At 48.2% G+C, this 68542-nt stretch overlaps 5 protein-coding genes and 1 pseudogene across 8 annotated transcripts in view; 2 read left to right on the forward strand and 4 right to left on the reverse strand.

Moving 5' to 3' along the window:
* Window positions 1-1767, reverse strand: part of HDHD3 (haloacid dehalogenase like hydrolase domain containing 3) — a 2564-nt gene extending 797 nt beyond the window's left edge. Inside the window, exons 1-2 of the mRNA XM_077769796.1 lie at window positions 1545-1767; window positions 1-236 (exon numbers count right to left, since the gene is read on the reverse strand). The exon at window positions 1-236 is cut by the window's left edge and continues 797 nt beyond it. Of these exons, the coding sequence (XP_077625922.1) occupies window positions 1-88 (88 nt within the window). The 5' untranslated portion in view covers window positions 89-236; window positions 1545-1767. The remainder of the gene's footprint in view (window positions 237-1544) is intronic.
* A 4473-nt stretch (window positions 1768-6240) lies between these two features.
* On the reverse strand, window positions 6241-20172 carry ALAD (aminolevulinate dehydratase). Of its 3 annotated transcripts, XM_077769909.1 has the most exons (13): window positions 20076-20163; window positions 19467-19557; window positions 14741-14924; window positions 13817-13867; window positions 13257-13353; window positions 12782-12917; window positions 12597-12680; window positions 12408-12496; window positions 11826-11881; window positions 11651-11738; window positions 11476-11562; window positions 10766-10895; window positions 6241-10151 (listed from the first exon to the last, which is right to left on the reverse strand). In XM_077769909.1, exons 3-13 carry the CDS (start codon window positions 14851-14853, stop codon window positions 10090-10092), a joined length of 993 nt encoding a protein of 330 aa, XP_077626035.1. In that variant the 5' UTR covers window positions 14854-14924; window positions 19467-19557; window positions 20076-20163; the 3' UTR covers window positions 6241-10089. The 3 variants fall into 3 exon arrangements, with proteins under 3 accessions (XP_077626035.1, XP_077626036.1, XP_077626037.1); XM_077769910.1 differs by lacking the exon at window positions 19467-19557 and having other exon boundaries at window positions 20076-20172; XM_077769911.1 differs by lacking the exons at window positions 19467-19557; window positions 20076-20163 and adding an exon at window positions 15012-15103.
* A 4548-nt stretch (window positions 20173-24720) lies between these two features.
* Window positions 24721-27308, reverse strand: POLE3 (DNA polymerase epsilon 3, accessory subunit). Its single transcript, XM_077769915.1, has 4 exons — window positions 27129-27308; window positions 26941-27026; window positions 26470-26588; window positions 24721-26216 (listed from the first exon to the last, which is right to left on the reverse strand). Exons 1-4 carry the CDS (start codon window positions 27192-27194, stop codon window positions 26044-26046), a joined length of 444 nt encoding a protein of 147 aa, XP_077626041.1. The 5' UTR covers window positions 27195-27308; the 3' UTR covers window positions 24721-26043.
* A 362-nt stretch (window positions 27309-27670) lies between these two features.
* Window positions 27671-45418, forward strand: CUNH9orf43 (chromosome unknown C9orf43 homolog). 2 transcript variants are annotated; one of them, XM_077769913.1, is made up of 14 exons: window positions 27671-27820; window positions 31206-31405; window positions 31501-31651; window positions 35237-35294; window positions 36144-36244; window positions 38116-38170; window positions 38942-39111; window positions 40013-40142; window positions 40800-40890; window positions 41152-41219; window positions 41447-41507; window positions 43675-43754; window positions 44681-44738; window positions 44948-45418. In XM_077769913.1, exons 2-14 carry the CDS (start codon window positions 31255-31257, stop codon window positions 45202-45204), a joined length of 1431 nt encoding a protein of 476 aa, XP_077626039.1. In that variant the 5' UTR covers window positions 27671-27820; window positions 31206-31254; the 3' UTR covers window positions 45205-45418. The 2 variants fall into 2 exon arrangements, with proteins under 2 accessions (XP_077626039.1, XP_077626038.1); XM_077769912.1 differs by having other exon boundaries at window positions 27763-27820; window positions 40800-40860.
* LOC144236302 (small nucleolar RNA U13) lies at window positions 36856-36952 on the reverse strand (annotated as a pseudogene).
* An 18194-nt stretch (window positions 45419-63612) lies between the features above and the next one.
* LOC144236156 (regulator of G-protein signaling 3-like) overlaps window positions 63613-68542 on the forward strand; it is a 41941-nt gene continuing 37011 nt past the window's right edge. Inside the window, exon 1 of the mRNA XM_077769767.1 lies at window positions 63613-63730. Coding sequence (XP_077625893.1) covers window positions 63613-63730 — 118 coding nt within the window. The remainder of the gene's footprint in view (window positions 63731-68542) is intronic.

Here is a 68542-nt window from a genome sequence, read left to right on the forward strand (position 1 = left end):
CATATTCCTCTCCCACGGGGTGGCGTAGCCTGAGTAGCGTGTCCTTCACATCCCACGTCAGCAGTCGTATCTGTAGCCGATGCGCCATGGGTCTGCAGGAGGGGGCAAGCCCACCCCAGGTCTGCCAGGGGCTAAAGGGAAACTGAGCCCACTAAGACCCCTTCCACAACCTAAAGGTCTCCTCCTTCCAGGCCTCGTGGGTCAGAGTTGCTGGCACTTCCTCGTAGCAGAAGATCCTGAAATGAGACAGCAGTGACGTGGAAGTTCAGGCCTTGTAGTCAGAGAGAGACTGGGTTCAGATTCTGATGCTGGGTGATCCTAGGAGTGTCACTCTGAATCTCTGTCTCCTAATGGAAGAGGAGCACAACGTCCCAACCTCACAAGATTGCTGGATTAAATGAGAACATTGTTCATTCCACAACAAATTTCTGGGCACCTGCTCTGCACTAGATACTAGGGAACAGGATAGATTTCCAGCCTTTGTGGCATTTAGACAACTACGCAACACTCAAGCATCATGAAGTCAGCATGTGCCACAAGGATGTAAATGCAGGGATCCCATCTAATTTTTGTTGAACTTCCTAAGCAAGTCAAGTTTCAGTGGAGATCTGAAGAATGACTATGCAGGCAAAAGAGGTAGGTAAGTGTTCCTGGCACTGAGATAACAAGTGCAAAGGCCCTGAGGTAGGTCAATGGCAAGTCTGCTGCTTTGGGTAGATGGGGGCTGCGGAGGCAGGGCCTTGTATGTCAAGGTAAGGAAACAGTTATGATTGCTATGACTATTGTGAACAATGCCAAAGACACAGATGCAGACCATGTGACCAACCCCTTGTTTATCAGAGAAGAATGAGCCAGAGAGGGGCAGATGCTTGCCTCAGGCGAGTCAGCGGCACAGCCAGCACCCGAACCTAAACCTCCAGACTCCAGCCAGTGCCCCCTTCCACTACATCGTGCTTAGACAACTGTGGATTTTAAAACAATCTGGTTTTGGTGAATCTGCACAAAAGGCAGACAGGGCAGCCCCGTCCTGACTCTATGCCCGAGTGCCAGCTTCATCTGCACCGGAGGGAACAAGGTCTGGACGCCTGGGTGGAGAGCCAATGAAAGGATCACTGACTCTGTGCACAAGAAACAAATTCCTCGGCCTAATGTCCAGAGGCTGGTGCAGCCTCTTGCCCCAGACACTTGATTCCAGACAGTCCAAGGCTGTCTAGGTGCAAACTGAGGGGCCAGAGTTCAGAGTACAGCCAAGGTGCTGCTGACGACGGGAAGTGGCTGGTGAAGCTGGGAGCAAGCCTTAGGGGGAGACTGTCAAAGAAATGAATTTAAATCAACTTGGAAGTTAGGGAGACCCATCAAAGACCCTCTCACTTTACTGATGGGTAGATTGAGGCCCAGAAAGAGGCGGGAACTCGCTCAAAGCCACGCAGGAAGTCAATGGCAGAGCGAAGCCGAGAACAAAGAGACCCACTACATTTTCCGTTTCTGGAAGCCGGAGCTGAGCACTCTGGGCTACAAGCCTGAATTGCTCAGCCTTTCCTCACCTGCAGGGCTCGATGGCGACACAGTCCAGGCAGCCCGCCGCTAGCGCGAAATCTCTACAGCTGCCGTTTGCAGCGTGACCTTGGGAGAGGCCGGGGGCGTGACGCGGCTGCGGCCGCGCTCCTGACGCCCCCTTCTCGGCTCCAGCGCACTCCGAAGGCTGGGGGTCTGCCGCCGGCCCCCGGACTCAGGACCTTCCTGCTCCGCAGTCCGGCCGGTTCAGAAGAAGACAGCAGCCCGACGAGTGGGAAGATGCGCGTAGGCGCCGGACCGCCCAGCGGAGCCAGAGGCCCGCCCCCTCCTCGCCCCGCCCCCGGCCTTGGCCTTGGCCGCTCCTCCTCCAGCCGTTGCTCCAGCCTCTCCGGGCCCTCGTCCACCTCGCTCCCTCCCGCCGCACCCTCACCTGCCTCAGTGAGGCGCCCTAGGCCACCCGCCCACAACGCACTTCTTTGCCTGCCTTCTTTCTGTCTCCCTCTCTACCCTTGCGTGAGACCCCACACCCTTTCAATCCCCGTCCGCCCCGCCCCCACCCGCATCTCTCGGTCACCTTGCACACTCTCCTCCCTCTTTGCCTGCCCCGCCCTCGTCGTCTGTCCCTTATCTGCCTTTCTGCTATGTCTCCCTTCTCCTCCTCCCCAGACCCTTCCGCCTTTCTCGGATCCGGACACCCCGGGGAGGTTCCCAGGCTGACTTGGGAAAAGGGAGATTTGGGACCCCGCCTGGCTTGCCGAGCGCTGTGTGGACTTGGGCAGGGCGCTGTCCGTCTCTGGTTTGAGTCTCCAGTCGGTACTAGGAAGGAATTGCTTTCATTTGGAAACTTGTCTGAGGGTAGAGTCCTCTGCAGCCATCTAGCCATCTAGCTGCTTTTTTTTTTTCATTTGATATACAAATGGTCCTCCTCAAAAATGTTTAAAAGTTTAAATTGTGCAAAGTAAAAAGCCCAATCTCGCTCGCTAACGACTCATTGAGCATTTATCTTCCCTGACTCTGTCCTTCGCTGAGGATGCGGTGGGGGAAAAAAGACGGGATTCCTGCCTTCCTGGTACATGAGATGGGCAGAAACAGACCAAGTAAGTAAGATTGCAGATAGTGATGACTGCTATAAAGGCAATAAAACAGAATGGCGTCTGGAACAGTGTTGGGGCCTCTCTCGGTGAGATGGTTAAGGGAGGGGCAAAGATCTGAATGGCGGCCTGGTGAAGATTAAGGGACAAGTATTGCAGGTGAGAAACAGGAGAGCAAAGGTGCTGGGGCCCCAGCCTGCTTACTGAGCTAGGGCACTGGCTTGCGGGGCGGAGCCGGGTGGGGAGAAAAGGCCGGCCTCTGCAACCCCCCACCTCCACCCCCATTCCCCAGGGGTTACTGCAGCAGCAGTTTTAGTTATTATGCTATCATTTTTCTTTCTTTTTAAAAATTTTTAAAAAAATGTTATGTTTATTTCTGAGAGAGAGAGAGAGACAGCGTGAGCAGGAGAGGGTCAGAGAGAGAGGCAGACACAGAATCCGAGGCCGACTCCAGGCTCTGAGCTAGCTGCTAGCACAGAGCCCGACAGCGCTGCCAGCACAGACCCGCGAGCCACAAGATCATGACCTGAGCCAAAGTCGGATGCTTAACCTACTGAACCACCCAGGCACCCCTATGCTATCATTTTTCTAGGAGCACACAAACAGGCGTATATTTTCTTTCTTCTCCGCCTCCCACCCCCTCTTTTTAAAACAAAACTTCCTCCTATATTCTAAGGCTGGTCTGTTCACTTCATTCAGAACCACCTGACCCTTCCTGGGCTCAGGCCTGGGAGGAAATCCAAAGTACAGAGTCACAGACCCTAGGCCAGCAAGGGGGAGCTTGACTCCCAAGCTCAAGCTCATTATGTGTTACAAGTGTGATTCCTACCAGTAGGAGTAGAAACAGTGAATGGGAGGCCAGAGGCCCATCTACATTTCACAGAAGTGGAGTTCGCATTCCAGGGTCATCTAAAGCCCATTTCCTTAGGTTCTGGTCCTCACCTCTGCCACCTGCTTCTCTGTGAGCCCTTCACTGAATTCTTTTCCTCTCTGGGCCCCAGTCTCCAATATGCAAAATCGGGAGACTGGACAAAATCACTTCCAACTGAAGTCCAGGCCAGCTTCTTAGTTAATTTCCAAGGTAATTAACTGTGTCCATGGAGCCTCAGTTTCTCCATACATCAGGATTAAGTGAGATGGCATGAAAAAGCTCTTTGAGAAGATGATTCTTTTTTTTTTTTTTTTTAATTTCTTAGGGGCCCCAGGCTAACTGAATAGGTAAGGCATGCGACTCTTGATCTCACCGGTTGTGAATTCAAGCCCCACGTTGGGCATAGGGATTACTTAAAATATAACAATACGACAAAAATTTTAAAAAATCTTAATATAGTTGACACACAATGTTACATAGTTTCAGGTGCACAGCGTAGTGATTCAGCTTCTTTATACACAGCATCAGCTGTGCTCACCACAAGCGTAGCTACCACCTGTCACCACACAACACTATTACATCACTGACTGTGTTTCCTATGCTGTACTTTTCATCCCCATGACTTATTCATTCCATACTGAAAGCCTGTGTCTCTCACTCCACTTCACCTGTTTTGCCCATCTGTCCACCCCCTTAAAGATGAGTCTTTTCAGATAATTGAATCTCCTGAGAGGTTAAGGATTTTGTTGGGTCACATAACTATTTCAACCCAGGGCACCTGTTGCACAAGGTGGGCGTGTCCATTATAATCCATGTGAATGTGACCCTCATTTTACTGTTTGTCCTTTACATTCTGCCTTTTTCTTTCTCTGAGTAACATTTCAGCAGAGATAAAGGAGACTTGAGTGTCACAGAAAAGCCAAGTGCAGGTCCCTGCTATTCTGAAACAAGAAACAATCTTTAAAAAAATTTTTTTAGTGTTTATTCATTTTTGAGAAAGAGAGTGTGTGTGTGAGCAGGCGAGGGTCAGAGAGAGAGGAAGACACAAAATCTAAAGCAGGTTTCAGGCTCTGAGCTGTCAGCACAGAGCCTGATGCTGGCCCCAAACCTGTGAATCACGAGATCATGACCTGAGCCAAAGTCAGGTGCTTAACTGATTGTGGCACCCAAGTACCCCAGAAACAAGCTTCTTTCTGGTTTGCCAGTTCAAAAATGGGTACACTTGGGGCACCTGGCTGGCTCAGTCAGTAGAACGTGTGACTCTTGACCTCAGGGTCGTGAGTTCAAGCCCCACACTGGGTGTAGAGCTTACTTAATGGGTATAGCTTCCTAAGTTGGGTGGCGGAAATCCTCCTTGGAGGGTTTCATCCCTTGATCTATCCTGTGTGGATTCTGGGCTCATGATTCCCCCTGGAGACGCCTGGTGTGTGGTCATACTGAACATTGCTGTAGTCCACTGCTCTTTGGGGAAGCCAAGTTTTTTATATGAGGCTTTTGCACTGGAGAACCTCATATTCTTATACATAAGTAATCCCAGCCTGGGGCCGCCAGACATGTTCCTCTTTACCTAAAAATGTTCATGTACTTATTTAACTTATATTAAAATATATCATAGAGAAATGTACAAGCAGGTGTACATGTCCTTGACTTCTTACAAGGTAAACATTCCCATGCAGATAGTACTCAGACCAAGAACAAGCACTTCCAGAACTCTTGAGACCCAGTCTACTTCCACTTGCTTACCCCTCCCCCCACATGGTTTGTTTTTGAACAGTATATAAATGGAATAATACAGCATACACTCTTTTGTCTTGCCTCTTTTGCTCAAAATTTTTAAGATTTATCCATGTTGCTACACGTTTTTGCAGGTCATTCATTCTCCTACCTGTAATATTCCATGATATGAATATCCCACATTTTATTGTTTTATAACAAATGTTACTACTTTTTAAGATTTTATTTTTAAGTTGTTTCTATACCCAATGTAGAGGTCAGACTCACAATCCTGAGATCGAGTTGAATGTTCTACCAATGAGCCAGTCAGGCACCCCTCTTGTTTTCTTTTTCTTTTTATTAAAAAAATTTTTTTAATGTTTTATTTATTTCTGAGAGAGAGAGACAGCATGAGCAGGGGAGGGTAAGGGAGAGAGGGAGATACAGAATCCGAAACAGGCTCCAGACTCTGAGCTGTCAGCACAGAGCCCGACACGGGGTTCGAACCCACGAACTGTGAGATCGTGACCTGAGCCGAAGCCAGACGCTTAACTGACTGAGCCACCCAGGCGCCCCTTGTTTTCTCTTTTTAAAGTACTTGGAGCTTGAACTCATCTCCCTGAAATCAAAGAGTCACATGCTGTACCAACTGAGCCAGTCAGGCACCCCAGCACAATGTACTGTTGATGGGCACTTGGGTTATCTCCAGTTCTTGGTTATTACAAATATTAGAAAGTGCGGATATGAACATTCTTGAATACGTAGGTCGCTGGGTGAACATATGCACACATTTCTGTTATGTAAATACCTAGATGTGGAATCATGGGGTCATGAACTCTACTTCATGTGTTCAGCTTTCGTGTTTAGGGCCAATTTTCTGAAGTGGTTGTACAGTCATGGCTCAAGAGTTTCAGCACCTACACATTCTCAACCATTGACATTATTTCTTTTTAAAGCTTGAGGCACTCTGATGGAAGTAGGGTGGCAGCTCATTGTGGTTTGAATTTGAACTTCTATGTTGACTATGTGGAGATAACACCTTTTCATATATGCATTGGCCACGTTTTTCATTTATTTTTGTTAACACAAATAACACAAATATAACCTTCTTAGGTAAAATACATGAATAGAAAAATGCATCTGAAGCTAGGATAATACCTAAAAAGCTAAAGTTCCCCTGGAACCAATCCCTGCCCCAGTTTTAAGCACTGGGTTTGGAGTCTGGCGATCTGAACCCCAGCCCTGGTCGGCCAATGGCTTGTGTGGATTTGAACAAGTTCCCTTTCTGGGTTTGTCTCCCATCTGTACAATCAGAACGTGTAACTTGATGTTCTCTGAAGTCCTCTTGGCTGTGCTGACCACTGTTTCGTTGATTGCAAGACACTTCATTTGCCCCTATATCCATTCTCTCCTTTGTCCGTAGTAACTTAGCCCCTGGGTTTCAGCTGAGCACCCGGCCGCCCCACTAGACTGTTTTCCAGCCTGCCTTACACAACTAGCTGTGGCCGTGACTGAGTTCAGACAAGAGCTTACAGGCAGAACTGATATGTGCCACTTTTGGGGTGCACCCGTATAAAGAAGCATCTTGCCTTCCACTCATCCCTCTCCTCTTTCTGCTGAGGGAAAGAAGCTAATGGTGGAAACGGAACTTGCCATCCTTGACCATGAGATGGAAGCCGAGATGTGTTTAGGAGGGTGGAATAAGGATGGAGCCTGGATCCACCGCACCACGTAGCTGACATGGTCTGGACTGCTCAGAGGGAAATATTTCCTTCTTAGCTATCATTACCTTGGCTTTTGTTATGGCCACTAGACTTGAATCCTGACTAATACAGGGCAACTGGGGAATGACTTTAAATTGGGTGTGAGGGCAGGTTTTCTCAGGAAGTGACATGTGAGCCAAGATCTTAAAAAGGAGACAGTCACACAGATTTTGGGGGAAAGCATTCCAGGAAAGGGGGACCACTCTGCAAAGCTTGGAGACTCCTGTAGACTTCTGTGTAATGAGGCAGACCTGGTCAATCACAGTGCCACATCTCCCATGCCATTGTGTATGGTGACTGAATGAAGGGGCTGGTTCAGGTGACCTGAACAGGGCCAGTCAGAAACCTCCAGAGATCTGTTGTGAATGATGAGAAAGGGCCTTTCTTTGGGATTATAAGTCATAAGGACCATTTAAGGATCGTGTGGCTGCCAAGTGTCCAAAACCCATCTTAGAATAAAGCCAAGAACTAGGAAGGGACATAGCCTCCATGACAGCCTTTAACCCTAGACTCAACCACACTTGACCTTATTAAAATCCAGTTATAAAAACCAATCATTTCCTTTTTTGCTACTGAATTGGATTCTGTCACTTGCAACCATAAGTCCCTGCAACTCATGAAATCTACCTCCTAAACCCACTCCCTCCTTCATGCCCTCTGTCTTCACTCCAGTCCAGCCTACAGAATCTCTCTTCTGCACTTTGCCAGTGCTGCCAAATGTTCTCATAAAATGGAAAATCAGAGCGAGTCATTCCCCTGCTTAAAATCCTTCCGATGGCTTTTCTTTCTCTTGGAATAGTCTGGAAAGGCTCTCCATCTTCCTTATACACATGGCTTTTGACCACTGCATGGTTTGGCCCTGGTCTTGCTCTACTCAATTCAAGCCATCTCTCCTTTCATCATTCACTGTGCTCCAGACACACCTGCTTTGTGTTCTAGCTCATTCTAGACGCGGAGTTCCTTCTGTCTGGAATGCTCTTAGCTTGGTTGCTCATCCTTCCGGTCAAGGGTTAAATATCAGCGTCTCAGGGCAGTGTTTTCTGACCCTTCAAACTCAGTCAGGTCCTGGTGACCTTCACAGCCCCTGTCCCCACATCACCAGTGACACATCTACCTCCTGGTTCTCCTCACAGAGACCCTCATCCTCATTCCACTTAACCTTTACTTCTGGGGGGACTAGGACATAGGCAGAGTGGTTTGCCTGCCGTGGACTTTGTACCTAAAGAGCAAGGTCTGTCTGCCGTCCCGATGCCGACAAGAACCAGGCCTCATATTAGCTTAGCAATGATGAGTCTGGGATGGTCCTGAAGAACATCCCCTTCCACACTAATCAGAAATGAGCTCAGGGACCAGGGGACAAGAAGCCCAGTGGCTAACATGGCCGAAGGTTCTGGTCTGGTCAGAACCCTGAGGCCCATCAGTGGCGCATCTCCAATCAGAGCTTCAGGCCTCCAGGTGGGACTTGCAGGCTCTTGACTCCTTGGAAGGTGAAGCTTTACGACTCTTCAAGCCCCGGTTTGGGCTGGCCACCTCCCCAAACGCTGAGGATGGGGGGGGCGGGGGGGGGTCAGGTCCTCAGTGAGGTCAGCCTTGGCTCTGGGGAAGACACCAGGAGTCAGAGGAGGCCGGGCTGTCTACAGGAGCTGCTGGGAGCTTATAATTGCACTATTTAAAATGGATTGTACTGCTTTAAGGTCTGAATCGAGCTTGCTTTGGCCCTAGATTTGGAATTTCTTGTCACTTTGCAGTTGGGCAGGTAGACTTGCAAAATGGCCCCTCGTCAGCTGGGCCTTCACCTTTACTAAGAGGAGCATTATGTCGTGAGTCTCAGAGGAATCACAGCGCGCAGCCAGGCCCCCACGCCAGAAACCCACGAAGGCGTTCTTGTTTCCTCTCGCCGCCTAGACTTCAAGAGCTTAGGCAAAATCTGCTAATTCTGCCTCTGAAATGTATCCTGAACACATCTCCTCCTTCCTCTCTCCACTGCCACCACCCTGGTCCAGGCCACCGTCAGTGCTCTCTGTGCTCTCTGGGGTCTGCAAAATAAGACCAAGCTTCTTACAAGGTGCAGGGCCTATCTTTCCAATCTCCACTCCGGTCAACTACCCTCCTCATCGGCATCCTGCTCCCCGGGGCTCTGCCAAGCTCCTCCCACCGCAGGACCTTTGCACACTTTGCGTCATTCTTGCAGCTTCTGGTGCACTTGCCTCTGCTCTCCGGAAGGATCCCTTCTTGTCCCTCAGCCTCAGGGAGGGCCTCTCAACCACCCTCTCAAGAGAGACCATGAGTGTTGTTCTCAGTGTCAGACCCTTTCTTTCCTTCAAAGCACTTGTTGCGACTTGTAACTGCTTTGTTTTCTCATTGTCGTCTGTCTCCCACTGGAGACATGCGTAGGTTCTACACACAGAGACAGGCTGAGGTCTGCCCTGATATACCCCCAGTTCCCGGCACTGTGTCCGGGCACCGAGGGGATGTTCTTAAAAATTCCCTTGACAGAAAAACCCTTTTGGTGGTGGCATCTTGAACAGGCAGGAGCTCCCTCTTTGTTTCTGAATTCTGATCCTCAGGCAGCGTTTCTGCTCGTGAACAGGTAACTCTCCTCTGGGTATGCGGCTCAGAGCAGACGGTCTCAGGCAGCCTGGTGACACGGGCCTGGCTGGGAAGCACCTTCCGGAGGAATCGTGGCAAATCTCAACTCCAACCCCGAAGATGTCAGTCTAGGCCTCTGTCCCAGGGCTCAGCTCTGCTGCCAAGGCCTCGGGCTTTCCAGAGCTTCTCATAATTCAAGATGAACTTGCCCTGCTCTTCTCCTAACGCTCCAAGCCCCTCTCCCGGGCCCTGCCCTTGACTCCTGGTGGCTTTCAAGCTGAAGCCAATCCAGAAGAAGGGGAGGGGGGTGGCGGAGGAGGGCCTCAGGGATGACCCAGGGGAGGGGCGGGGAAGCCTGGGATGGCCTGAGTGGTTCGCTCTGGCAAGCTGGCAGAAAGCACGGAGGGCTGCCGGGCACCTCCAAGCATGAGAGAGTAGGAAGAGCGCGGGGCACAGTTCTAAAGCAGCATTCACTTTGGATTTTACTTCTCCAAGATCCCGGGACCTTTTACAAGTTCTAGGTGTGGGGTCTCATGCACTGTAGCCATCACTCCTCCTTCAGCCACTGCAGCAGCTGAGGCGTGTAGTAGGTGATGATGACGTCGGCACCTGTGGGGGGACAGAGGCAGGAAGTGGGGAGAGGCCGTTCATCAGCTCTGGGGGCACCTTCCGGGAGATGAGGGCCAGGGGCGGGGGAGGCGACTCTGGTGAGGAGGCATGGCCCATGGGCGTCACACCGTGAGACGGAGCCAAGCTCGGGTCAGTGAGGGTTCTACACGCTGTGTGACCCTGGGCAAGTCATCTTCTCTTACTGGGCCCCTGTTTGCCAAATGCACAGCAGGAGAAATAAGTAGGTTGTAAGAGATCTTCCCACGCTGGGTGCACACCAACAAAACCAGTTCTGTTTACGGGGTGGTGGGCATCTGCCGACTATACATACCATCTCATTTAATCCTCCTGACAACCGTGCATAGGTACTTTGTATCCCCAGTTTATAGACAAGGACACTGAGGTTCACAGAAGCGGCTTGGCTGAGGTCTCAAAACCTAAATGCTTTCTTCACTCTTCCATGTTCTGTTTGGCAATTCTGCATCCCCTCTTCACTCTGTGTTTCGGGACATTGCTGGTCTTTCCCCGCATGACACCCTAGGCTGTCTCACGGCTTTATCTCCCTCTCTGGGCAAAGTGCCTATCAGCCCCGTGGCACAGCCCGGCCTGTTTACCTGCGCGGCGGAAGGCGGTCATGGCCTCCAGGACAGCAGCCTTGAGATCAAACGCCCCGGCCCGGGCTCCGTGCCACAGCATGGCGAACTCTCCAGAAACGTGGTACACAGCAAGAGGGAGCTCAGGGTGCTGAGGGAAAGCAGCGGTGGGCACACAAATTGAAGTGGAGTGGCGGGGTGCCTCTGGGAATGTCCCTTCCTCCCTGCCCGAACCTGTGAGCATCTCAAGTGCCATGACCTGTGTCACTGCTGCTGACAGCCTGGCCCATTTTTTTCTTCTTTTTTATAATGCTTATATCTTTGCTTGAGAGAGAGAGGAAGAGGGAGGGAGGAGCAGAGAGAGAGAGGGAGAGAATCCCAAGTTGCCTCCATGCTCAGGGCGGAGCCTGACAAGGGGATCGATCCCAAGACCGCGAGATCATGACCTGAGCCCAAATTGAAAGGTGGATGTTTAACCAACTGAGCCGCCCAGGTGCCCCTAGCCTGGCCCATTCTGGAACTGTGAAAGCACAGCTGCTCCAAGGCTCCTGTGAGCCCTGGGGCTAATGCCTGTGGTGGTTCTGGGGCATGGATGTAGTGGAAGGATTCGTGTCCAGGGGCAGACTGCTCTGAACTCAGGGTCTGCAGCCTCTCGGTCTGAGGTCCCAGGGTCTGTGGACAAACTCCCTCGTCTCCCCGAGCCCCTGCTTGTCTCTGCTCCGTCTGCTCACCTTGTCCTTCACCTCCCGCACGATGTCCAGGTAGGGCATTCCCGGCTTTACCATGAGCATGTCGGCTCCTTCCCGTACATCCCGGGCCTGAGGGGTGAAGCACTGTGTGGGTAGTGCCCGGGTGGCGAGCAGGGAAGGGGCCGGGCTGGGTGGGGCTCGAGCTCTGGTCACTCACCACTGCTCGGAGCGCCAGGCCCCGGGATCCCGGCGGCAGCTGGTAGCAGCGGCGATCTCCGAAAGCGGGGCTTGACTGGGCCGCGTCCCTGGGAAGCAGAGGCATCAGGGTGGGCTCTGGTTCTGGGCTAACAAGTCAGAGGCCTGACAGCGAGCCCCTGCCGATCCCCACTCACCGGAAAGGTCCGTAGAAACAGGATGCAAATTTGGCACTATAGCTCATCACTGATACCTACGGGGAGAAAGTGGGGCGCAAGCTTCAGGCAGCCTTTCTGGATGTCCCAGGGTGAAGTGACAGGGACAGGAAGGATGCAGGCTGGGAAGCAGCGTGTCTGCGCTCTGGCCCCATTACCACTCTGGACCTTGGTTTCCCCATGTGAGGCGCAGAGATTGAGATGGATCCCAAAGGGCTTGTCCAGTGCTGTTTTCACTTCCATGATTCTTTTTTTTTTTTGTTAGTTTTTTTGTTCATTTAATTTTATTTTTGAGAGAGAGAGCGGGAGAGGCAGAGAGAGAGAGAGAGAGAGAGAGAGAGAGAGAGAATCCCAAGCAGGCTCCATGGTGTCAGCACAGAGTCTGATGCAGGGCTTGAACCCACGAACTGTGAGATCATGACTTGAGCCGAAAACAAGAGCCGGATGCCCGACTGAGCCACCCAGGTGCCCCTCACTTCTGTGATTCTTAGCATGTGTGGGGACAGGCTGGTCCCGGCTATCTCCGCACCCTCCCTATGCCCCTCGCCATACTCCCCACCCTACCCTGTTGCCAAGTCCATGTGCCATCAGGGCCTCCTTGATGGCTTCCACACGTCCATCCATCATGTCCGATGGGGCAACCACCTGACATCCTGAGGGGCAGAGGGTGGCCTTGAGAACTCGGGGACCCCCGTACCCACTCTGCCACCTCCCTGACCCGGGGCTGCTCATGTCTGCCGAAGGCTCACTCACCTGCCTTGGCATAGGCCAGTGCTACTTCCGCCAGCCGCTGGCGGCTCTCCTCGGCCTGGAACGCGCCGTTCTTGCCTAGGAGCCCTGTAGGACACATGGCTGGGTTTGGGGGAGCGTCTGGGTCCCTGGCCCATCCCACTTGGGAACTCACCACAGTGGAGGGCTGGTGGAGGGGGGGAACTCACCACAGTGACCGTGAGAGGTGTAGGGACACAAGCAGACATCACAGGCCACCAGGAGGCTGGGGAACGTCTTGCGCAACAAACGGATGGCCTCGACGGTCGGGGAGTCCTCAGAGTCAGCTGCAGAGCCCCGTTCGTCCTGGGGGCCAGGGAAGGACAGAGCGGCAAGTCTGCGACCTGAAGCCCTCCAGACGCAGGACAGCCAGACCTCACAGAGCTCATGGCCACCTGCGCGGGGATGTGGTAAGGACTGTCTCCATTTTGCACAGGGCCTGTGACCTGCCCGGTCAGGGTGTCACAGCCCTACTCGGCTTCTCGTCCCTACACGGGTGCTGTCATTAGGTAGGGCCGTGTCCACTCACCCAGGCCCCAGGACCAGCGCAAGGCTGTGATGAGGGTGTGGTCAGTGTGGGACTGTGGCTCAGCCGCACGCCTACCTCCCTTCGCCCCCCCTCCAACTCTGCTGCCGGTTCTCCACCTTGGGGACTCTGCTGGGGACTCCAAAGACCAGGACGCAGCGCAGGCCCTCTTCCACCAGCGGCTTCAGCATCTCTTCCAGGCGGTTCACACCATATCTGTGGGGGGGAGGGGCGGAGGGTTGAAATGAGGTAGGTCCAAGGCAATGGGTCCCCTCACTCATCTGTTAAGAGCCTAGCTGCATGGCTCAAGGACAGCTCAAGCCCCACAGTACAGGGAGGGGTGGGAATCTGCCCACCAAACAGATGGGAAAACCAAGGCCCGCAGAAGCAGAGCTAGGAAATTTAGCTCGGGAAGGCTCCTCCGAGTTCTCACTGAACTCCCATTTGCAGTTCCGCCCTCCTCTGCTCTGACACCTCTGGTGAACGAATGGATCGCTTGTCCCTCTATGAGACTGCCTCTTCTGATGTGGAACAACTCTGGCCCCGCGAAAACCCTTCTGTCTACTAAGCTCAAGTGAGCCTCTCCACCTCTTCTACCTCCCGGGTCGGCTCCCTGGCACCTCCACCTGGGAACTCTCTCCCTCCGTCCTCCCCTGGCCCTCCCCACCACGTGCCCTACCTGGCCACTCCTGGGAGGCTGTCGATGGGCTGCACGTCATCAGGAACATCCCTGCAAGAGTGGAAGGGTGGCGGTTACGGACTGGGGGCTGTGGGAAGGGCCAGCGGCAGGCGAGTGATGGGGACGGATGGCGGGGAGGTGGGAAGGGGTACAGAAGTGGGGACGGAGGGAGGAGGCTGGGGTCCAGTGTCTGGCTCCCTGCCTGGCCAAGCCCGGGGCCTGAAATAGTACCAGGAACAACCAAAGAGTGACAGTGACAGCAGAAGCGGCTGGACTAAACGAGCAGTAATCACAGGAAAGAGCCAAATAGCTAAGAACTTGAACTCTAAAGTCAGAGGGCCCTCGTCGGCCCTCCCAGCCACTTACTGGCTGGGCAACCTTGGCCAACTTGTACCATTTCTCTTTGAGCCCCAGGCCCTTCATCTGTATGTGGGTGGATGCGTTCATTCATTCAACAAATATTGAGCCTTTATTATGTGCCAGGTACTGTTCACTCTCTGGAGATACAAAGTGAACGAAACAGACACAAATCCCTCACGGAGAAGATAGTCTAGGGAATAACAGCCACACCTTCTTCACACGAATACTGCCAGGACCGAATGGGGTAATACATGTAGGCGCTAGCATAGCACCCGGTACACAGTAAGCACTCAGTAAGTGTCAGCCGGTGCTCACGGCTGCACCTCCTACATGCACACAGCTCTTTACGGTCTACGGAATGCCTTCTCAGCCTCTGTCTTACGGCAACAGATCAGGATGGCAGACCAGGTTATTATTCTTCTTTTCCAAGTGGGAAGATTGAGTTCTTCTTAAGGTTTGTTTGGTTCCTAGAACTTGTCCTTAACCCACTCTCAGTCTCTCCCTCTTTTTCACACCCACACACACACACCCACCCCAGAGACCTGGACCGTTCCTGGGACTCACGTGACAAAGATGGGGTAGATGAGGTTGGCGGTGCTGAGGGTGGCGGTGGCCGTCTGCCAGGTGCGAAGCAGGGGGTGGAAGTAGCCGCTGTGCAGGACCGACTGGGGCTGCATGGCGGGCACGGCAACAGGCAGCTGGCTGGCCGCAACCGACGGCTCCCGAGGGGTCTGCTGTGTGCCCGGCTCTGGGGGACAACAGGAGGCACATGAGATGCGGTCCCTGTCCCCAGGAGAGGGCCACCCCCTCCCCCCAAGCTCTTCCAGATTCCTGCCTCCGCGGCTTTCCGGCCGGTGCACCTCCGATGTGGTTCACCAATGCCTGCTGGTCTGCGGCGAGGTGAGTAGAGAGAGGGAAGCAGGCCCTTCGGACACTCTCCTGGCTGCTGGTTTCGAGTAATAAGATTTGGACTTGTACTCTATACGGTCTCTCTCTCTTTCGAAAATAACATTTCTCTAGCAACTCAATTTTACTGTATTTTATCCAAAGAAATGAATCAGTGAAGGGGTGGAAATGAGGATGAGAAGCACTGACCTGGCCAACATTCAGACTGTTTATTCCATGAAAAACGTTCGTGTGCTTGGCAGAAATTTTAGATAAGCAAAAAGAGAAAAATCTCCTGTAATTCTACCTCTAGAGAAAAGCACCATTAACACCTTGGTCCAGAGACTTCTGGCAGGTGCAACACACGCTAAGAGGATTAAATAGCATGTGACAAACAGACAAGACAGGCTGGTAGACAGACAGAACTCCAGTAGGGTGGCCACAGAAACGGTCTCTTCCAGCCCGAGAGCCTCCTGCTGCTTCCCAAGCACAGGCACCACTTGGCCTTGGCCACTTTCTGGTCCTGTTCACCCTGTCCCCTAACCTAGAAGGTTTGTGCTCTCTCCACACCCTCGTCACCCCCAAATCCCACCAGGCGCTCCCCCCCTTCCCTCTCCCACTGAGGCCTCTCCCGCCCAGATCCTAATCTCTCTTATGTAACAGCTCTCTGTGGATCTACCTTATGTCATTCGGGTAGACAGCGCTTCTGCAGGGNAATGCCAAATAAGCGCTGTAAGACAGAAGGAAGCTGGGGCATTACATTTGTTTCCTGAGCACCTACTACGTGGCAGGCCACGGGCACTTGCGCACAAGATTTCTCATCGAGGCGCCACTACAGTCCAGGTGGTAGGGGGTTGGGAGTGCCTCTCAGAGAGGAACCCCCCACAGCAGACCAGGGCTTCCAATGCGAGTTTGGAGGTTAGAAGAAGCTTGTTGGAAGATGGGGGCTTAAACTTGGGTGTTTCGGGATGAATGGGTTCAGCTCAGCGGAGGGAAAGGGGAGAATGTTCCCTCGGGAAGGGAAGTGAGGGGCAAAGGAGGAACGGCTGTTCTGAGGGCTGAGGAGGCAATCGAGCATGCATGTCCTAGGGAGGGGACCAAGGGAGGCCAGGCTGAGGACCGGGAAGATCGGGAAGATCGGGGTGGGCGGGGTAGGAGGAGCCTGGTCAGAGGCTGTTAGGAAGATGATTCTGGCAGGCTGAGCAGAGGAGCACAGAGACGGTGGGGGTAGTTGGGAGGAAAAGGAAGGGCCGCCATAAGGCAGCCAAGAGGCAGTCTCTCGGGACGGATGCTCTGAGCTTACGTGACCCAGACGGCAACGGAGACAGGGACAGGCAGGAAGACGGTGGTGGGGAGCTGAGCTGTTGGAGGTGCCTGGGACAATACTCAGAAGCCAGGGAGGGGGAAGAAAGAGCCACTCATCTCTCCTTGTACGAATGGGACCTCAAGGCCCAGGGAAGGGCACGGACTTACCCAAGGTTACCCTTAGCGAGGGGAGAGGCTAAAACAGTAGGGCCAGCAGTCTGGTGTGTCAATTCCCAGGCGGAGAGTGGGGATGGGGGTCCTCGAGGCCGCAGCTAATGCCATTCTCTCAGGTCCTTTCAGCTCCCTCCCAATCAGCTCAGGGGCCCACTTTATCCAGTTCTCCTCCTTGGCAGGGCTGGGGTTATCGGGAACGGCACCAGGACCCGCCCCACCACCACACCCCGCGGCCACCACATCGTCTGACACCGAGGCCAGTCAGGCCTCCCCAGTTGATGTCCCAGCCCCCAAATGAGCAATCAGTCATTCAGCAGATGCAAAGTCCTAAGTGCCCATTTTAAGCAAGACTTTGCTGTCAGGTCTGCTAGGGGGTTGGGTCAGCTCAGAGAGGTTAAGTCCTTTGCCTAAGACCACACAGCTGGTTAGTAACTGGGCCAGAATTTGAATCTGTTCTAGACAACAAATACAAGGTTTTATTTACCGTACCCCATGATCCTGATAAATACTTGATTCAACAGGCATCTCTCTGCCTCTACTATCTTTGCTTTGTGGGTTGGAGAGATGGAGGCTACACGAGAGAAAAAGATACTGACTATGTTGTGTGCTGGGGCCACTGGACTGGGTCCCTTTGCATAGATCTCATCTAACCATGGAGGCTTCCAGCTGTCAGTGATAAGGAAATGGAGGAGAGGTTAAATGATTTGTTTGGAGCCCATGCCTCTGATTCACTTCCTAGAGAACAACCTTTGCAGCAGGACCCTGGCTTCTGGAACTCAAAGCTGCATTCCACTGACCTCAGCTCCCCATCTACTTTAGAAGGCTGGGCCAGCAAATGTCTTCTGCTTATCAGAAGCAGCACAGCAGACGGCCGGGAGCTTTGCAGCCCAAGCTCTACCATAAGGAGGCTGGAGGATGGGGGGACAAGGGTGAGTGGGTTGAAAGAAGGCCTCACTAGGGCACTGCCATTTGCTTCTGTTTCTTCTCCCTCTTTTTTTTTTTTTTAAACGTTTATTTATGTATTTTGACACAAAGAGAGAGCGAGAGCACACACGAGTGCAAGCTTGGGACAGGCAGAGAGAGAGAATCCCAAGCAGGCTTCATGCTGACAGCACAGAGCCCAACACAGCGGGGGGCTGGGGGGGAAGGAGTGAGGGGGGCGATCTCATGAACTGTGAGATCACGACCTGACCCACAAAATCAAGAGTCGGCCACTTACCCTTCTGAGCCACCCAAGGTGCCCCTGTATCTGTTTCTTTAATCTTAGGGTTAGGAAGACACTTGATTTGAGAAACGGGTGTCAGTGCTGAGAAAATTAAGAAGTTGAGAATCACTGGTCCTGTTCATCCCTTACATTCTGATGTGGAAAATGAGGCACAGAGAGGCAACAGGACTTGTTTTGACATCACACGGTGAGTTAGGTACAGAGCTGGACTTGACCATGAGTCTCCAGACTTCTAGTCCACTGCCCTGTTACCTATACCACACACTGTCATTCTGTTACAGCAGGCACTTAAAAAATATTTGTGGAAGAGAAAAACAGCCCTTAAGCCAGAGTTGCCTGTTTGCAGAGCCAAATCCAAGCCAAGGTTGTTTTGCTTTGCAAGAAGTCCCTCATGACTGGGAGATTTCCACACACTTGGGAGGGCACTTCCTCCAAATCAAGGGAGCCTGTAAGCCACAGCTTAAATCCCGTGACACCTCAAAGACAATAGCAAGTCACCATGGGACCCAGCACCTATGCTCACCCACATCAGAGCACGTTAGCTTAGCTGGAAGGCAGCATAGGGTGGTGTAGACAGAACCCTGTTTCAGGGTCACAGAGGCCCAGGTCTGCTCTGTGCCGTGTGGGCGACTTTGGGGAAGGTTGCTGGCCTTTCAGGGCCTTCATTTCATAATGTATAAAATGAGACTGATACTATCAAACTTGCAAAGCTGAGGGGATTAGATTAGAGGTAGTTAAGGTACGTGTCTGGCACCAGGTAGCGGCCCAGTAAACACGTAGCTACTACTTTTATCATAATTTGGAGCAGAACTGAGCGGGAAGTAGATCTCCAGTCAGCACAGCTGTGCCTTCCCCACCACACCCAGAAGGGACAACTTGCCCTAAACCTGTGTGGCCACAGGGTCTTCTGAGATATCTCAGATGCTATAGTAGAGGGTGGACTAGATGTTATCCACGGGAGGGGCCTGTGTCTCCGGGAGTCAAGGATGGCTTCATGCAAGAGGTAGTTTTGCAGACTGATTACGAAGGTATCTCCTTCCTTAAGTACTAAGTTAGGACCTGAAAACTGCCAGTGGGGGGCTTGGGGGAGGGGGGTCAGAAGGAGCTGCAAGGCCTGATCTTCCCAGGTTATGCTCTGCTGAGGATTTCAGAGGCTGTGCTCTTGGCGCAGAGGGTCGGGGACTCTGCCAGCTCTGGCAGGCTCTGCCCTTTGTCAGAGAGGAGGCAGTCAGGAGGGCCAACTAAGTAGAAGGTGGCCAGGGCTGAGAAATCCAAAGCCCCAGAAGGGCCCAGGACAGCAGCTGCCAGGCAGTTCTGAAAAGGGACCAGCTAACCAGCATTTCCTGAATATCTGCCCTGGGCCTGCCCCAGTGCTGGATACAGGGATTAACGAGAAGCATGAGACCCAGGCCTTGACCTAGAGCTTTGAAGAGCCCAGCCTCTTCTGGGCTTAGCTGTTTTGGAGCTACAATGAGAATCGGCCAGTTCCACAGCTTCCTAGAGTAAGAGGCCCCTTAAAGCTTGTTGATTATATCACTGAAATAATGGTGAAGTGGGCTCAGAGAAAGGCAGACACTGGCTCAAGATCCTGCAAGGGGTCAGTGGCAGATCTGGGGCTAGAATTCAGGTCTCCAGAAGCCCAGTTCTTAGTGCCCACCATTAGTCCTTGCTACTTTAAGTACAGATTTCAAAGCTACTTACCGGCGGAGCTGGGCTTGTGGAGAACTCTGAGGTAGGAGGGTATGAGGGAGGAGGCAGAACGCTGACTCTGGACTTGGCTTTAGATGACAGCCTGATGGTTAAGCATATGGGATTTGGAGTCTGTAAACACAGGTTCAAATCCTGGTTCTCACTTTCCAGCTGTGCGATCTCAATTTCGTATCTGGTAAATGGGGACTTGAACCGACCTCAACAGGCTGTTGTAGACTTAATGGGCCAACGGATGTGACTTATGTATAAATCTAGCACAAAGCGACTTTTACTGTCTCCACTTCCTCTGCCCCATCGTCCAAGGCACCTCAACCTCTGCACTGACAGACAATGCCCCAAGGGTCTCCAAGGGAGTGGACCCCAGAGAAGAGATGCGGAGCCAGGAGCCGGGCCCCCAATGGCTACATCCCCGCAGAGAACCCAATCCTGGGTGCAGCGGGGCAATCTAAGCCTAAACAAGGGCTCCGCAAGGACGCTGTCCCCGGCTGCACCGCCAGCGCTTTAGGCGCACGGCACATCTGGGCCTGGGGACAAGGGATTCTTGGTGCCACAGCCCCCACCTCCAAGTCCGCGGTCTCCCCGAGTGCGGTCCCAACTCACCTGGTTTCCTCAAGGACTCGGAGCTGCGGCTCCCGCCACCGCCGTAGCTCGTTTTAGTCTCCCGGGGCCCACGTGGGGGCGGTACGGCTTACCCGGAAGCAGCTCCCCCCTTGCAGTTCGCCCCAATCAGCTTTCAGGCCGCGCCCCCTACAAGCCCTTGGCCGCGGGCTAGTCAGCTCCGGCTTCAGCCCCGCCCAAGCATGTCGAGCCCTGGCCAATCAGGTGTGCGGAAGGGCTGGAGGGTCTGCGTTTCCCCCCAAACCCCTCCACCGCCCCTTACTTGGGGCGGGAGCTCCAATAACGGAAGGACAGACGGATCTTATGTGGGGGCGCGGAGGTGATGCAGGAGGGATCCCTGAGAGTCGGAATCCGAGGTGGTTACAGCCCTGAGGTTCTCTTTACTTCCCAGTCTGGCGCTTTCTTGGCGCCGGTTAATCGTTGAAAGAGTAATTGGATGTCAAGGACATTAAAACAACACCTTAATGCCGAACACAATAGCTACGTCCATTTTTGCAGACTGAGTATTTTAAAGCTGTTGAGTTCAGCACCAGGCGGCCTTCCAGGTTTTCAGAGCAAAATTTATTCCAGCGTAATTACTCATGGCCTGTTCTGTGCCATGGATTTAGAGATGTGATGTGAAAAGACATGGGCACTGCGGAAAAGCTCTGAGAGGGGCATCAGGCCAGTCTAGGATGGGTACAGTGCGACATTTAACCAAAGAGGTTTTGGGCAGAGTATGTGCAGGGGAAGGAGGGAACCAATGAGGTTTATGGGACTTGGGTGAACTGGTGGCATTGGGTGGGTGAAGTAGGGGTGGAGATCAATACTCTAGCAAAGGAATGCCCTTTATCAAGGCATTAGGGTCATGAAAAAGCCGACTTTGACTTGTAGAGGAGGCCAGTGAGTTGGTTGTATTACACTTACTCTCACTCTGATTTTCTCAAAATCGGTACCCCAAAATTGTCTTATACCTCTTTAAGTTCCAAGTTAAATAGGCAGAGACTTAATGCTAGGGAAACACGAAGTTTCCAGCTACTGGAGTTCTGATCTGTGGTCAAATAAGGGAGATGGGACAAAGAAGCCATATTTTTGGTGCATTTAAGAGTCAAGGACAGTACCATGCATTCACTTACCTAATTTTGATGACAATTATGTTACTATCCTCCTTTTACAGACTGGGAAGACAACCTCTGTGAGGATTAAGCAATTTGCTGCGTGTCACACTGGGTTTTCTCGGCAATACCTACTAGTCATGCTCTTCAGCTCATGTGGGTGATTAGTGCCTCCTCCCCTTAGATCCCCTGCTCATTTCTTTCATGACACCAGGTCCATCTCTGAGTGTATTGATAACTAAGCATAATTAGGACTATTTACCTCAAAGAGTCGAAAAAGGGTGGAAAATTTAAGAATGTTGCTGTTTGGTGTAATCAATTTCTCATATCTTATTCTTGGTGAGAAGACCTGTTCCCATTCTCTACCCTACCCCAAGTATTTGAAAATACTTTAATCCTTAATCTTTGTCTTATCCACAGAGTAGTGTGAATACAACAATGTGAACACATCTTAAATATAATGTTGAACAAAAGGAGCACAAGAATACATATTGTATGATTTCATTTATATGAAATACAAATCAGGCAGAATTCACTTGTGCTGTTAGAAGTCAGGATAGTGATTACAATGGGGGAGGACAGTGACCGGAGGGGAGACCAAAGAGTTTCTTAGGGTGCCAGGCATGTTGTCCACTGATCTGAGTGCGAGTTACATGGATGTGCAAGTTCATCAAACTCTACATTTATCTGCTTACAAAGCCCACAAACCCCACTAAACTATTGTGAATACTTCCCAGGGAGGTACAAGGCATGGTCCTAAATGCTGTGAAGTTCATAACACGAGATTAGGGGATGCTGGGGACTGGAGGGAGGGAAGCGTGGGGAATAACTGCTTCACAGGTACAGGGTTTTATGTCGGGGTGATGAAAATGTTTTGGAGCTAGACAGAAGTGGTGGTCGCACAACACAGTGAATGTGCTAAACGCCACTGAATCGGTCATTTATTTTATTAAAAAATTTTTTTTTAATGTTTTATTTCTGAGAGAGAGAGACAACATGAGCAGGGGAGGGTCAGAGAGAGGGAGACACAGAATCTGAAGCAGGCTCCAGGCTCTGAGCTAGCTGTCAGCACAGAGCCCAACGCAGGGCTCGAACCCATGAACCGTGAGATCATGACCTAAGCCAAAGTTGGACGCTTAGCCGACTGAGCCACTCAGGCACCCCTGAATCGGTCATTTAAAAATGGTTAATTTTCTGTTCTGTGAATTTCATCTCAATTGAAAGATAAAATCAGTTCACTGAATGCAATGTGGTATTCTGGAGTGGATCCTGGATCCAAAAAGGCTGTTAGCAGAAAAACTGGTGGAATAAGAATAGTTTGTTATTTGGCATTTTTCCATTTTTGCAAAGGTACCATGGTTATGTAAGATGTCAACACGAGGCAAAGTTGGGTGATGATTATATGGGAACTCTCTCTACTATGCAACTTTTCTGAAAACTCAAATTGTTCCAAAATAAAAAGTTTATTAAAGAAAAAAAGAGAAACAGAAGGCCACAGACCGCTAGACAGGATCCTGGCTTTCATAAATTAGTGGTAAGATCTTGAGCAAGTCACTTTTCTCTGATGAGCCTCAGTTTCCCATCAGCAAAAATAGGATTAGGCTGCAAAAGTAATTTTTTTAAAAAATATTTTTTAATGTTTTTATTTATTTGTGTGTGAGAGAGACAGTGTGAGCAGGGGAGGGGCAGAGAGAGAGGGAGATACAGAATCTGAAGCAGGCTCCAGGCTCTGAGCTAGCTGCCAGCACAGAGCCTGATGTGGGGCTAGAACCCACGAACTGTGAGATCATGACCTGAGCTGAAGTCGGACGCTTAACCAAGCCACCCAGGCGCCCCTGCAAAAGTAGTTTTTAAGAGATTTTTAAGTTTATTTATTTTTTGATAGAGCGAGTGAGCATGAGTGGGGGATGGGGACAGAGTGGGAGAGAGAGAATCCCAAACAGGCTCCACACTCAGCAGGGAGCCTGACGTGGGGCGGATAGGGACCTGGGTCTACATCAAGAGTTAGAGGCTTAACTGACTGAGCCATCTAGGTACCCTGATTTTATTTTATTTTTTAAGTAATCTCTATACACAATGTGGGGCTCGAACTTAGAACCCCAAGATCAAGAGATGCACATTCCACTGACTGAGCCAACTAGACGTCCCTGCAAACGCAATTTTACCTGGGTAAGGATGAAAACCGTCTCAACCTCCAAATCCAGATCAGAATCTCTAGGCATGAAGGACCGTGGCTCACAAAAGATGAGATTTTTGCCTTAACCTAATAAGCAACCTTCAAAATTCAGATACAACTACAGGAATGATTAGAGTGCTTGGAAAAAACAGGTTGATAACCTCGGATTCCTCCCAGTTCTTTTAAGTAATCTCTACGCCCAGCATGGGGCTTGAACCCACCACCCGGAGCTCAAGACTCATGTGCTCTGCCAATTGAGTCAGCCAGGCACCCCTTAAGTTCTGTAGTTTTAAGTCATAGTTCCCACTCAGGAAACATAGCTTTTCTTAGGTAGTCAAAATGTGCTAACTAAAGCCAGGTGCAAGGAGCAAGGAGGTCTTTTGGGGATTCGATGACTTGGAGACTTACACAATAAAGTAGAGATGGATTGGAATAAATGGTAAGGCAATCCCTCCTTAAGTAGGTTTTGTATATGAGGTTTAAGTATGGACTTCAAAGGACAGTGAGGAAATGGAGCATAGCTCTGTTCCAGGAAGATTCACTGGGCAGGCAATACACAGGAGAAGCCAGGGCGAGCAGAGATGAGGCACAAAACAGCTCAAAGGAAGCCACAGGAATCCAGATGGCGTTTGAGAACTTAGCAGAGTGGTGCTCTCTTCCCAAAGAAAGGATGTTTATTTTTTTTTAAATGTTTTTATTTATTTCTGAGAAAAAGAGAGAGAAGGAGAGACAGCGTGAGCAGGGGAGGGTCAGAGTGAGAGGGAGATACAGAATCCAAAGCAGGCTTCAGGCTCTGAGCTAGCTGTCAGCACAGAGCCCGATGCAGGGCTCGACCCCACAAACCGTGAGATCATGACCTGAGCTGAAGTCAGACGCTCAACTGACTGAGCCACCCAGGCGCCCTAAGAAAGGACGTTTCTTTTGTGAAGAAAACACCAGATCTAATGACTTATGGGTTGTACTTTTATGAAATGTTACTTATAAATTCAGGATTTGAAAATGTTCTGTACATTAGAGAATAATATAGCATTGTGGCTGAGATCAGGAAAGGAACAGCAGTTCCCCTTCGGAGGGTTTCAGAGTTCATACTTGAAAGCATTTAAAACAGTGCCAGACCCACAGTAGGGCCTCCATAAACGTCGGGTCACTGAGCAACTACTAAGCACGGGCTGCCCAGGAGAGCCATGAACGACTCTTGCTGTGGTTGAAGAGCAGCATCTGCTGGCCACCCAAGGCCATGCAGGATCCCATGTTTACAAAGATCTAGCCCAGTCCACGTTCCAAGAACTCTCTGAGGCATGAGCAGGGAGTCCTCCCCAAAAGCATACTATAAACAAGCAGGATGAAACGGGAGTCATCACTTTTAACAAGAATGTTCTTTATTTATACAAAGCATTATAATTTTTCTCAACCTTCTTCACTTAGTTGTCAACGAGCTTTTGACTGTATTCATTTAACAAATTAACAGTATCAAACTACATACACCTCTCTACCTGGCAATCTCCAAGCACTCAACTTAGAGACAAACAAAAAAGTGCTTGGGGCACCACATGTGAAGATAGAAAAAAAAAAATAAGACCGATCACGAGTTACTTTAGAAGTGGTTAAAGGGGTTGGCTTTGGAGGTGGGGATTAGATTCCTGAGCACCATCAAATTTCTGCCCTTTGGGATATTAAGCAGGTTATCAAAGTTTCTGGGTTGGCAGATGTGAGAAAAGGAGGGAGAGAGAAAGTGGAATGAGGAACGGAAGAGAGGCAGAAGAGTGACAGGAAGGCAGAAGGACAAAGTTGTGCATACAAATAAGTTAAGTTTGGGACTTGTCAGGAATTGGAAGAATGAAAAAAACCAAAATCACAAGCTTGGGAAGCGGACTACAGGAAGAGAAAGACTGGAATTTTATACCTTCCAGGAGGTGACAATGCAGTAGCAGGCGGTGAGGTGCATCTAAGACTAAGCCATCTGTGGTTGGCTGGTTGGTTTGGGAAGAGTAAGATATTGGCACACTTGCTTGACTAATTCCACTCTACGTGGCTGCTGTAGAGCCTATCAGGCCAGATGCAGTCACCCCAGCAGGTCCAATGCCTATCCAGCAATATAGAGGGCTCCAAGCAATGTAGGGACCAAAATTCAATGAGTGTCACCATAAAGTGAAGAGACAACAGATTTCATTTTCCCATAGTCTTTTAGTACTTTCCTAAAGCCAAACCATTCTGAACACTTGTAATAAGCTAGTACTGCCAAATCCTGTACAATCACAACAGACTGGTCACACTCAAAGCCCCAATTCTTCCTGAGCTTTGACTGCCTCTGTGATCTGGAACACAGCAGGCAGCATGAAAGTTATTATTATTATTTTTTCAGGGAGTGGGGGTCGGAAGGGAACTGGGGATCAAAAAACTGCCTAACCACATATGTAAGAAAACAAGAGAGATCAGATCGACTAATTACATTAGCCGCTCAGAATCGCTCTCTCGCCTGAAAGTCATTACCGTCAGACTGATTTAGCAAAACAGGATTCTGCTACTCAGATGCTCTGACGGAAGCGCTGGTTTGGATGATGATTCAATTGCCAGTTTTGATTTTGATCTTCTCGGGCTCTTCTGGCTAAGACTACTCTGCCCAGCGGGGAAAAGCTTCTCACAAACGTACCCCAGGTCAGGGTGGTACCTTCCCATCCCATCAGTTGTCCACGTCCTCTTCTTCATTCTGTTCGTCTTCTTCCAGCCTTTCCTCGTCTTCGTCGTTGTCCTCCTCCCTGCTCTTGTCTTGCTCTTCTGAATCCGTCTTTTTGTCTTTGTCCTTCTTCTTTTGCTCTGAAGCTTCCTTCTTGCCTTTCTGCTCTCGCCTGTACGCTGTACGGAGGAAGGTGGGGGTTAGGAGGCAGGGCTGAGCAGCAGCTAACTCCAGTGTATAACTGGAAAAGCCGGGGACAGAGAAGGAAGAATACCAGTCACATCTAAGGTGGTGCCAACTGAAGGGATTCTGAGACACATTCAGCACTTGTTTCTTGTTCCTACAGGGACTCAGGCCCGGAAGACTCAGGGCCAGGTGAGCAGGTCACACAAGAGAACATCTACTTGGCTGAGCAAAGGAGAGGGTCATTACCTTCTAGAGCTTCTTTCAACGGGGTAACGAACCGCTGGAACTCCATCTCTTCCATGGCTGAGAGCACGTCGCTGGCATTCAGGGTCTTGCGTTTCCCTTTCATCGCGAAGTTGTTGGCACTGAAACAAAATAAAAATAAAAAGACTAAAGGGCCTCAGGGGCTGTCAGACGGGGTGGGTGGAAAAGGGGCACCAGAGGCGGTACGGAAAAGACTAGGTCACAGATGCATGCGTTTTTGGTGACATGCTAAGTTCCCCCCTTGCCCGTAAAACACGGTTAAAGCAAAGCAATTTTGTTGCTTTATTTTGCTTCAGCCCACCAGAACTGGAGGAGGGCCGAGCCTCCCCTAGCGGGGGCAGGACACGACTACTGGGCTTTGTGGACCCCAAGCCACGAACGCGGGGGGCAGGGCTCTGCGGCTCCCCGACGCCCCAGCCCCAGCTAGGTTGTGGCTAGCTCCGGCTGCCTCACCAGGAAGTGGCGTACAGCACGAAGACGCTGGCGGCGCGGGAGATGGCGCTGCGGGCCTCCTTGGAGATGTTGACACCGTCCGGGAGCTGGAAAAAGAACGTGGGTGAGTAAAGCTGCCGACCCAGGACCTGCTTCCTCTGCCGCCCGCTCGTCCGCCCCTGGCCCATCCATCCGCCGAAGCTGCTCACCGCCTCCTTGATGATCCTGGTGATGACGGCATTGGGTAGGTTTAGGTCCTCGGGCCTCTCCGCCATTGCGGCCACCGGGGCCCGCGCCGCGGTCTCAAGCCTCTTCTTCAGGCCGCTACGGCGTCCGGACTTCCCGCGTCGCCACAGTCTGACCCAAAGAGGCTTCCGTCCCGCCTCACGTTGCTCACATGGTGTCCCACAGTGCCCCGCGCGCCATTGCCTTCCTCCTCACCCAGCCCCGCCTCCGCCTCGATTCGTCCGAGCATCTGAACTTTCCACGCCGCTAAGGTTTTGGCCTGCCCGGGCTTCCGTCCGACCCCACCGGGACTCAGTGCCCCTTCCCATTCTCGTTTCCTTGCTTCACGCCACCACCACGTCTGGAGACGTCTCATCAGATCAAGTATGGCTCACTGGAGCTTCCGTCCCTTCCCCACAGTGCTCTGCGCTGCTGCCTGGCAACGGCGCTGGCTGGAGGCTAGAGCGGGAGACGGAGGCGTGGACTGAGTGGACGGGGCGGGGCTCCTTCCAACGGAAGGCGGGGCCTGGTGGGCGGGCCCCGCCTCTTCCACCCGGTCTCAGGAGGGGTCCGGTTTTCGGAGTGCGCTGGGGCTTCCAGGCGGTTCCGTGTGGCGTTTGGTAGCGCGGTGCTCAGAGGCCAGACTCTCCCACTTCCCTTTCGCGGAACGAAGCGGGTATCTGTTTTCACTTCTATGGGACCTGAAGTCCATCGTTAATCTTTTCACCCGTTCCAACTTTGTAATAATCGCATTAAGGTTGTTTGTCGCCTAGAATTGTTGAACGCAGACTCCTTTGCCAGTACAGCGCTAACGCTGGCGACATAGAAATGGGCGTAACTAGACTTTAGGTCTCAGTTAGGGCTTGTCAGGCAATGAAAGGGCAGCAAGCAGCCGGTTGTAAGAATAACGCGACATTGCACTCCCTTCAAAACCAAATCCTGTTAAACTTGTATTTATTTTTTAGTTCACTGAATTGTGGATCACACCTCTTTCCCAGTCAAAAACATTACCATGATTTTGCAGTTGTTTTTAAGTTGTATCATTTTCGTATTATGTACGTAGAAACCGTCCTTGTTCCCACTGAACACAAATGCTCTTTAATTTTTTTTTTTAAGGTTTTATTTGAGAGAGAGAGAGAGAGCATGAGCAAAGGAGGGTCAGAGAGAGAGGGAGATACAGAATCAAGCAGGCTCCAGGCTTTGAGCTGTCAGCACAGAGCCCGACGCAGGGCTCGACCCCACAAACCGTGAGATCATGACCTGAGCCGAAGTCAGACGCTTAACCGACTGAGCCACCCAGCCCCCCCCCTTTTTTTTTCCTTGAAACATGTTCTCACGTCACAGCTTCATGGCCATGCTTTAAATTTTTTTTGAATAATCTCTGCAGGCAACCTAGGGCTCAAACTCAGGTTGGAAGATAAAGAGTCACATGTTCGACTGACCTAGCCAGCCAGACATCCCAATTTTCCAGCTTTGACAGAGACATGAGTGTGGAGATACACTTCCTTTTTATGAGAGAAACGAGCAAATGCAACAAAAAATAGCATTAGTTAAAGATTATAGGGTTTGGTGGCGCAACTCGCCATCTGGATAGAACAGGTCTGATTTAAAGCCACCAGGAGATGCTTAGCTCCACCCAATTGCTATCTAGTCAGAATCGGGGACCACCGTGCTGTCAAATAGTTTTATTTGTAAGAGGAACCAGAAAGCTGAACGTTGTGGACTATTTCCATCAAAAAAAAAAAAAAAAAGAAAGGCTCAAAGTGCAGGCCAGACAAAACAAGTCATGGGACAGGTGTGATCTCATGCCAATAGTCGGCTATCTTTGGTCTAATTTATAGGCTCTTTAGAACAGGGACTTATTTTGTTCATTACTGTCCTCTATGCCTGTAACAGGTCCCGTCACAGATTTGATAGTCAATAAATGTGTTGAATAAAAGGAATTGTCCTTAAAAAGTTATTAGGTACCAGGAGGTAGTGATGGCCTAAAATATTTCTGGAGAGAGAAAGATGATACTATTTATTGAGCTTCTATTATATATGAGACATAAAAGTACATTTCCTTTAATGCTCTTCAGTCCTACTTCGGAATTTCCCATCCCCACTCTATATGAGGAAGCAAGCTGAGGGAGGCAAAGTCACTTGCCTTGGACCATACAGCCAGTAAATGAAAAGCCAGAGGCCTCTACTCTTTTGTTGTTTGAGTAAACCCACTCATTTCTGGTGGGTGTTTTAGTTGCCTGTGTGAGAATGGGAGCATGTTGAAAAATGAAGCACGTTTTTAAAGGTTCAAGCCATCTAAAGCCATCTCAAGCACTTCGGTGACTGTCTTAGTTCTCATCTGATGAGACATTTTGTTTGGAGATGGTGGTGTCTTCTCCCTAATGATTAATGAAGGGGAAAGGGAAAGGATACCAATACTTATTTTGAGCTACATGCCAGACTTTTTATTTATTTATGTTTTAATTTTTTTTTTTTATTTTTGAGGGAAGGAGAGTGAGTGGGGTGGGGGCAGAGAGAGAGGGAGACAGAGGATCCAAAGGAGGCTCTTTGCTAACAGCAGAGAGCTCAGACTCATGAACCGTGAGATCATGACCTGAGCTGAAGTTGGATGCTTAATTGATCTACCCAGGCACCCCGCCAGATCTTTTAATATCCATTAACTAATTTTCATAATGACCCTGTGAAATAGGCTTATCCTCATTTTACAGATAAAGAACCTGAACCTCACATTGCTTAAGTGCCAGGTCACTCAGCTACTAAGTGGTCAAGTAGGAGACGTGCCGAAGTCAGTCTGCTCCAAAAACTCTTGCCCTTCTATTTCATGTTGAGCCATTTTCATACTTGTCTGTTAGCCAGTCTTCTTTCTAAAAAATTTTAATTCTAGGATAGTTAACATACAGTGTTATATTAGTTTCTATTAGTTATATTAGTGTTATATTAGGTGTACAATATGGTGATTCAACAATTCTATACATTTCTCAGTGCTTGTCACAATATACTCTTAGTCCCTTTTACCTATTTCACCCTTCCCCCTATCCACCTCCCCTCTGGTAACCATCAGTTTGTTCTCTACAGATAAGAGCCGCTTTTTTGGTTTGTGTCTTTTTTTCCCCTTTGTTCATTTGTTTTGTTTCTTAAATTCCATGTGTAAGTAAAATCACATGGTACTTGTCTCTGACTTATTCGGCTCTCTGAGCATTATACTCTCTAGATCCATCCATGTTGTTACAAATGGCAAGATTTCATTCATTTCTTAAAAATATTTTTTTAATGTTTTATTTATTTCTGAGAGAGAGAGAGAGCATGAGCAGGGGAGGGTCAGAGAGAGAGGGAGATACAGAATCCGAAGCAGGCTCCAGGCTCTGAGCTAGCTGTCAGCACAGAGCCCAACACAGGGTTCGAACTCACGAACCGTGAGATCATGACCTGAGCTGAAGTTGGACGCTTAACCGACTGAGTCACCCAGGCACCCCTCATTCATTTTTTAAAAAGTGTTTATATATTTTGAGAGACAGAGATCAAGTTGGGGAGGGGCAGAGAGAGAAGGAGCAAGAGAATCCCAAGCAAGCATCATGCTGTCAGTGCAGAGCCTGATGCAGGAACTGTGAGATCATGATCTCAGCTGAAATCAAGAGTCAGATGTGTAACTGACTGAGCCCCTTATTCTTTTTTTTTTTAATCCCAATTCTTTTTTTTTAATTTTTAAAAATGTTTATTCATTTTTGAGAGAGAGAGAGACAGCCAGCAAACAAGCAGGGGAGGAGCAGAGAGAGAGGGAGACACAGAAACCAAAGCAGGCTCCGGACTCTGAGCTGTCAGCACAGAGCCTGGTGCGGGATTCGAACTCACGAGCTGTGAGATCATGACCTGAGCCAAAGCTGGATGCTTAACCGACTGAGCCACCCAGGCACCCCACTTGCTACCCAATTCTTAACTATCCTGTGACCATCATTTATGTATATGGGTTCAATAGAAATATTTTACGCTTTGAGTCTAAAGATCTGGACCACATGGCTAATGTATAATATGCTCTAATTATGTGCTTGTTGTCACCCTAGAGGGCTAGAAAGCTGCACAATTGGCTTTTGTCCTAAACTGTCTGTAGCTATGGACTTGCCTGATGAAAGCCAGTGGGATGAAACCACCTGCAAAATGGCTGTTTGTCAGCATCCACAATGCTGGGCAACAATCCGCCGGGTTGAGAGGGGCCACCCTCGAATCCTAGGCTCTCCCTGCAAAACAGCTCCGAACAATGAAGGTGAGTTTAGTCAGCCCTGCTTCTTCCTTATAAGATCTTCGAACTATTTCCATTTGGCTCCCTTTTGACATATTACATGTTTTCTTTTTTCTCAGACAAATCCCCAGTGCTCACCATTGTAAACATCTCAGATGTCTGCTTCCCGACTAGGGGACTTGCTTGTGGCCATTTATCAGGATTTACCTTCACCAGAGCTCCCACTTTATTGTGTAAAGGTTCAAAGTTTGACTCCAAATTTCAAGACAGGTAAATTGTCATGGAATCTTCCCTTATGAGCCTACCATCTGAAAATTCTGGGTTGACTTCCTTGACCTGTGTAGTAGACTCTGAGAAAGCTGGACTAAAAATAAAACACCAGTTTGGGGCACCTGGGTGGCTCCAGGCTCTGAGCCTGCTTCGGATTCTGTGTCTTCCTCTCTCTCTCTCTGTCCCTCCCCAGCTCAGGCTCGCTCTCGCTGTCTCTCTCTCTCTCTCTCTCTCTCTTCCCCTCTCAAAAATAAATAGATTAACTTAAAAAAAAACAAAACACTAGTTCAGTTAGAGAAATGGTGAATAGGCAGTGGGAAACAAAAGGAAAGCTTTATTTGTATTGTAGGAATTGGTTAAAATAGGGTTATATTAATTTGCTAAGGTCACTGTCACAAAATACCCTAGGCTATGTGGCTTAAACAACACAAATGTATTTTTTTTTTTTTAAGTCGAGAGGCTAGAAGTCCAAGATTAAGGTGTTTTTAGAGTTGTTTTCTTCTGAACCCTTTCTTCTTGGCTTGTAGGTAGCTTATGTCTTTTTTTTTTTTAATGTTTATTTTATTTTTAATTTTTTAAGAGCTTTTATTTATTTATGAGATTTTTTTAATTTTTTAAGAGTTTTTATTTATTTATGAGAGAGAGAGACAGCGTGATCAGGGGAGGGTCAGAGAGAGAGGGAGACACAGAATCTGAAGCAGGCTTCAGGCTCTGAGCTAGCTGTCAGCACAGAGCCCGACGCGGGGCTCGAACCCACAAACGGTGAGATTGTGACTTGAGCCGAAGTCGGACGCTTAACCGACTGAGCCACTCAGGTGCCCCTTGATGTTTATTTTTGAGAGAGAGACGACATCAGTGGGAAGGGCCAGAGAGGGGGAGACACAGAATCTGAGGTAGTCTCCAGCTCTGAGATGTCAGCACAGAGCCCAACGCGAGGTTTGAACTCACAAAATGTGAGACCATGACCTGAGCTGAAGTCGGACCATCTAACCGGCTGAGCCACCTAGATGCTCCTAGGTGAGCTGTTTCTTAACAGGACCTTTCTTCTGTGTGTCTTTGTCACAATTCCTTTTTCTTCTTCTTTAATTAAGTGCTTAATTTTAATTCCAATATAGTTAATAACCTTGTTATATTAGTTACAGGTGTACAATATACTGATTCAACAATTCCGTGCATTACTCAGTGCTCATCATGATAAGTGTACTCTTAATCCCCTAACTTCCTTTTCTTTAACAATTAAAAAAATCTTTTTAAAATTTATTTCTGAGAGAGAGAGAGAGAAAGAGAGAGAGACAGCATGAGTAGGGGAGGGTCAGAGAGAGAGGGAGATATAGAATCTGAAGCAGGCTCCAGGCTCTGAACTGGCTGTCAGCAGAGAGCCTGACACAGGGCTCGAACCCACGAACTGTGAGATCATGCCCTGAGCCAAAGTCGGACGCTTAACCAACTGAGCCACCCAGGTGCCCCTCCTTTTTTTGATAAGAGCACCAGTCATCTTGGATTTGGACCTGTCTGTATGACCTCACTTTGCCTTAATTACTTCCTTAAAAACCCTGTCTCCAAGTATTGAGGGACTCAAATTCTGGAGTAATTGAGGGTTAGGATTCAACCTAAGAATTTGACGGCACAGTTCAGGCCACCACAGGGAGTACCTCGTCAGCCTCTGCAGGTCATCAGAAAACTGTACACACACGCTCTCTTTCTTATCTTTTGTTTTTAGGAATGAAACAATTTGTAAGCTCATGAAGGAAGAAGCAATAGTTTCCTTTTGATTGCCCACAGAGTCTAGGCACCCAATTAGTGCTTGCGGATACGGGAAGCTAAGGGACAGACATCTGTGGAAAACTTAGACTTGTAAAATTCGAAACTTTTATGGCCTGGAATCAAGGCACTGCTGGTGGTCCTTGTATGGGCTCCTTTTCTTTTTGATGTAATCAGCCTTTGGTGGCTTCTGGTAGGCTAAACACAGTACAGGAAAGGGTAGGACTACTTTCTGGTTCTCTAGGACTTGAACCTCCGGAAGAAGATGGCTTTTCCTAGCCAGGGTCTGTGAAGGCAAAGGCTATGACATCACTTACGTAGTCATTCATTTAATTCACAAAAATATCTTAGTAGGGGTCACTCTGCTGGGCTCTGGGGATTCAGTGGTAAACAAGATACAGTATTTTTTTAAAAGTTTTATTTATTTTTGAGGGGGGGAGGAGCTGAGAGAGGGGGAACAGAGGATCCGAAGCAGGCTTTGTGCTGACAGCAGTGAGCTGGGCTTGAACTCATGAACTGTGAGATCATGACCTAAGCTGGACATTCAACCGACAGAGCCACCCAGGCGCCCCAATAAGATCCGGTCTTTACTCCTAAAGGGCTTTCAGCCTAGCTGGGGAGGCAGAGAACCGTTCCGTGTGCCGGGAGTGCTGAGGGTAGCACCCCGGGGGTGTGGAAGCACACAGGGATGGTTCCTCAGGGCACTGTCTTCTGTGGCACCTGTGCCTTCAGCCGAAATTTGGACAGTCTGGTGAAGTGGGGGTTGCATGTGGGAGTGGGCGTGAAGAGAGTTCTGGACTACAGAAATAGCATATCCAAAGGCCTGGAGGCAAGAGGAAGATCTTTAGGTAGGAGGAAAAGAGTCCATTGTGGGTGGAACATGGAGCAGGAATGGGAGAGTGGGCAGAGGTGAAGCTAGGGAGCTGGAGAGCAGACAGCGGCCAACATCACATAAATCCAGCTAAGGTGCTGGGTCTTTATCTTACACTTCCTTGGAATATTTATTCGTTCGTATACTTCACATGTGTTTTAAAAAATAAATATAATGCAAGTGACATGAAAATGTAAGGGGGCAGTATTCTTTTTTTTTGTGGTAAATACGCATTATGTAAATTTACCATCTTAATTGTTTTTAAGTGTACAGTTCACTGGCATTAAGTACATTCACAATGTTGTGCAACCATCACAACTATCCATTTCTAGAACTTTTTAATCATCTCAAACAGGAACTCCATACCCATTAAACAGCAACTCCCCGTTGCGTCCTCCCTCCGGCTCCTGTTAACGTCTATTCTGCTTTCCTTCTGTATGAGTTCGCCTACTCTAGGGACCTCAGATAAGTGGAATCCTACAAGATTTGTCCTTCCGCATCTAGCTTATTTCACTTAGCATAATGGCTTCAGGAATCATCTATGTTGGGGCGTGTGTCAGAATTGCATTTCTTATTGAGGCTGGAAAATATTCCTTTGTACATAAAGACCCCATTTTGCTTACTTAACGTGCTTTGAACATCGACATCAACTCAGTCAACTTTTATTGATGGCGACCTAACTCTCTGGTTGGAAAGAGGGACGCATAGGCTCTGAATTCAGTTTGATTCAGCAAACAGAGGTGAAGTGATTGCAGTGTGCAATGTCTGGGAGCTGTTCCAGAACAAAGAAGCAAACACAACTTAAGGAAATAGGGAGGCCCTGCATTCATTCGGTAAGTGCTAAGCCCCAAGGTTTTCTGTGGATGAGCAGAAGGCTTTTCCTCATAGCGCTACCTGTTGTCCTGTAAGTCATTTGTGTCTCTGTGTCATGTTTGGAAACTCTTATTTTTTAGGCCTCGGAAGGCTCTACCTGCCAAAGATTTAACTCACTGTACTGACAGGTCTCCTAAAGTAAGTCATGGCCTTAAGAAGGTACTCCCCCAGTATTTTCTCTTTACTAGTGGGGATAAAATATGTGTCTTTATTTAACATTGAGGGTGACTAGAATCTGAAGAATGACAATGATAACTAACTCATATTGGGCCCTTAATATAGCTAGGCTCTGTGCTAATGCCTTTACATACTATACTGGTTCCAGAAATCGCAGACACAGGTGGGATTGATCTGGCACGGGTAAGACTTCCCTGCCTGTGTCCTGCATAGAACATGTTCAGCTACGATGTAAACCCTGTCATCTCATAGTACGGGGAAATGAAAATGCTGCAATGTCACACCTAAAATGGGCCTTTAGGTCATCTCCTCTGATAACTGTCAAACTTTTTTTAGCTATGACCTCCAGTAAGAAATAAGTTTTGCACAAAATAGCACAAAACAAGCCTTACCCTAACAGTGAGCGATGGTCTCTGAAATTTTCTGTCCTATTCTATCTTATTCTCTTTTTAAAATTTATTTATTTTGAGAGAGAGGGAGAGCACACGCACACGGGCGTGAGGAGAGGGAGAGAGAGAATCCCAAGCAGGTCCGGCGCTGTCAGTGCGCAGGGAATGCTACCCTAATGTCACGGGGAGGTGGGGGGACCATTTGTTTAAACGTGCACGCTCTTGCAGAGTACCCATACTGGTGTCCGGTTTCTTGAGGCCATGTTATAAAGACGACTTAGGGATGAGAAATGTCTTCTTGTTATCTTCCGCGCCACATGCCCTTTAGGTTAGTGTGATAAGTCAGTTCTTAGGCCAGTTCGGAATGCCGGCGGGAGCTTGTACCTTCAAGCCATAAGGAGGCTTCACATGTTTCTCTCAGCTTTCAGTGCTGAATTTGAATGAGACACAACTTCCCAGCTCTCAAGATGCTAGAAATATGGTTGTCGTCTGGATCCCAGAACAACCAGAGAAGCATGTGAGGTGAGTGTCGTGTCCAGAACATGGGGGCCCTCAACTCTTGTGTGCTGCAAGTCCCCGCTGCCCTGCACAGGCCTCATTTACGTGATCTCCTAGTCAGCCACCTCAGTGAAAGTGTGCAAGTATCAGGAGGGCACGTAGAAAAGAAGGTCACGGTCTCTTGTATTTGCTTCTTGCTCCACTGGGGTTCTACTTAACGCACTTTGTGCTTCATGTTGGGGGGCTTCTCTCCATCAAATCATGGCCGTCAGTAGCACACAAGATAGAGCCCAGTGTGTTTGTGGGGTCTAAGAGACAGATGCTTCCTGACTATCTGTTTTTCTTATTAGTTGTCCCCAGGTAGTGAAAACGTTTTCAGTGATGCACATGCATGTTTGGTCTCAGCCCCAAGGCCCAGCACCGTGGCGCAAGTGGACAGCAGGTGGAACCTATGCACAAAGCCAAAGGATCATTTGGTGGCCCAAAGGCTTGCCAATGCCAGTGACCATTGGAAGACAGTGTTTGGTTTTTCTTTCATGAGTGCTGCTTTCAGATCCTTGTTAAGTGACTGTTTAGATATGATGTGACTTAAGAATTTCTTTTTACTTCATTTTTCTTCTTTTTTTCTTTTTTAACATCAGATGGGTAACGTGCTGAGGTTGTAAGAAGTTTTGAGGGAGGCACATGTCACACAACAATGTGAACTCCCATGCTGATGAACTACAAAAGGATCTCATTCTCTTTCCTTTTTTTTTAAAGTTTATTAAAAAACTTTTTAAATGTTTATTTTATTATTTTTGAGAGAGAGAAAGAGAGACAGAGCGTGAGCAGGGGAGGGGCAAAGAGCAAGAGGGAGACACAGAATCTCAAACCCGACACAAGGCTTGAAGTTGGGAACAGTTGAGATCATGACCTGAGCTGAAGTTGGAAGCTTAACCAACTGAGCCACCCAGGTGCCCCTGTTTATTTATTTTGATAGAGTGCACATGGGAGGGCCAGAGGGAGCGAGCGAGCGAGCGAGCGAGAGAGAGAGAGAGAGAGAGAGAGAGAGAGAATATCCCAAACAGGCTCTGCACTGTCAGCACGGAGCCTGATGCAGGGCTTGAACTCATGAACTGTGAGATCACGACTGAGCTGAAATCAAGAGTCAGAGGCTTAACAGACTGAGTCACCCAGGAGCCCTTCTTTGTCTTTTTAAAAAATGATCCTGTCAGTGCTTCTGCATATATGCATGTGTGTGTGCGTGTGATGTAAACAAAAGACCACTAAGGTTTTATTTCCTTTTATGTAGAAAAAAAAAAGCCCAGATGTGGCTGGGCCCGGGCTAGTATGTCAGCTCTATGAGGTGATCGGAAATCAGAGCTCTTTCTGGCTCTATGGTTGTCATCCTTGGCCCATGGGTTTCCTTTTCTAAGGTGCTTCATGGGGGCTTTTACGGTCTAAGGTGACTGCTAGAGCTCCAGCCATCATATCCGTGTTCCCGGCAAGGAGGAAGAAGACGATGGAGCAAAAAATCCTTGAGCACCACCTCTGTGCTAAGCAGTGAGAATTCCGTGAAGAACCCAACAGACTTTGGTCCTTGACCTCCTACAGTCTTAGGGTGGTAGCGGGGGATTCAGACCTTACACACATCACCACACCTAAGTACTAATTTGGATGAATGCTATGAAGTCAAATAACAGGACCATAGGAGAGAATAGTAGGGAACCTCATTTAGGTGTGAGGTTAGGTCTTGTTTTTAGCAGCTTCTGGGTTGTTGGTCCCTTGGGACTTCTAGCCAGCCGTCTTCGAGTACTGAAGAGAGGATGGAAATCCTCGTGGTCACCATTCAGAGACACCCGCGGTGCTTCTGTCTGACATGGCTGGGACTAAGTTGTGGTTTCTCTCGTTTCAAGACCAGCTGAGAAGCGCACTGTGTCCAGGCAGGATGGCCAAGTGAGCCGTGCAGCTGTAAGTGGGCGGTTTTGGTCAAACCTTTATGATGTTTCTCTGTAGAGTTTTGGTGGTTTTATTTCATTTTTCCTTTCAACTACCTTCCCCCTTTCCCTGTTCTTTTTAAATGAACGAAACCTGCAAAAGAAAACTCCTTTTAAGGAATAATTACCAGAGCATTTTCTGTTCAGAAACCCTCTTCCCTACCTCCTCCTTGTAGTAGGGTGAAGAGTACCTTGAACAGAAGTTAGGAGGAAGTGTTGAGTATTCAGGGGGAATTTCTAGCCAATTAAAGACAAATTCCCAGTGTGATAAAAAGAACATCAGTGGATGAGGGTTTATAATGGACTTGAGTTTCTCATTCTCATGCCACCACTGACGAATAAATGTAACCTCAAGTAAGCCACAGAGCTGGAAGATTCCTACATCCGGGAGAGGATGTCTTAGTCTATTTCATTCACTGCTCAGTCCCCAGGCTTAGCCCAGTGCCTGGCACATCGTTGGCCAATAAATAGTTGTTCAGTTTGCTCAGTGAGTGAATTAATAACCTTTTGGGAAAAAGAAAACAAACCAAAACAACTAGTCCCTGTATGATCTGAATTCAGCAATGGGGTGGGGAGCCTGGGAGGGAAGGTACGGTGGCCCTCGCAGTGCAGAGGAGGGGGGTGCTGCTGGAGCGGGTGTGTAGTGAGGAGTTTGGCTTGCCAGGGTTGTGTCCGGGAGGCTGCGATGTTGACCGGAAGGAGTGGCGCTGAAGAGAGGGCTTCACCTTCACTGTTGCTTTTCTAGAACGACCATTTTCTCAATGGAAAGCAGAATACAGAAACACAGCTGGGACCTCCCCGGATGACCGTGCCTCCCCCCTCGCCAGTGCACCTTTTTAAGCAACTGACTTCACGGTTCATTCCTTTCTGGAACCAATTTGACATGGAACCAATACCTCAGCATCTGTTGAAGGAGTGAGTATCATGTAAGCCTGTGGGAGAGCCAGAGCGCCTGCCCTTCTCTCAGGTGGAGGAGGGGCTAAGTAGCGTGCTCATTCTGAGTAAGGAGAACACCGTCCCCTTGCGTTTGGTGAGTTCTTAGACTTACCAGTGTGCCACCATTTGCCAAATACTTACCACCTGCCAGGCCCTGTGCTAAATAATTATGTATGTTCTCTCACTTGAACCTCCATGAGAACTGTTACTCTGTTCTTCTAACTTAAGACATGTTTTTAAATGTTTGTTTCTGAGAGAGACAGAGCACGAGTGGGGGAGGGGCAGAGAGAGAGGGAGACACAGAATCTGAATCAAGCTCCAGGCTCTGAGCTGTCAGCGCAGAGCCCGACAGGGGGCTCAAATTCATGAACTGTGAGATCATGACCTGAGCTGAAGTCGGACACTTAACCGACTGAGCCACCCAGGCGCCCCTCTTTTTTGTTGTTTTTAAAGTAAGCTCTATGGCCACTGTGGGGCTTGAACTCATGACCCGTAGCTCAGGAGTTGTCTGCTCCGTGGACTGAGCCTGCCAGGTGCTTCCACTCTCTTCTTTCGGTAGATGAGTTCTAGGTAAGTGGGAGGCAGAGGGGAAATGTGGTCTGGAGTGACACAGCCTTTAGGTTTTGCATTGAAACTTCCTGGTTTTATGCATTTTGGTAATTTATCTAGCGTCTTTACAGTTCATTCCCTTATTTGCAAAATGAGGATAAGCATGCCTGTCCTCAGGGAGCTGAAAACACCTGCTGGCACAGGGCTTTTCAGGCCCAAAGTGGAACTTTATGCAGATTTGGAGCCCTCTTCATCTCTGTTTCCTCAGCCACAACCTCCAGGAGTTGTTGTTGCTGACTGTTGGCTGTCTCTGTGTCTCTGTCCCCTTCAGCCTTTTGCCCGATGAAGGGAAAAGCAGGCCTTCTCTGGAGATGAAGAAGAAACTTCCCCTGGAAAAGAGCCGACCCGACAGTGCCATTTCTGCTGAGATGTTTTTATCTGTCCACCGCCTCACCCTGCATGTAAGAGCGAGGGAGCCTCAGAGAAGGGTGTCTACATGCAAATCCAGACTCAGTTCTTTTCAAGGCTGGAGGAGGTGACTTTCTATCTCTTCTTTCTCTCTATCCTTCCATGCTGGACTCAAGCCTCACAGAAGGGCTGGGCTATATGTAGGTGAGAGCAAATGTATGGGGAGGGGCTTGAGGACAGCAACAGTCTCTCTTTCTTCTGCACTTCCGCACTCTTTCCTCCCCCCATAGCTCCTCTGTAATGTTGCAGCCACCCGGTTCTCAAAAAGCCCCTGTTGGCTAGACGGGTGTCTGCATTTGAGAGGTACATTTTGGGAAAAGGAAAGACCTTCAGTAGAGCTCCTCTTCTTCTTCTTCTTCTTCCTCTTCCCCTTCCCCACCTCTTCCCCTTCCCTGTCCCCCCCANCTCCTCCTTTCCCTCCTCTTTCAGCACCTCCTCTTCCATCTCCCCCATCTCCTCCATCTCCTTCTTCTCCATCTCCTCCTCCTCCTTCTCTTCCTCTTTTTCCTCCTTCACCTTCTTCTCCTCTTTTACCTTCTTCTCCTTTTCCTTCTCCTCCTTCCCCTCCTCTTCCTTCTCCTCCTCATTCTTCTCCTCTCCTCCTTTCTTCCTCTTCTTCTTTTTCTTCTTTTCCTTCTTTTTCTCTCCAGAGACCAGCATTGAGATACCCTAAACATTTGAAGAAATTGTCTTCTAACCTGAACACAGAAGGTAGATTTTCTGGTGCCCTCGGATCCTCAGGTACTGTTCCCTCTCAGCTCACGGTGCTTATCCCTGACCTTGGTCCCAGCTTTGTTATGTTTGTGTCCAGAGTCTTACAGGAATCACACGTAGAACTCAGGACACCGCAGTTTCAGAAAGCAGCCCCCTGCCACAGATGGCTTGGTTCTGAGAGAGAGGCCGTCACCATTGTGGGGCAGGGCAGGGCAGGGCAGGGCACACAGCCGCGGGAGGGTGGGAGGTGTCGGCGAGAAGAGGACTGAGCCGCGCTCCGCTCACCAGGTCACCAGAAGCGGCAGCGGCAGCAGAAGCAGCAGCGGAGGATGGTGAAAACGCCACCTGAGAGACAGGTAGGGGGCAGTGAGGGGCGCCCCCGCACTGGCTGGGCCTGGGGTAGAGGCGCAGCCTGGGACCGGGAGGGCTGTATGAGGTTATCGGGCTCCCCGTTCTCTGTCTGGTTGTAGATACAGAGTTCCAGTCTGGCTGCAGATATTAACTTCCTTCTTTTAGACCCTTTCTGAAACATTTTCTTCACTTCCGAAGGTCCTAATTCAGTTCCTCCTCATGTGGGTTTCAGGAGGCTAAAAAGAAACCCAAGAGTAATCCAGGGAGCCCGGCCGTTTTGCATAAATGTTCAGGTACTGTGGTTTATGGCCCACGCTGTGGTAAGGAGAATGTGGCTTTGGGAGGGACGGAATCTCAGGATGTAGCCGAGGGCAGGAAAACTGAACTTGTCCGTTATCTTGGGACCTTTGTCGAGCATTCACAATTCTTCTTGGAGCGTTTTGGCTTGACCGGGCTACCGTACATCATCCTTCCATCAGATATTTACTAGGGAAGCAAGCTGGGCCAGATGTCTGCTTCACGTGGGCCTTTGAGGGATGACCATGAGCATGAGTCAGAGGCATTTTCCCTCACGTCTTACTTTAGAAAAGGCAGAGTGATTTGAGGATGGAGATTACGCAATGAGGCAGGAAGGAGCCAGGGCCCCTGGTTAGCCCCAGGAGGGTCCTAAGGAAGCAAGAGTCCAGGGCCCTCCGCTTGCCAGATGCAGGTTAGTTCCTGGAGGCCCCGGTTGAGAGCGGCACACTGTCTAGCCCCCCAGGAGGCAAGTAGCCGACTCTTGAGAGACGATTCTTTTCCGCTGGTGTTCATGTGGGACACGAGAATAGGTACCTCCCCCTTTTTTGGAGTCCTTATCACCCGTCTGAGCTGAAGGATATACTTACCCTGGTGCCTCTGACATTGCTCAGTTTGAGTGCAGAAAAAAGAAAGAAGAGGAGGGAGAAAGTATGACCCTCAACCTTAGAAGATTCTTGTGCCCTGTTAAGACTGGACATCGCTGACTGTCTCATCAGAGTTTGCTCTCCAGCCCTGGGGCAGAGGGAGGGCTCAGAGGGGCTGTGTCCTGAGAAGAATGCTGCCCCCTCTCGGTTTGTTTCCCATCCCGTTGAGCTCTCAGATGCCAACAGTAGCCTCTGACCTGAAGACCTAAGAAGCTTCCTGACCTTCATGTGGGACGTAGACAGAAGTAGGGCTGTTGCCCAGGTGGAGGCTGACTGGTCCAAGGTTAGCTCCCCATCCGGGGTGATCATAACTCCCTTGAATTCATTTAAGTGCCTTTTGTTCCTCTCCCTGATGCCTCCAATAGGTGACTAGGGTGCTGTTTTTCTTTTTTTAAGTAGGCTTCACACCCAGCATGGAGCCCAGTGTGGGGCTTGAACTCACAACCCTAAAATCAAGACCTGAGCTACCCAGGTGCCCCTGTGCTTAGAGCAGTGGCCTGTCCTCACTGAGTTGAGAAAGATTTATGGAAGAGTCGATTTTTGCACTGGATCTTGAATGTGTGAGAGGTTCCCTGATATGAAAGAGAGTTCCCAGAAGTGGGAATTGCTTTAGCAGAGGCATCTTGCAGGAGCGTGGCTACTCAGGGAACACAGCAGTCCATCGTGGCTGCCAGTGATTTGAGAGAGTGGTGGAATATTGGGCTGAAGAGGTAGGTGGGAGCCTGTGTAGCCTGTTAAGGTGTTTTGCCTTTGCTCCTGGTCACAGTGCTCCCCCTTGACTGCACACTGAGATCAACTGAGGGGCTTTTAAATCTCAAATACCCAGGATGCACCACAGACCTACTGAGTCAGAAGTTCTGGTGTTGGGACCCGGGCCTCAGTAAGTAGAGCTCCCAGTACTTCCAGTGTGCAGCTAGGGTGAGAGCCAGTGCAGGCGGGGAACCAACCAGCATTAAGCAGGGGAGCTCCTTGACTGGCTTTGCCTTTTAGCCTAACGTCTCTGGTGGCAGCTTGGAAGATGTTCATCTAGAGGAAGGGAAGTGAGAAAGGAAAGGGCGAATGCATTTAGGATTAGTTGTGGAAACAGCTGATAGGGATTAGATGGGGAAACAGCTGATGTTGAAGAACCTTAGGACTAGAGCTTTTGGAAAGGAAGAGTTCCATTTTTAGAAGCGAATAGGGGGACATTAGGGTTGGTGCCAGAAGGTAAGAGGAGTATTCATCAACTGAAAGCATAGGGATAGGGTTTCTTTTGCTGCTGAGATGTGCAGGTACCAGCCCCTTAGGTTTCTTGGAGGAACCCTAAGTCTTTCAACATACATTTGACCTTAATCTCTAATTCTGTAATAGATGTGGTCACAGTCCCAGGTGAACTCAGAGGCCGAACTCCCTTCCACCTCCTCTAACCTGTCTTGCCCTAGATGGGGAGTCACTTGTAGATTAGGGGTCACCTGGAAGCCCCACAATGGTATATGAAATACCAATAAGAAGAGAACTGAACTGGCTTTGTGGTCACTAGGTTGCAGAACTCCACCAGATTGGAAAAGTGACAAAAAGCAGCCACAGTGGATGAAGTTAGAAGATCCCACCTTGAAGCAGGTAAGAGTAGAGGAGCCATTCTGCCAGGGTCCTGGCTCAGTTCCCTGTTACTGTACAACAGACCACCTCAAAGCTGCAACTGCAGTGCTTGACCACTTCTCATGATTCCGAGGGTTGGCCGGACGATTTTTCTGGTGTTGCTTGATGTCCCTCACTGCAGCTGCTTTCAGCCAGTGGCTGGGGCGGGGCTTTTGGCCAAATTGCCTTAGTTCTCTTCCATGAGGCCTCTCCATCGTGGCTCATTTGGGCTTCTTGACAGTATAGTAATCTCATGCAAGCACTTTTTTTTCTTTTTTCTTTTTTTTAATTTTTAAAATGTTTATTTACTTTTGAGAGAGCGAGCGAGCGAGTGAGCAGGGGAGGGTCAGAGAAAGCAGGAGACACAGAATCTGAAGCAGGCTCCAGGCTCTGAGCTGACAGCAGAGAGCCTGATGTGAGGCTCAAACCCACAAACCATGAGGTCGTGACCTGAGCTGAAGTCAGATGCTTAACTTGCTGAGGTGCCCAGGTGTCCTTGGGAAAGCACTTTCTTAAGAGATGGGACTTTAGCTAGGACAGTGTCACTTCTGCCATCTTTCATTAGTCACAGAATCACAGCGCAGCCCAGTTTCCAGGGGAGGGAAAACGGCCTCCATCTCTCGGTGGGAGGGGCAGTGTGTGATGGAGGAATGGGAAGAATTCTTGGGAACGACCTTTGGAGGCGGTCTCCCCTAAGCTGACAGGTGGGAATGGAAAAGTGGCTTCTGGCTTCATTTGATCAGCCTAGAGGGCAAAGAATATGTGCTACAAGCTTCTCTCTTTAGTCTCAGGAGGTGGCATTTTGTCCTGTCCTTGATGCTAATTTTTCCAAGAAAAGCATCTTTTAGAAAAATCCTTACTCTTCTTAAGTCTTGATTCAAGTGTCCTTACACTTACTCTAATTTCAGGATTCCACAGAGAGACCACAGATGGAGAATTATTCAGATTCTTTCCTCAGTAAGGATGGTAAGTTCCTAGGGTGGAGGACACTTAGTAAGTCACGTAGGCCAGGGAGGGCTGAACTTCTATTGACAAGGATGGTTCATCTCCCTGGAAGCCATAGTCCTCATCCCTCAGAAGGGTCCTAAAGGTGCCCAGCCCTTCCTTTTCTGGCCTCCATTTGGCACGGTTGGGAGAGGGCTGCAGGTGCAGTTAATGGCTGGGTCTTCTTTCAGATCCTGAATTATCCAAGACCAAACCTTCGAACAAGGACATTAGCACTCAGGAGGTCATTGTGCTGGAATCCCGAGAGAGGAGCCTGGGGGACCTTTCAGACAGTACATCGAGAATAAGGTGGAACCCTGAGCTCAAACTACTGAGGATCCTCCAGGCCACTGACGATGAGGATGAGGGGAACCAGCTCTCCACGTCAGAGGGTGAAGGGTCTTTCAAGACTTCGCAGGGCAGCCTTACTCCTGAGCCGGGTCCTTAGAATCCTGAGGACAGCGACTTTGGACATCAGGGCAGAAGGCAGAGGGGACTTCTGCTGCCTGAAGGCTTTCCCAGGGCCTGACCGTAGACGTTCTGCTTTCTTTGTTCACTTCTCCTTGCCTCTAAAATAAGTGAAGGAGAAAAAAGACTCTTCCTTTTTAAATGTAGATTGTTTCTATTTCATTAGGGACAGAATAATTTTAATGATTAAACACAACTGCTGTTTAAGCAAAAGCCTCTCTGTTTCTGGGAGGAGGGGAGACATGTTTCTGCACATCTGTTTTCCGGGTCACTTTTACCTTAACCTCTGAAGCTCTGGAGGGTTCCCAATTAAAGGAAGATGAATTTTGGGACTCCTGGCTAGCTCAGGTGGTAGAGCGTGTGACTCGATCTCGGGATCATGAGTTCAAGCCTCACGTTGGGCATAGAGATTACTTTAAAGAAAAGAAAAGAAAAGGGAAGATGAGTTTGGCCCGCGAGAAACCCTACTGTGTTCGCAGCTTTTCCTCTCATTTTCTGGAAATGGTTTCTTTTGGGGATGGCACCCGATAATCATTTTCATGTTAATCTGAAAGAGTCTAAAGGTCTGGTTTCTAAATTACTGAGTCTGCAGGAATGTTCCAGTGATGCTTGTAAAGACTGAAGAGTTTCAGAGTCTCAGGGGACCTTGAATTTGGTCTCTGGAAGGATTTTTTTTTTTTATGTTTTCATCCTTAAAGTTTTTAATACAGGAAAATTTCAAGATTACCTAAAAGTCAAGAGATTGATAGAATGGAACTCTCATGTACCCGGTGTGTTAGATATGGGCAGTGAAGGCCTTTATCCTGGCCCATGAGCTGGGGCCAAGGTGGCTGGAGTCCAGTATTCTCACCAGCTCTGCACCCAGGGGCAAGGCTCCTTCCTGTAAGTGGGAGCAGGGTGGAAGAAGAGAGCCCCCGCTATTGTGGGTACTCGCTAGCCCTTAGCTTCAGCCACCAGGAGCTGGGGGCAGCATGAGAAGCAGTGGCATCCTCTCCCTCCTGGGGAGAGAGGCCTGTGTCCCTGGGCTGTGACAGTCTGGAGTGATTTCGCCTCACTGAGGTTGGGGGGGCGGGGGGAGGTCGGGCAGAGCTTTAGGGTCACATAGCACAGACTCCTTTCTTACCGAGCTTTTGTGAATTTTCTTAAATGTTTCTTCGTGGGCTGTATGCTGTTAAGGCCATTTTCAGAGACATCAACATTAAAAAAAAGTTATTTCCACCAGTTTCACAGGACAGCAGTCTGCGGAGCATTTCACACTGTCATGCCCGAAGGGGGAGTTCAGGACTGGGTCTGACATCTTTCTGTAAGAGAAACTCCTCCCTCATCAATTATTTGGTTCCCCTGAGTACAGTTTGTACAAAGAAGGCAGATTAAACGTTCAGCTCTTTTTTTTAACATTGTCTCCAAACAGACCAAATTAGACAGCTAAAACTCTGCCTACCCATTCCTCTCTTCTAAGCCAAATCAAAACACTATGACGTCATTTGTGTTACTAGACGGAACTATACTTAGCTGAATCTTCAGGGTGAGGGGAATCCAAGAGGTGTTATGTGGGCTGCTTTTCCTGAAGATAATTATTTCCCAAACATCCATTACATTGCAGAATGACCTCTGTGGCTTAACTTAAAAATGTGCACCTTTTTTCAATTCCTTAGCCTCCCCTCAGACCTGTCCACGCTGACTTCGTGGTCAGTAGTGCAGTTGAGGATGGGCCAGGGCTTTGCTTTCATTTGCTCGTTTTATCTGAAGACTCCGAGAAGAGAAATTCTGTCTACTTTATTACCAATTCAACTACTTAGTAAAGCAGCTCCCAGAAGTTGGCACATTCTTTTAAGATTTGTTGATGGGTACAGCGTTTCCTTTCGAATCATGACATATTTCGAGTGAGAAGATGTTTGCTATCTGAACACTGGCTTTTGCTTCTGTTTTCAAAGGGAGGAAAACCATTTGCAGGCTGAAACCTGTTTCTCCTTTGTTCCTCCCAGTCCCTGGTATCACACACGGAATTTAGGGCAATGTCATCTGCATGCTATATTACTGTTTTCAAGGCGGTGTATACCCACTGTTTTGGCTGGTTCTCTGGCCACCTCTATAGATAGATGTAGACTGTGTCCATTTTATAGACTAGAAAACAGGCTCAGACTCCAGGGCTGATGATAACCCATTCGGGGCCTTAGGGAATTAGGGGGGGGAGAAAAAAGCGCCCTTTACGACACTTTACTACCATCTGTTGAAAAACGATCTCAGCAAGTATACAAATCTACAATGATTATGGTATGATATGATCAGCACATCTAGACTTGGTCCACAGCTCTCCTCACAGTACCTGGGGGCCTTGCTGGAGAGGGTAAGACATCTGCCGGAAATTGAAGGCCACCGAGTGAAGGGGGCTGGGCTTAGAACCTGGGTCCTCGCTCCTCTCATCCGCTGGACTCTGATGCCTCTCTGATTCCCTCTCTTTAATACACAGTGGAGTCTGGGGCTTTTATCACAAGCCGTCTTTAATCAGAAAGGAAGAATGAGACCATGTAGAAAAGAATTGACGGAGGGGAAGGAGCCCTCATCAACGCTTTGCATCAGCCTCCTAATGTTCTGAGAGAAGAGAATCCAGGTAACTGTTGCTAACTGCCATTTCTCCACCATCTGGGCCAGAGGAATCAGGAGAATTAAGACTCAACAGCCAGGAAGCTCTAACTAGAGCTGCTTTGTGCACTTAAGCAGACAAGAGGTCTTAAGACCTAGCTAGTTGGAATATTGTCCTGGGAGCCTTATATTTCTAAGAAAGTAGTCTCTGCCTTCTTTTCTTCTTTTTCATATTCTTTGTGATCCCTGCTAGCAGTAGGCCACTGTGTTTGGGTCACTATGTTTTGTTTGTTTTTTAAATTTTTTAAAAAATGTTTTTATTTCTTAGAGAGAGAGACAGCATGAGCAGGGGAGGGTCAGAGAGAGAGGGAGATACAGAATCTGAAGCAGGCTCTAGGCTCTGAGCTAGCTGTCAGCACAGAGCCTGACGTGGGGCTCGAACCCATGAACTGTGAGATCATGACCTGAGCCGAAGTGGGATGTTTAACCGACTGAGCCACCCAGTGACTGAGTATGGTCTGCCCACACTCCCCCCACCCCCACCCATACAGGGCCAGCTATTCTTTGGTTTGGAATGCGTCCTGGTATGTGCGATAACAGAGTCTATTCTTCACCGTTTTTGGGTTACAGTAAGCTCCCTTTGATGGGAGGGGGTCAGGGTTTCATCCATGGTAGCAGTGACCCTTTAAAAAAGTCAGCTTATTCAAATGCACCTAAAGGAACTGTTCTCCAAGTTAAAGACAGAAATACCGCCAGCTGTTAGATAAGCGTGAATAGAGGCCTTTTGGAAGCCAGAGGAATCTGGGAAAGACTTTCTAAATTGTCTCTTTCTGTTGCCATAAGGTACCAGGGTATGAAATTATTTTGCCCTTCTGTTTATACATTTATTTAACAATTATTGAATACCTACTATATGTTAGATAATCAACCACAGATTATCTTTCTTCTTTTTTAAAAAAATGTATGTTTATTTTTGGGGCGCCTGGCTGACTCAGTGAGTTGAGCATCTGTTTTCAGCTCAGGTCATCATCTCACGGTTTGTGAGTTTGAACCCCACATCGGGCTCTCTGCTGTGTGCGCAGAGCTGCTTCAGATCCTCTGTCCCCCTTTCTCTCTGCCCCTCCCCTATTTGTGCGCTTGCTCTCTCTCAAAAAAAAAATTTTTTTTTTGAGAGCGTGTGCGAGCACAAGCAGGAGAGAGACAGGGAGAGGGAGACAGGATTCAAAGCAGACTCTGTGCTGATGGAGAGAGCCCGTGGGGCTCAAACTCATGAACCACAAGATCGTGACCTGAACTGAACTTGAACGCTCAACCTTCTAAGCCACCCATGTGCCCTGACCGCAGATTATCTTGATAGAGAAACAAAACGTTCTAGGGAGATGAAGTTACTCCCAGGCGTGTTGCTAGAAATTTTCCTGGATTACTTGGCGAACTTGTTTGGAACCACTAGGTGGTGATATTACATTATGGAGCCGATATTCTTCTAAGACTGGAGGTGCCTGGTTCTTTCTGAGGTCAGGGTCTACACGGTCAAAGACATTTCTTTGTGAGTGAATGGAGAAAAACCCACATTTCACCAATGAAATATATGATCCAGTTAAATGCTCTCATGAATGAATTAGTCTTTGAACAATTTAGGATGTCATTGGTAGAACTATTTCAAGAGTGTGACAAATTCTGGAACATGCCTAGAGGCCCAGGATTTGGGGGCAATAAGGGAGCTATTGATGATCCTCAGTTCTCAGAGTTGGGCAGACTCAGGGAGGTGGCATCTGATAAGTAGAAATACCACAAATTATCTGAGGCTCTCCTAAATTTATCTTGACCAGGTTTTGCCTTCAGGGAAGGTGAGACCAATAAATTCAGTTTTGTTTGTTTGTTTATGAGTTCTGTTACTTCTAAGGATGGCCCTGTTTTGGAAGGAATCTCCAAAAATAATTAAAACTCCCCCGTGGCCTCAGGATCAAACCCAACCCCTTTTGCTTGTCTTACAAGCCTTCCAAGGTAGGCTTATGGCCTGGCTGGGCCCTGCTTGTCTCTCTGGGCCCAGTTCCCCCCACTCCTTGCCGATGCTCTAACTGTAAGTTTTTCCTTTTGGTTCTAATGAGTCTCATCTTCTTTTGTCTTCAGGCTTAAAAAAATTTTTTTTTCTGTACTCTTTCTTTAACCTGGACAACTCTTTTCTTCCCTCCTCTGCCTAGTTTCTACTCATCCTTTATATCTTAGCTTGCATGTTATTATTTTGGGAAGCTTTTTCTGACCACTGTCAGGATGATGTCCTCCTCTTCCACTTTCCCTCTCCCGGCCTCTGGAGTTCATGGCTTGTCTGTTGCCACCGTCCACAGGCAGACTATGAGTTCTGTGAGTGGCATCTGTCTTCACTGCATATCGTCAGTGCCTAAGTTGAGGGCCTGGCACATCATAACTGCTCAGTAATATATGCTGAATGGGTGAATGAATAAAAAACAGACACGATACATCTCCTTTCGCTGGGGTACATATAATGTAGCAGTGTGAGCTGAGTGGTACAGAATGTGAAGAAAGAGTGGCCCTTTGGGTGCTCCTGTCTGAGGCCGTTAGGTTTTGGTAAGTGGAGATGTTTGTGGAGGTGGCCTTTCGGTGGAGGGAAGCGTTGCAGGTGAGAGAAGTTTGGGACACAAACAAGGACTGCCGTGTTCCCATCTGGAGAGGGTGGGAGGTAGGGCCACAGACAGCTTGTGTCCGCATCGTTCAGGGCCCTGGATGGCAGGCTAGAGGCAGTGGGCTCTATCTGATAGGCAATGGCTTTTGACTAAGGGAGAGATAGGACTGAAGTAGTGCTTTAGAAATTGTTAATCTGATGGCAGCAGAACATGAATTGCAGAGAGACCAGCAAGCCCAGTGGGCTCAGTTAGGAGGCTACCATAGGAGCCAAGATGGGAGGTGATCGGGCCTGGATTATGTGGGCAGCAACAGCATGGAGACAAAGGGGCGTGGTGCAAAGGAAAAATTAACAAGAAATTGGAAACTGGAAAGAAAGAGTAAGGGGAGAGGGAAGAGCCAAAGAGTTTTCAGCCTGATTCAGTGAGGTGCTGTCCTGATCGGAAATTGGGAGGCCCGAAGCTGAAGGAGACATAAAGGAATTCCTCCGTCAGGCCTTTCCAATGGAGTTATGGTTTGTGTGCTTCTCACTTACGGAAGTTCGATCAATGTACAGAGCCAAGAAATGAAGCACACGTGGGCAGGAGTGACAGGGGAGTACAATGCAACTGGTGGGGGCTGTTCCAGCTCTGTCACTCAATGAGAATACAGCCCAGAGGGAGTGTGAAATGGCAGAAGCAAATTTGCTGTTCCCCTTTTAATTTACAATACCATGGGTATTTTCTGGGTGACTAAGGGCTTATTTGAAGGCAATTTGGCTATTCACAATTTATGCCTTGTATGATGATTTTTGATCTGAATTTCCTGGCAAGACTTGACATTTTCACATGTGCGCTAAATGCTAAGGTGGACAGTTGGCAGCTACTAAGAAGACACATCTGTCATTGCATTAGAGGTGCTCACAGTCTAGTTGGGTAGAAAGATATGGAAGCAGACAATCAGGGCTGGTTTAGGTGAGCAGCCAGGGAGAGAGCCGGTACACAGAAGATTGCTGGTTAGTATGTCAAAGTGTGGTCCTGGGTCTGGGGTTGGAGAAAGATCTGGGCCCTCATCAGAATGACACGGAGCAGCAGCCAGAGTGGAGATCTTGGAGGGACAAGATATTGGGGCAGGAGGGGGACAGAAGGGCGTGGCTGGGGAACATAGCTTACTAGAAGGCAGGAAGAGCCACAGAGTTGAGGAGTTATCAGAGAAATGGGAGAAAAAGTATGGCAAGGTGGAGGAGGGCTGAGAACGTGCGCCTGATTTTCACTGTTAGGAAGGCAGTGGTGACCTCTGGGTACACGCTTTCAGTAGAGCGGTGGGGGCAGTGAAAGGGGCCCAGGAGTGATCGGTGAGGACCTGGAAGCCACGGGAATACACGCCACCTCTCTCAGTACAGCCCCAGTCAAACCAACCTAGATATATCCCCTCGCAGAGTTTCTCTGGAGGACCTTTGGGATCTCCGGATGCCATGACCTTTGTGTCTGTATTTCCTCCTGACAGTGCCCTGATCCAGAGGTAGGCTTTGTCCTCCATAAGCCTCACGGTCGGGCTCGAGGCCAGGTGAGAAGAGCCACATCTCTCAGCTGTGCCTGCTGCACTTTACTCTAAACCACCCTCTTCCATAAGTAGGAGCCGCGCTCCCACGGGACTGCCAGCGCTAACTTGCTGATTGCTTCTCTGGGGTTCTCTTCTTGCAATTACTTGGTCAGAATCTAGACAAGGCAACATACAACGATTTAGTCCAGAATGCAGGGAGCTATGGATGTTTTTAAATCCATGCTTCCTTATCCTAGTTGTATTGTTCTTTTATTATTTATTTATTTTTGAAAAATTTTAAATGTTTATTATTTTTTGAGAGAGAGCCTGCGAGCGAGCACAAGTGGGGAAGGGGCAGAGAGAGAGACACACAGAATCTGAAGCAGGCTCCAGGCTTTGAGCTGTCAGCACAGAGCCTGATAGCCTGATGCAGGGCCTGAACTCATGAACCATGAGATCGTGACCCAAGGCAAAGTCAGACACTTAACCAACTGAGCCACCCAGGCTCCCTTGTTCTTTTAAAGTGATTAAAATAGTAGGAAATGTATGTACCCACATAGTTTACCATTTCTGGTGTTCTCTCTATTCCTTTGTGTGGATCAAGTCTTCCAGAACGTATCATTTTCCTGCTGCCCCAAAGACTTGAACGTGTCGTCTGGTACAAGTGTTGTCAATGACGAATTCATTTAGCTTTTGGAAGTCTGAGAAGATCTCTATTTTCACCTCCCTTTTGGGAAGGTATTTTTGCTGGGTAAAGAATTCTAGGTTGACAGGTTTTTTTTCCTTCTTCGATGAAAATGTTGTTTCACTGTCTTTTGGTACATGTTTCTGATAAGAAGGCTTACGTCATCTTTGTTCCGTGTGTAATCTGGTTTATTTTCTGGCTGCTTTTAAGATGTTCACTTTATTTCTGGCTTTAGGCAATTTGATCATGGTGTGCTTTGGTACAGGTTTCTTCATATTTCTTTCACTTGGGATTCATTGAGCTTCGTGGATTTGTGGGTTTATAGTTTTCATCAACATTGGGAGAATTTCAGCCATCGTTTCCTCATATGTGTTTCTGACCCCTACCTCCTTCAGGGATTCCAACTACATATGTAGTCGTCCTGCTCACTGATGCTTTTTTTGTTTATTTTTTGGAGGGGTCCTTTTTCTCTGTATGTTTTATTTTGGATGGTTTTTATAGCTCTATTATCAAGTTCACTAATCTTTCATCTTCCTACAGTGACTAATCTGCTGTTAACCCCAACTGTGTGGTTTTGCACGTCAGACATACTTTTCACCTGTAGATGTTCAGTTTGGTCTTTTAAATTTTTTCCACATATCAGCGTGCTTTTAAAGTGCTCCTTGAACATAAAAATACAGCTGTAATAACCATTATAATGTGCTTGTCTACCAATTCTATCATCTGTGTCATTCCTGGGTTGGTTTCTGTTCCTTGATTTTTCTCATTATGGGTCACATTTTCCTGCTTCTTTGCACTCCTTGTAACTTTTTATTGGATGCCCTACATTGTGAAATTTGCCTTGTTGATTGTTGGGTATCTGTGCCTTCCTCTAAATATTCTTGAGCTCATTAAGTTGCCTAGAAACATTTCAATCCTTTGGGGTCTGACTTTTTCATGGGACCAGAGTGTCATTTAGTCCAGGGTTGATTATTCCCCACAATTGAGGCAAAACCCTTCAGAGTCCCTACCTCCTACCCCAGTGACCCCCAGGAATTAGGAGGTCTTCCCTACCAGTCTGGCTGACAAGAATAAGAACTCTTCCTGGCCCTGTATAAGCCTCAAAGACTGTTTCCTCTAATCCTTTTGAGTGGTTCTTTTCCCAGCGTTGGGGTACTGTCCTCACACCCATGAGCTTATAAGCGCTTATCTGAAGGTTTGAAGACAGACGTTCTATAGATCTCCTGTGCAGCTCTTCCTCTCTGACACTCTGTTCTATGAACTCTAGCTGCATTGGCCTCCTGAATTCTTCAACTCACGCATATGGAATTGGCCTATATTTCCAGTCCCTTTTAGAAAGTCTTTCTGGCACTTGTGGGGATGAGCACTGGGTGTTATGTGGAAACCAATTTGACAATAAACTATTTGTAAAAAAAAAAAAAAAAGTTAAAAAAAAGAAAGTCTTTCTGGGCAATAAGCTGGGGGCAATCGTAGGGCTCACCTTGATGACTTTCTGTTTCTTAGAGATCACTGTCCTTGTTGCTTGAGGTCTAATGTCTTTTTTATTTTTATTTTTTAATTTTAAATTTTAAAAATTTGAATTTTACATAGAGGGAGAGAGTGTGAGTGGGGGAGAGGGACAGAGGGAGAGAGAGAATTTTTTAAAAATATTTATTTATTAGGGGGGAGGGAGAGGCAGAGAGAGAGGGAGACAGAATCACAAACAGGCTCTGTGCTGACAGCGTACAGCTGGGTATGGGGCTCAGTATCACAAATCATGAGCTCATGACCTGAGCTGAAATCAAGAGTTGGACGCTCAACTGACTAAGCCACCCAGGCGCCCCAAGAGAGAATCTTAAGAAGGCTCCACACTCAACACAGAGCCCAAGTTGGACCTAAATCCCACGACCCTGGGTTCACGACCTGAGCTGAAATCAAGAGTTGGACACACAACCGACAGAGCCACCCAGGAGCCCGACTAATATCTTGAATATCATTGTTTGACATATTTTTTGTCCAGTCTTTTATTTGTTTCCGGTGAAAGGGAAAATCCAGTCCCTGGATTGGATCCAGTCCCAAGATGTCCTCCAGTCCCTCCACCTTGGCTGGAGGCAGAAGCTTATATTATTTAAGTTCAGAAGACTTTTTGAGGGCCCCTGGAGCCCTTGACTGTGCCACACCAAGTTGCTCATTGTCAGGCTAGGAAGAGGTCTTCCAACATCACTATGAGGACACTGAGCCATTCTAGGAGAGACTGGGGACTCTGCTTTTCCCTTCTGGCTATTGTCAAGTGTCTGGCCTTTGGACTCAGTCTACTATCTCACAATCCTCTGGTGTTGAGGGCTTTGCTCTCCTGTATTTTCAAAGCTTGTTTGGAGTTTCTAGCGGGGGAGCACTCATATACCCTTGACTGAATAATGGTCCTCCTCTATTGGGGAAGGTAGTCCACTCTGACCAAGCCTGCAGCTTTGGGAGGGATGCACATGGCACGTGGGAGCAGTGAGGGAGGAAGAGGATACTTCCAGACTCGCCAGACAATCAACTGAATCAACGCTGGTCATCAGTGGGGTGACAGATGCCATAGCCACATTGCTTTCATATCCTGGTCTCTTCTACTTTCAAACAACACCTCTTGGCTCACTTGGAACCTTAAGTTTTTTACTTGGTTCCCACTTAGACCCTGTTTGTGTATTTAGGTCACCAAAGGCTTCTCCATCTGAGGCAAGTTTACGTTTCTTGGTGTTATTTCCAGCGACCAACATCTGCTCCCGTAGAGAACTGCTAACCCAAAGATACTGTGTTCTACCTTAAAGAGGAATTGCAGACATACTTTTAAAAAGCAAATCTTGCATTTCAAGGGTGGATAAAATACCAGTTTACAAAACATTCCAGCCAGTTAAATTTAGGACAAGAAAAAAACCGGACCCAAGAATATTCTCTGGCTTCGAGCCCAGGGTATTTTTCCTTTTAGAGTGAACTTGGTACGCTTTCATTCATGTGGAGCTGTTGCCTCCCGGCATTTTATTCTGGGATGGAAGGTCAACAATGACTGCCTTGTTGCCAAATCCAATGTATACGTCTCAGTTATTAACCTACTTGACCTCTCAACAGTATTTGACATTGTTGACAATTATTTCCTTCTTCATATGCTCCCTGGCTTTCCTTCTCTTTCCCTTGCCTTTCTTCCTCTGCCTGTCTTTTCAGTTGCTACTCTCCTTGGTTCTTTCCTGAGCCTTCCTCTCACATTAAACATGCTCCTTGGGCTTTCCTATCCATGTCCATGGCTTTACTGGGGATTTCTACATCTGTATTTCTGGCCTTAATATTTATACTGAGCTTCTTGTTTCCACCTGGACGTCACTTGGGTTACTCAGTCTCAGTTCACCCCTTCCTCCCATGTTCTCCATCTCTGTAAAGCACACTTCTTCTTTTTAAAGTTGACTTATTTATTTTTTTAAGTAACCTCTACACCCAACAGGGGGCCTGAACTTAACGATCTCAAGATCTCGCATGCTCTACCCACTGAGCCAGCCAGGCGTCCCTGAGAAGGGCACATCTAAACATCAAATTGCTAATGTCAGGATTTTTTTTTTGCATTTTATCTTCCAATCAACCTTCAAGACCTATTGATTCTACCTCTTTCCATCCCTTCCAGCCACTTTCATCTTCTGCCTGGACTCCTGGAAAAGACTTCACCTAACACTACTTTCTGTTTCCAACTCTCATGGCCACTCCTCTCTCTCATCCAGTTTTTTTCTAACTCTAGCCAGAGCAATCTTTCTAAAACAAGAACTAAAGTCTTTTTTTAAAATCTTGCTTAAAATCTTTTGATGACTTTCCTCTGCTCTTAGGACAAAGCCCTAGCTCCTTTTTTTTTTTTTTTTGGTTAAAATTTACAAAGACTCTTTATTGTGAATTCCATTAGCAAATTGATTCTCATAGGATGCTTCCATTGATGTTTTCCTAACTCTTATATCCATAGCCAATCTATAGTTTCAATTAAATGATGTTTTGACAAATTGCATCCTAATCTAGATAGTCAACAAATCAAATAAAGCACTTATTTGTGGGGCACCTGGGTGGCTCAGTGGGTTAAGCATCCAACTTTGGCTCAGGTCATGATCTCACGGTTCGTGAGTTCGAGCCCTGCATTGGGCTCTGTACTGCCAGTGGGATTCTCTGTATCTCTGTCTCTCTCTGCCCCTCCCCCACTCACTCTCTCTCAAAATAAACTTAAAAGAATAAAAAAAATTTAAAGCCCTTATTAAAATACAAATCAAAACCACATTGAGAGGGGCGCCTGGGTGGCTCAGTCGGTTAAGCGTCTGACTTCGGCTCAGGTCATGATCTCACAGTTTGTGGGTTCGAGCCCCATGTTGGGCTCTGTGCTGACAGCTCCGAGCCTGGAGCCTGCTTCAGATTCTGTGTCTCACTCTCTCTCTGACCCTCCCCTGCTCATGCTGTCTCTATCTCTCTCTCAAAAATAAATAAAATATTAAAAAAAAAACACATTGAGATACCACCTCACACTAGTCAGAGTGGCTAAAATTAACAACTCAGGAAACAAAAGATGTTGATGAGGATATGGAGAAAGGCGAACCTCTTGCACTGTTGATGGGAATGCAAACTGGGGCAGTCACTCTGGAAAACAGTGTGGAGGTTCCTCAAAAAATTAAAAATAGAATTATCTTATGACCCAGCAATAGCACTATTAGGAATTTACCCAAGGGATACAGGAGTGCTGATGCATAGGGGCACATGTACCCCAATGTTTATAGCAGCGCTATCAACAAAAGCCAAATTATGGAAAGAGCCCAAATGTCCATCAACTGATGAACGGATAAAGAAGATGAGATTTATATATAAAAAGGAATACTACTCAGAGATGAAAAAGAATGAAATCTTGCCATTTGCAATGATGTGGATGGAACTGGAGGGTATTATGCTAAGTGAAATAAGTCAGTCAGAGAAAGACATCATATGTTTTCACTCATGTGTAGAACTTGAGAAACATAACAGAAGACCATGGGGGAAGGGAAGGAAAAAAATGAGTTACAAACAGAGAAGGAGGCAAACCATAAGAGACTTAAATACACAGAACAAACTGAGGGTTGATGGGCGGGAAAATGGGGGATGGGCCTCGAGGAGGGCACTTGTTGGGATGGGCGCTGGGTGTTGTATATAAGTGATGAATCATGGAAATCTATCCCCAAAGCCAAGAGTACACTGTATACATTGTATGTTAGCTAACCTGACAATAAATTATATATTAAAAAATTAAATTAAAAAAATAAATAAAAAACCGTTATTTGCAGTACTTGTTAATTTCTTTAGTGCAAATACTCCCACCATGGCTGGGTTCAAGGTACCAGTGTGACATCACTGCAGTGGATTTGGGGAGACTTGCGCAGTAGCATATAGATAATAATAAAATATGGTAAAATAATTAGGAATGGATTTTGAGAAAAGTTTTTAAATGTTTATATTTGAGAGAAAGAGAGCATGAGCAGGTGAGGGGCTCTGAAGCAGGCTCTGCGCTGACAGCAGTGAGTCTGATGTGGGGCTTGAACTCACAAACCATGAAATCATGATCTGAGCTGAAATAAAGAGTCAGATGCTTAACCAACTGAGCCACCCAGGCACCCATACATAATGTAATTTTAAAAATGGCTCTTTTTAACAATCAGCTTGCGAAATCCTGAAAATTGAACATTCTTCCCTCCCAGGACTGTATGAATTGGTTCCAGCATGTCGTTGGATTCACATTACAAATATGCATTTCCTAACACGAGTTGAAGTTTAAAAGGAAAAGTCGAAAACTACTCTAGAGACCCATAATTTTTTCAGGCCTGAGTTTGAGCCAGTTTTCAAAAATCTCCAGGGATGAAGCTGCATAGTCCCACACTGAACAAGCCCATTTCCTTTCTACAGAAATACAAAGGCTAAAAACTTTCAGGAGGTACATTTTTGATAGTCCCTCTGGGTGATGTCTATCTAGAGTTTCTGCTTGCCCAGCACTCTCTGTTTTCCTTGGGGTGGGGGTTCAGGCTCTGATTTTCATCTGGGGAACCACCTACAAAGATCCTTTTTAATACCACATGGAGCCCTATATGACGTTGACCTTCTTGCATATTATTCCTACGCCCATGCTCTGAAGTTCTCCTCCACGTTTCCCATGCTTGTGCTCCTCAAAGAACAATGCTTTGCTCTCCTTTTCAAGCCTTTGGTTGTTTCGTCCCTTCTGCCTGTAACCCTTCCTTCACTTCCTTTGCTTGGCTAAATCATCCTTTAGTTCGCTTTCTTTGAAAAGTCCTCTCTGACTTCCTTTACTGTCTCAGCCTGCTCAGCTCCCCAGACTGAATGAGCCGTTAGTCTGTGTTGCCCCAGGTCGACAGGATGGTTCCTCTATTGTCACACTCATCCAATCTCCCACTAGATCATATGCTCCACCTTGTTTACCTCTAAACCCCAGTGCACTCAGTGTAAGGCTCAGCACAAAATAGTGCTTAGCTATTGAATTGAATTTTTTATTGTTTTTAAAATTTTCTTTCTTTCTTTCTTTCTTTCTTTCTTTCTTTCTTTCTTTCTTTCTTTCTTTCTTTCTTTCTTTCTTTCTTTCAGAAAGGGCATAAGTGAGAGAGGGGCAGAGAGAGATAGAGAGAGAGAGGGAGAGAAGTGGGGCTTGTGTTCATCCAAAGCAGGGCTCGAGCTCACCCAATGTGGGACTCAAACTCATGAACAGTGAGATCATGACCTGAACTGAAGTTTGATGCTTAATGCGTGAACCACCCAGGCGCTTGGTTGAACTGAATTTTAATGTGTCACTATCCATAGAAAGTCTTGGCCCCCTTGTTTGTAACCTAGTCTTTTTGAGCGGGAGGACTGGTATGAAAGGTGACATTCTATAGTGATTCTTTGGCTGGATTTGGATTTCTCCACTGTTTATTTACTGCTGTGGCAACCTGATTCAGTTAACAACTCTGAACCTTAGTTGCCTCATTAATAGAAATGCTTGAACTTCCTGGAGGCAGATGATATTTTTTTTCTGTTTCTGGTTACCAGTATTTTCTGCATTAGTCAATTACACTGCCTCTCTGGTGCAATGACTATTCATGTTTTTTGGTACATTTATATTTTTCTTCCTGATTTGTAAGACTTCTTGATTCACATATGCATATTTGCCATACATTTTATAAATATTTTAAATTCATTTTTAATTAAAAAATTTTAAATTGTTTATGGCCATAGACAAGCTTCTAATTTTTTTCAACCATTTTAACATGTGAAATCCATTCTTAGCTCACTTATAGGCATAGTTTGCTAACCTCTGAATTAATCTGCTCATTAAATTTGAATGATCTTTGTATTCCTAGAATAAATACCACTGGATCATGAATATACCAGCAGCTTTGATTTGCTAATATTTTAGTTAGAAATTTTGTGCCTATATTCATAAATCAGATTCGTCTAGCAGAGATTTCAAACTAGTTATAGGGGAGAGACATATTTTATTTGGCCTACAAAATATTTTACAAGTTTTCTTTTTTGAAATGTTTATTTATTTTGAAAGAGAAAGAGAAAGTGTGCACACACATGCATGAGGGCAGGTAAGGGGCAGAGAAGGAGAGAGAAAATCCCAAGCAGATTCTTCTCTGTCAGCACAGAGCCTAGTACAGGACTCCAGCTCACAAACTGTGAGATCATGACCTGAGCTGAAATCAAGAATCAGTTGATTAACCTGCTGAGCCACCCAGGCACCCCGTATTTTACAATTTTTGGAATGAATTACCCTTATTAAAAAATTGGTAGGTATTGAGATTTTGGGCTTTTCTTAAAAAAAAAAAAAAGAATGTAGCAAAACTGGGCGAATATGGGCCCAGTTTTGTCGCATTTTTAATAGAGCTTTCCTATGTATGTTTTGTGTTTCACCAATTTCTACTCTTATTTTTTAAAGATATTTTATTTATTTATTTTAAAATGTTTTTTATTTATTTCTGAGAGAGGGAGAGAGGCAGTGTGAGCAGGGGAGGGTCAGAGAGAGCTAGGGAGACACAGAATCTGAAGCAGGCTCCAGGCTCTGAGCTAGCTGTCAGCACAGAGGCTGACACAGGGCTCAAACCCATGAACAGTGAGATCATGACCTGAGCTGAATTCGGATGTTTAACCGACTGAGCCACCCAGGTGCCCCAAGATATTTTATTTTTAAGTAAACTTTACACCCAACGTTGGCCTTGAACTCACAACCCTGAGATCAAGAGTCAGATGTTCTCCTGACTGAGTCAGCCAGGTGCCCCTACTCTTATTTTTCTCTTTGACCTTTGGTCTATAGTTTTCTGTTGCTAAGCTTAGTTGGTATTTGTCTTTGCCTAACTTTGTACCTAGCACTGACAAATCTTCCAGTTTTTTTCTAGTTCTGAAATAGGGTAAACTACATAGGTACCAACCATTTCTTGAAAGTCTTATAGACTTGTCCTCTAAAACTATCTGGGTCTTCTATAGTTTTTTCAGGGAGAGTTTTGATTTACTTTTGTATTTTATCTATGGTTGTTATCTATTTACTAAAAATTTCAAATTCTTATATCAATTTCAGTAATCAATAATTTCTAAAAAATTACCCATTTTTTCCCCTAGATTTTCAAATTATAGAATAGGGTTGCATTGGTTTTGTCTTATAATTTAAAGAATTACATTGATCCTTTATCTTGTATCATGGCTGCCTCTCTCTTTCCTACACTTGTTGATTTGTAGTTTTTTTCTGTTTTGCCTGAGTTCTGTTTTATGGGTCTTTTCAAAGAATCAGGATCTGTTTCCATTGTTGAACTCTATTTTTTAAAACATAGGTTTCAACTTTAACTTAATTGTCCCTTTAAAAATTTTCCATCTGGGAGCTTTCTAGGTGGCTCAGTTGGTTAAGTATCTTGACTATTGATTTCAGCTCAGGTCATGATCTCAGTTCATGGGTTTGAGCCCTGACTAGGATTCTCGCTCTCCTTGCCCCTCCCCCACTCTCATGTGTGTACTCTCTCTTTCTCAAAATAAGTAAACATTAAAAATTTTTTTTCACCCAAATTAGCTGCTGCTTCTTCTAACTTTTTGAAATGAATCTTTAGGTTTTTTTTTTTTTTAATCTTTCTTGTTTTGGGCCCCTGGGTGGCTCAGGTGGTTGAGCATCAACTTAAACTCAAGTCATAATTTCAGGGTTCATAGGTTCAAGCCCTGCGTAGGTTCAAGCTGTGCTGACAGCTCGGAGCCTAGAGCCTGCTTTGGATTCTATGTCTTCTTCTCTCTCTACCCCTCCCCCACTCGTGCTCCTTCTCTCTCTCTCTCTCAAAAACAAACATTACATTTTTTAAAAAAATTTACAAAGTCTTTCTTGTTTTCTAAATAAAATCATTGAACTTTCTATTCTCTTCTCCTGACCTGTCTTCTTTCTGGTACTACATTATTATAATTTCATTTAACATCTGGTAGTTCTAGTCCTCTTTATTATTATTTTTCAAAAATGTTTTGGATTTTGGGCTACATGATATCTCAAATGCACTATAATTCTTTGATAGCTAATGTCAAAATGTACCCAAATAAATGCCTTTGGTCCCTTTCCTCTAACCCAAGTAGTCTTTATTCTTCTAGATACAAAATCACTCTTTAAAAATGCCTATAATCAGAGTTTGTGAATATAGTGTATTTAAGTGTGGTGTGTGTGTGTGTGTGTGTGTGTATGTGTGTGTGTATGCATGCCATGTGTCTGTGTTGGTGTATGTGCTTAGGATGCATCTGTAGTGTGTTGTATCTATGTGTGAGGTATGCGTGTAGTGTGTGTATTTGTGTGTGTGGTATGTATGTGTACATGTGTTTGTGTATATGGTGTATTTGTGTATGTGTGTACACGGGAAGTGTTATGGTGTGTATGTGTATGTGTGTAGAGTGTGTGCAATGTGTGTTTGTACAGTGTCTATAGCATGCTCATGTACATGTGGTGTGTGTGAGGTGTTAAGAGAGATACTGAGGCCCATAACCCGGGGTGCTAGAGGGCTCAGGGCATGCCAGAAAGACAGGCGTGGTCCTAAAACTTCCCCTGCCTTCTTGGGGGAGAGCAGGGCCCAACCACAACCCTTTCTGGATGTCCCCCCCTTCCCCTTTTAGTAACGTTTATTTATTTTTGAAAGAGAGAGAGAGAAAATGAGCAGGGGGAGGGGCAGACAGAGAGACAAACACACAAACACAAGCAGGCTCCAGGTTCTGAGCTGTCAGCACAGAGACTGGCACAGGGCTCAAACCCATGGACCGTGAGATCATGACCTGAGCCGAAGTTAAATGCTCAGCTGACTGAGCCACCCAGGCGCCCCTTTGGACAGAGTGTGGGTAAATAGGCCCAGTTTCTCTTGAAGTGCCACGGGCCAGGCTCCCACTCACTTCTGTCCTCCCTCTCCTGAAAAAAGAGTGACCTCCTCCTTTAAGAGAAGGAAGTGTCCAGTCTTCTACTAAGGGGCCTTACCGTTGATGGTTAAGGTGGCGGAGATGGTGCCACTAGAGGGATCAGATCAGGATCAGAATGGCATTGGGTTTTCCCAACAGAACAGGGTAGCTGCTGAGTGGGCCTGTATCCAGAGTGGGGGTGAAGCACCAGTGTGGGCATCAGTCTTTACCCCCAGGCCACATTCAGATAGTGCAACGCTGTCCTGTTCTTCTGGATCCCTGCCCCCCTCTCCTGAGGGTACACCTGTGCTTTGCTCAGTGGTCCCTGGCAGAGCTGTGAAGGGGCCACTGTCATCTGGGGCACATCATCTCCCCTTCCCTGTGGACCCTCCTTTGCCCTGGCTCTAGAACGCCATGTTTTCTAATTCCTACTGGGAAAGAACACTCTCAGGGGGCATCCTCAGGTTATGCCTAACTCATGCTCCCGTCTTGTTCCTGCAGGTCTGTAACACCTGCAGTCTCGGTGTCCTTTCCGCATCCCGTGGCTTGAGCCCGAGGTTGCCCATGTTCCCTGGCTGGAAGGAGGGGCAGGGCCAGCATACCACCCTGCCCAGAAAGGATGCCTGGACTCAGACTACCCCAGCCAGGAGGAGAATCAGGCACGCTCAAGTCCAGGGTGCAGGTGAGTCCATCTGTCATTGGTTGGGGCCAGGGGAGTAGGCTTGCCCCTGCTATGGGCAGTGCTTATGGTGTGGGGGTTGGGTCAAGGGCAGAGCAGGGCTTCACAAAATGCCAGGTTTCAAACAATCCACTGGCCTTTATGTGACTCATTTGCACTTGACCACTAGTTTGATTTCAGGGCTCCTTCCCTCTCTAGTTTCTGCTCCCTGTTGGTAGCCAGCTGACCCTTGTGGCCTCAAGTTTCCTTACCTGCCTCAGAAGGCAAGTCTGCAACTTGCACTTGCTGTTGGCCATGGGCAGGCATGGAGGCCAAAGAACAGAGGATGGCCTTTCAGGCGGGCAGGCCTGGGTTCAAATTTCAGGTCTGCCAACCTTAAACAAGTCACTCACCCTCTCTGCCTGAGGGTCAGATGTATCCCTGGCAGAGTGGAGCTACCACTTCCTAGGATTTCTGTGAAGATGAAATGAGATGATGCGTGTAAATTGCCCCGCTCAGCCCCTGGTGCCTGGTACTGAGTACATATAACTCTTCTCCCCATTTTCTCTAGCGTATCCTCCAACCCTGTCTTGAGTGGATCCCCTAGCCACAGATATCCATCTGGCACCTTCCAACACCTCCCATTTTTAGGTTTACATAAGACCAGCAGCTTTCCCTCCCACAGCAGCAACAGTCAGAGATTTGCAGAGCAGATGTCTTGGTGTGAAACTGTTCCCAGGAGGTGTTCTATGAATGTTTGCTGACAAAGCGGTGCAGGGACTGACCTTCCTTCCAGCTCTGCCTCCTGGTACCCGGCTCTGGCGATGGAAAGCGCCTACCCCCTGGGCATACTGTGTGTTTCTGTCCCCTAGATACTACTGGGGGCCTGTGTGCCTGTTCCAGGGCACCAGGCTGCAGATGGAGGGCTGTGAGGCTGGCTGGAGCAAGCTGCTTTGGTCTGGACCTGTGCCAGGCTGCTCTCATCCAAGAGGAGGCTCAAGGGGCAGATAGGGCAGATTTTGGGAAGAGGCGGCTCCGAGTATGGAGAGCACTTTTCCAAACCCCACTGCACCGGGGATGCTCCTTTGCCCTTGCTCGGGTCCGGTGATTACAGGCCTGAGCTTCAAAGCATGTTACAAACCTGGCTAATTGCCGGCCTGGGGGATCTGGGCGAGCAGGCCAAGCCCGCCTGCGTGGACACGCCAGGGGGCCGCGGGCCTCGCATGGCGCTGGCACTTGCATCCCGGAGCGGTCCTGGAGCTAGGAGTCCTGGTGGGGCCGCCCAGTCCTGCTGGCTCCTCGCGGAGGACTGCCGTGGGGAGCTCGGAGGGCGGCCACCCGGGCCGCACCTGTGGCCGCTCTGCCCTCGCTGTTGAGGCGCCAGCGCCGCCTCCCCTGGGGCCGGCGTCTGATGGGTCAGGTGGAAAGCTCCCCATTCAAACCCGCGCGGGCCAATCAGCGCCCGGCGCGCCGGTCCATTCAAACGCGCGGCCGGCCCGCCGCTCCCGCCTCCCGGACTCTGGCGCGGGGCGGGGGCGGGTGAACCTGCTGCCTCGGTAACTGGGGAGCAACACAGACGCCTCGGGTTACAGGCGCTCCTGGCAGGCGGAAGCAGGGCCGCCATGGAGCGCTCGCTGCACCGCGTCTCCCTCGGGAGCTGGCGTGCCCACCCGGACCTGTCGTTCTACCTCACCACGTTCGGTAAGTGCCCGGGACTGCTGGCTGCCCTGCCCTGGCTGCTGCGCCCTGCGCCCTGCGCCCCGAGAGGTATTCCCCCACCCCGTGATAGGCGCGGCTGGCAGCAGCGGGTACCTCCTCTGGCCACTTCCTCCTTTGGGTGCCCAGGAGGGGCTCGGGGCCACACAGACTCAGGCTGAGCAAGCCCCGGGGTACCACCTGCTGCCTGGCCAGTGGTGCCAAGTGCGGTTGGTTGTGTCTTGCTCGGCTGGAATCATCACGCCCCGGTTCATCTTTCAGAGACCCGATTTGCTCCACTAGAGTTTGCCAGTAGCCAACAGCTCAGGGTTAAATCAGGGTCTTGTTACTCCGTCTCAAGGTCTCCTGCATCCTCTTCCCTTTGGCCTGGGGACAGGACAGGTGCCAGGTCCCCCCGGGGCCTTGGCTCCTTGCGGGCTCGCCTGGCAAGCTGCAGTGTGACTGCTCCAGTGGATGTCAGACCCTCAGCAGAGATGGGAGAATTCTCTTCCTCAGGAGTGACCTGGCTCTCAGGAGGGTCACGGGGCTGCCCTGGGGGCTTGAGGAGCAGGCCCCTGCCCCCAACCTCCTAGCTGGCAGGACTGGGTTCCCCCAAATAACAGCGGGGCAGCAGTGCCCGAACAGGCTGGGCAAATCCCAGGGAGCCGCAGGAGAGGTAACAGCCCTTCCCAGGAACACAGCCCTTCACAGCTCTGCGTTTCCTCACTGGGGTTCTGTGGAGAGTGGGTATCTGTGGGGGTATTTCCTCTGTGGAGACTTGAAATCCAGAGAGAGGAAGGTCTCCCAGTGAGCCAGACCAGTACCTGAGCTCAAGCCTTCTGAGAGCTTGTCCAGGACTTTCTAAGTTCTCTTTTAAAGGTTGGGGTAGTTACTGCAACATACTGGACTTTGCCCAGGTTTCATGGACAGAACACCNCCCCCCCCCCCAGGCTTCTGGCTCTCCTAGTCTCAGGCTTACCTGCATCAGCACGCTTGTTTCCTTACAAACTCTTTTTCTCTAGGAGCAGAGTTATGATAGAAAAGCAGTGGCTTTGCCCCTAGAGCTGGCCTGTGGTCTGGCATCCTGGAATTTATGGGTCTGGTGGGGGGAGGGAACAATGGAGGTAGTGAAATAGCCACCATCTATCCAGCACTTCCCATGTGCCGTGCCTTGTGTCAAGGGCTTTATCTCATTTAATCTCCCCAATTCCAACAAACCCCACCGGGATGCGGAAGTCTACCAGACCAGGGAGGTTTCCGGGAAGACCTGAATTCGCGGATCCTGGGTCGTCAGGAAAGTGTCAAGGAGCTGTGAGGCCCGGTGATCTTAGCTGGGTGCTGATTTAAAAGTAAAAAAATATTGGGGTGCCTGGGTGGCTCAGTCGGTTGAGCGGCCGACTTCAGCTCAGGTCATGATCTCACGATCATGTGGGTTCGAGCCCCATGTCGGGCTCTGTGCTGATGGCTCAGAGCCTGGAGCCTGCTTTGGATTCTGTGTGTGTGTGTCTCTCTCTGACCATCCCCCGCTCACACTCTGTCTCTCTCTCTCTCAAAACTAAATAAACATTAAAAAAAATTAAAAAAGAAACATTTAAAAAAAGTTAAAAAAAAATTTCATTGTGTTTTTCCCCTCCTATCACTGTAAGATGGTTTCATTGCTGAAACTTTAGGGAAAAGAACAAAGTGAAAAATCACCTGCACTCTGATTCCTTAGAAAAGACATTTATCTTTGTGAGTCACCATTTTGGTCTATATCCTTCCAGACTTGTGTGTGTGTGTGTGTGTGTGTGTGTTTATAGGGGTGTATTTAATTTTAAAAGAATTGAGACCATATTGTACGTATGGTTCTATAATCCAGTTCTTTTCCTTACTGGTACAGTATGACTATTTCATAGTATTAGTCTATAGTCTTCTATTGAATTAATCATCCTGACAGATCTGGGAAGTTGGGGAGTGTCAGACCAGCAGGGAGTGGATCCCCCTCACCCCGCCGTGGCCTCGGGGCTGGGTCGGATCGTTATCTGGGAAGGTTTCTACTGGAACCAGTGACTGTGACCTGAGTGTACAGCAGCAGGCAGGAACCTCATAGGCTGGAGAGCCACCTGCTCCTAATGTATGCAGTCTCCTCTCAGATCTCTCTGAGGACACAGATTGACACTGGAAAGTCCTCTACTGTTTCCTGCTTAAATTCTATTTCCTTGACGGGCACTGTCCCTTTTTCAGGCTGCTGATTCTCTTCATACACGGAGTGATGTGTGCTTGTCTGGTCATGAACCGAGATTCGTATTAGGGGTTCCCAGAGCTGGTCACTTATCAGAGGCACCTGGAGAGTCTGTTAAAAACACAGATTCCTAGGATCTTCAGAGGTCGAGGGTGGAGCCTGGAAATCTGTAATTTTAAGAAGCCACAGAAGGATTTTAATGACCAGACAGGTTTGGAAGCTGGGGATTTAGTCAGCTTCGTAGCCAGCATGAACTCTCTTAACAGGAAGGTCTTTGCTAAGTTTTCCTCGGTTCACTGGCCCTTTACCCGCAAGGCAGGCAGTCCTGGCCTTCAGCAGAGGGCTTTGTCCTGGGAGAACCAGATGTAGGTGCTGCCTTGCTGACGGTTGCCTGAGCACACACATTTGAAGGGAGCTAATTCTGCAGGATCACTGGAATTGTAATCTTTAAATGTTTATTTATTTATTTATTTTGGGGAGGGGAGAGAGAGATAGAGAGGGAGAGAGAGAGAACAAGCTGGGGAGGGGCAGAGAGAGAGAGTGAGAGAGAAATCCCAAGCAGGCTCTGCACAGCTAGTGCCAAGCCCGATGTGGAGCTCGACCTCATGAACTATGAGATCATGACCTGAGCTGAAACTGAGTCAGACGCTTAGCCAACTGAGCCTCCCAGGCGCCCCCAGGATCTCTGGAGTTAGAAACAGATAAAATTGTTTTCACCAAAATTCCTTTCAGGGAGAGTAGTGTATAGTATGTGGTGAGGTTTATGTATTGTGTGTGTGTGTGTGTGCGCTCACGTGCACATGGGTACAGCGCCTGGTCCCTCAAGAAAAGGCGTGTTTGAGTAACAAGAGTTGATGGTACAATGTCTTCTTCTTTTTATTTATTTATTTATTTTTTTTTTTTCTGAGAGAGAGAGAGAC

Source organism: Crocuta crocuta, unplaced genomic scaffold (assembly GCF_008692635.1).
Source record: "Crocuta crocuta isolate KB4526 unplaced genomic scaffold, BGI_CrCroc_1.0 scaffold95, whole genome shotgun sequence".
In the NCBI taxonomy this organism is placed as follows: Eukaryota; Metazoa; Chordata; class Mammalia; order Carnivora; family Hyaenidae; genus Crocuta; species Crocuta crocuta.

Bases quoted from the DNA above. Each gene is read 5' to 3' on its own strand.
- ALAD (XM_077769910.1), bottom strand. From the start codon at position 14,853: ATGCAGCCCCAGTCGGTCCTGCACAGCGGCTACTTCCACCCCCTGCTT. The intron at 13,354-13,816 runs GTAGGGCACGTG...TCCCCCCCACAG, and splicing joins AGCCTCCCAGGAGTGGCCAG to ATATGGTGTGAACCGCCTGG. The intron at 11,563-11,650 runs GTGAGTGACCAG...TTCACCCCTCAG, and splicing joins GCCTGGCGCTCCGAGCAGTG to GCCCGGGATGTACGGGAAGG.
- POLE3 (XM_077769915.1), bottom strand. From the start codon at position 27,194: ATGGCGGAGAGGCCCGAGGACCTAAACCTACCCAATGCCGTCATCACC. The intron at 27,027-27,128 runs GTGAGCAGCTTC...TTCTTTTTCCAG, and splicing joins CCAGGATCATCAAGGAGGCG to CTCCCGGACGGTGTCAACAT. The intron at 26,217-26,469 runs GTAATGACCCTC...TCCTCCGTACAG, and splicing joins GTTGAAAGAAGCTCTAGAAG to CGTACAGGCGAGAGCAGAAA.
- CUNH9orf43 (XM_077769913.1), top strand. From the start codon at position 31,255: ATGGACTTGCCTGATGAAAGCCAGTGGGATGAAACCACCTGCAAAATG. The intron at 35,295-36,143 runs GTAAGTCATGGC...TGTTTCTCTCAG, and splicing joins GTACTGACAGGTCTCCTAAA to CTTTCAGTGCTGAATTTGAA. The intron at 38,171-38,941 runs GTAAGTGGGCGG...TTGCTTTTCTAG, and splicing joins GCCAAGTGAGCCGTGCAGCT to AACGACCATTTTCTCAATGG.